Genomic DNA, 69,551 nt, shown 5'->3' with positions numbered 1-69,551 from the left:
AGGTGACCTCACAAATGTCACTGAGCTGGGGACCGAGCCATGGCCCTGCCAGCCTCGGCCCGTGTTGTGCCCCTGTCCCTGCTGGCGCTGCCCGGCCTGGGGGCCCCGGCCTGGGCATGCCTCCTCTGCTTCACAGCCTACGCCGAGCGCCGGCGCGTCTGCCAGTTCTTCGTGGGCGCGGAGGGCCTCTTGCTGGACACGTGTGAGGAGGCATTCCTCTCTGCCTTTGAGGGTCTCCTGGACATCGAGATCAGTGAGGAGACCTCCATCTTCCAGGGGCCCCAGCTGGATGTGTATGGAGATGGGGGGTTGGGGGGACCGGAAAGAAAGCTCAGTGGGCTGAGCACGAGGATGCCGAGCTCTGGCACAGAGCTGAGGTCATCCCCAAACCATGTACTCACAAAGGAGAGATGAGGGGGTTCAGATGGGGGAGGGGGCTGAGCCTGCAGACAGAGGGGGTCAGAGACTCAGACACGAGGAGAGAGCGCTTGTCGGGGGCGGGGGGCTGCCTCACCCCAGCCAGCACCATCCCCCAGACTACGATGAGCGGAGTCACCTCCACGACGCCTTCACCCAGATGACGCACGCTCTGCAGGAGGAGGCTGCGGCCGGTGGTGAGTGGGGCGCAGTGGGGAGACCCCCCTCAGAGTGGCTGTGATCTGGGAAGAGCTCAGAGTGAGGGGACCCCGGTTCTTTGTCCTGGAGGAAGTTGGGGACACGTGGAGATCTGGCCCTACTGCGCAGGACCTCAGGAGGGGCTGGACCGGGTGGGGGCAGGGAAACTCACTGATGGGGCGTCATCCCTCGAGCACTGCCGTGAGTGGCCTCCGAGCACAGAGCCAGGAGTTTCCCTGACCACTGCAGGGAAAACGGAGGCTGGGGTGTAGCAGTGAAGCTGAAACTTTGTGCCCATGAGGCCCTGACCTTGATCCTCAGGGTTCCCCGAAGCAAAAGGATAAAAACATGATTCCTGATCTTTCACAGGAGAGGCGGCCAGAAAGGAAGGGAGGGAGAGGACCGTCCAGGCCGTGCTGGGTGGCCAAGGGGCTGCTGTGGCAGGGTTGGCCCCGGGTGTGTGGGGAGCAGGAGGGCAGGATCTGGCTGTCCCTCGGGGACCCTGGATCTTAATTCCTCTCTGGCCACTGTCTGGTTCTCAGCCCTCAGGCCTCGCGCACAGCTTCGTGAGCTGGAGAGTCCATCCCTGTTCTGAGGAGGGGCCGGGTCATCCTGAGCGGGGCAGACGGGCAGCAGGTGGCGGCCAGGCGAGGAGCAGTGGGTGGTCTGGGTGTGGGAGGAGGGTAGGGGAGAAGCTGGTGCAGTACTGTCGGTTCCACGGACTCCAGGGGAGCTGGGAACCGTGTTGGGACTTAGCTAGGACCAGGCTGCCCTCGGGATGCTTTCTGTACATTAGGGTGGGGGGCACTAAATCTAGTTCAGACAGTCACAGTTGTGTGGCAGCTGCTGACCCAAGCCATGAAGGCCAGGCAGGAGGGGAGGGGCAGTGCGTGGCTGCTTCATTTTAGTAGTAGTGGTGGTGGTGGTGGTGGTGGGGGCCACACCTGCTGGAGCTCAGGGCTGACTCCTGGTTCTGTGTTCAGGGATCACTCCCAGTGGAGCTCAGGGAACCCTGTGGGGTGCTGGGCACTGAACTGTACCAGGGCTCCTGCCCTGAGGGGTTCATTTTAAGTGTTGCAGGTGCCAGGGATGTGCCCCAGGGGTAAAGCACGGGCCTGGAATGCTTGAGATTCTATTCCATCCTTGGCTAGGCACATTCTAACTCTTGATAGCATGGTCAGGGGAGGGGAGAGTGTCCAGGTTCGATGGAGCCAGCTTCCAAAGGAAGTGATGAGAGAGGCCAGTGTGAAAGCACAGCAGACAGAAGGGGCCAGTGCAAAGGCCCTGAGGCCAGTGGGGCCAGAGCAGAGTGGCTGAGAGAGAAGTGGTTGGAGATAGAATCTGAGGTGGCAAAGCCACAGCCCGGAGGGCTTAGACGCCCATGGTCGGGTCGTCACACCCCAGTGGATGACAGGTACTTTTGAAAACGAATCAGGGCCTCACCTCCTGCTCCTGACCCAACGTAGAGCCTGGAAGTCAGTAGTCGCCCTTTCCTTAGTCCTGTGCTGGACCCTTGCCCTGCCTGTGGCTTTCCCTTCCGAATATTAGGAATTCGAGGAGGGGTGGAGGCTGGCCAGGTGGCATGAGGACCCAAGAGGAGTTGGTGGCAGTGATGGTGGCCTGCATGGTGGCAGGCATCAGTTGCAAGGTCCTGTGGGCTCAGAGGAGTTGTGAGCGGGTCTGGCTGGGGTGTGAGGAGGAAGATGAAGCCTGCCTGGGCCACAGAGAGGCAGTGTGTGCCCACAGAGCTATTTGGGTCTGTTCTGCGTCAGTGTCTCCCTGGAGGGCCTCTGAAAATTTCTCCCTCCTCCAGATCCAGGATGTCCAGGAAGCAGAACCCTGGAATCTCTAACCCCGATGTCTGCCAGGAGAGGGGTGTGTCCCTGGAGGACGCCCGAACCACACATCATCTTTAAAGCACACCTTATCTTCTTGTTGGGGCACAGCTGGTGGTGCTCAGGGACCACTCTTGACCACACTTGGGGACCCTATGGGGTGCCGGGAATCGAACCCGGCCGGCTGCATCCAAGGCCTACCCCCTGTGCTATGGCTCCACCCCCCAGACCACCTGGTGCCCTCGTGCCTGGGGCCTGGCCTGTGGTTCAGACAGGATTGCTTTTGCCCTCTGTGGCATTAGCCTCCCCCCGCACCCCAGCCCTATGCTCTAGGCATCAGATCCCCACCCCCCAATTTCCAAATGGGGAAACTGAGGGTCCCGGAGGCTCTTGGGGCGGCCAAGGTGATGAGGATGCCATGTGGTGGTCGCTCTGAACTGAGTCAGCTTGGGAAAAGCTGGGGTGCAGACCAGAGGGACCCAGACTTAACCTGCACTATTTCCTGCTATGGGGATGGTCCCCCCCATGGTGCTCGGGGCTCAGCGGCCACTCCTGGCAATGCTCTGCTGCTCAGCCTGGTGCTCTGGGGGTCCCTGGGGCCACCTGGTGGCTCGTGGGGGCCTGTGCAGTTTGGGGACCCTAGGCTCAGGGTCTAATGTACAAAAGCTGTGTGCTCTGCCGGGTGGGATGGCCATGTTCCGGGACCTCACAGCTTCCCGGTGAGCCCCTTCCTCTTGATTTCTGAGGACATGTGGTCCGTCTGTCCACCCGCTCCCCCACTCTCCCACACTCAGCCTTCCTTGTGACCCTCAGGTATTCTGGGACATCCCTTGCCAGAGTGCTGGACCCCGCCATCCCCCTGGCCACACCCCTGCTCTGTGGTCAAGGAGAGGGTGAAGTCTGTGTCCCCTGCTCCCCACCCAGCCTTGAACCTGCCAATGGCCTCGGGGCTCCTCTGGCTCCCCGCCAGTGACCAGCCTTGATCAGTGCCACTTCCCCTTATTTCTAAGGTCTGTTTTGTTGGCGTTTGAATCTCAGAGACTTCCCACCAGGGCTCCAAGAAGCCATAAGCTCGTCTCCTCCTGGCTTTCTGTTTTCACCCTGGTCCTTGTATTTCTAAATGGCGGCTGGAGCACTCGCCATCAAATCCAAGTTTTATTTTATTTATTTATTTTTTTGGTATATATTTTTAAAAAAATTTTTTTTTGTTAGTGAAACTAAATCCAAGTTTTAGACCATAGCTTGGAAAGGGGCAGGGATCAATCAGATGATGCTTTGCCGGGAGGGGGGACTCCAAGCAGTGCTCCGGGGAGCAAGAGCTGCTCTCAGCGATACTTAGCCACCTGACTAGCCCAGGGGGTCAATTTTAGGGTCTGAGGATTTGGTGTTGCCACAGCAGTGCTTGGGGTCCTCCCAGGCTGCACTCATGAGGCCACTGGACATGGCCTCACCTTTGTCCCTTGCTTGGCTCCGTGGAGCTGCTTCCTGTGCGTGAGACACAATCACTTATGTACCAATGGGCAGAACTCGATCATGTGATAACAAATGACGCATGCTTGCCGCAGGGCCATCTGGGAGATGTAGTGTGTGTGTTCATTTTTGAGTTGCTTTATTTATTTATTTTGCTTTTTTGGGCCACACCTGCCGATGCTCAGGGATTATTACTGGCTCTGCACTCAGGAATTATTCCTGGCAGTGCTCGGGGGACCATATGGGATGTCGGGGATTGCACCCCAGTGAGCTGCATGCAAAGCAAACCCCAACCCACTGTACTGACAAACTACTATACTGAACTAGCTCCGACCCTGAGCTGCTTTTATTTTTAAATTTAAATTTAATTTTTATTAAAGGTAAAGGTAAACGCCGTCCCGTTGATCGTCGATTTGCTCGAGCGGGCCCAGTAACGTCTCCATTGGAGACTTTGTTGTTACTGTGTCTGGCATATCGAATACTCTCGGTAGCTTGCCGGGCTCTCCGAGAGGGGCGGAGGAATCGAACTCGGGTCGGCCATGTTGGCCGCGTGTAAGGCGAACGCCCTACCCGCTGTGCTATCGCTCCAGCCCAATTTTTATCAATACACGGATTTACCAAGTTCTTCAGAGCTCAGCTGTTGGCATACTCTGTCCCAGCACCAGGGTCAACTTCTTCCAGCAGTTTCCGCTTTTTCCCTCCCGGACTCTTCCACCCCTGTTGGGAGGTGTAATTTTTGAAAGCTGGCATAAAGCAAACATTTCCACCTGAAATCCAGTGCACCCTTGTTGGAGAGAAGGTAGCCCCTGAAGCAGCATAGACCAGTCAGACTTTTTCCTAATTCACAAGCATTTAGTTTCATCATTCTGGTAGCTACAAGTCCAAGGTCACGATGTGCTGTAAAGAGGGACAGTTCCTTCTAAGGCCTCTCCTGGACTTGTAGGTGACCACCTGCCCTCTGCTGGGTCTTACATGCCCCCTGCTTCTGTGTGCGGCTCCAGATTCCCCCTTACAGTGGATCAAGTTACAGAAATGCCTCCAGGGTCATGTCCATTGTCACCAAGTACATTCCAAGATGCTGGGGTTAGGATTTCAATATATGAATGGGGTGGGGGGTAGATGTGGGTGGGGGACACAATTCAGTTCACAATACCCAGTCACTTCTTTGTGGGGGGCCCTACCCAGCCATGCTCAAGGGTTACTCCTGTCTCTGTGCTCAGGCATCACTCCTGATGGTGTTTGTGGGAAAGATGGGATGCCAGAGCCCTGGTCAGCCATGTGCAAGGCATGTGCCCACCTGTACTATCTCTCCAGCCCCCAACATTTCTGATTTCCCCAACGTTTGCTCCCTCTCACCATCCACATTCCCAGCAGAGCTCCACGGGGAGAAAACACTCAACCTTACAGTTTTTCCATGACAAACCCAGAAGGGCAGAAACAGGAGACATGAATAGAGAGGTTGGGGACCAGGGCAAAGTGGCAGGCAGTGGAGGGTGGGGGTCTGCGATGGTGGCTCGGAGGATTATTGCCAAATGAACATACAGCTTTTGTAATTCAGCTCTAGGAAACTTTTGCAAAGAAATATCATCTTATGTGACCCATACGAATTTTACATAATGGTAACTGGTCTGTTAGAAAAACAAGACAACAACAACAAAACCCCAAATTTTCAGACCAAAATCCAAGACATTTAAAGAATGGGTTTGCCAACACCTGCCCGTTGCAGTCTCTGTTCCAGTCAGATTCTGGAATTTAGTCTACACAAATGGAAAGTCTAAGACTGATGCCTTCTTTGGACTTCTGAGGATACAGCTCTAAAGAATGGTGCCCCTCTCCTGGCAAGAAAGATAGACAGGCCCTTCCTGGGTGTACGTGTGTGTAATTGTACATGGGCACAAGTTGTGAATATTACACTCAGAGGTTGGGGGTGGGGGGAGATGCTGACCCTGACCCCCAGGGTGCAGGATACCAGTGAGGGGGAAGGCCTGCCAGAGGGACTAGACTCCTGCAGAACCCCGGGTGAGAGGAAAGCAGGCCAGCTTGCGCTGGGCTCAGGGAAGGCCTTGGGGAGGATTTGATCTTTATCTTCCCCTCCCCACAACACGCTCATGATGTGGAGGAAGGAGGGGTGCCCTTGGAGATAGGAACAGAGGAAAGAAGACATGGAGGCTTGCCAGGCTTCCGGTAGGCTAAGTGGGAGGAGGTGAGCATAGAGAACGTGGGAGAGAGTTGGGGGTGAGGCACAGACCCCCACAGCATGGCCTGGAGCTTGGTCCATGGTGAACCACGATCCCGACCCTTCCTCCCCCCAGAGTCCTTTGAAATCGCCTTCAGAAATGCAGCGGAAAAAATGCTGACGGTCATTGCACAGCTGAAGGAAGGTACTGGGACTTTCCTGTGCTCCCTGCCCCTTCCCCAGGCACACTGGACACTGCACTCTGGGCAACCCCAGCTGCCCTGTCCCCACGCTCCAACTCTAAGTCACTTCCCTGCACAGCCTGTTGCCCTCGTGGACCCTTCTGAGTCCCACCTTTCCCTTCCCTGCGTCTCAAGTGTGGCCCTAAATCCTCTAGGAAAGGTTTCCTTGGCCAGGGCCCCTATAAATGGCCTCGCTGGCCAAACCCTTCTTTTAGCTGGAAATGGCAAAGCGCCTCCCAGGCTAGCCCCACCCCCCCGCCCCCGCTGGCGCTGACCCCTGAGATTTGGGGCCCTCCTGGTATATCCAAGATGCCCACATTGGGCTGCCCACGTTTTCCAGGGCAGTAACGCTGCGTTTCTCTCCACAGTCCAGGCCTGCATCCCTCCCTGCGGTAAGCTCGGGATTGGGGGTCGGGCAGAGGTGACTGAGAGCTGACAGGTGCCTCAGATCCTGGGGAAGCTAAGATTTCTGGGAGGGGGTGGAAACGAAGCAAATGCCACACACGCACACGCACAGAATCCCCCGCCCCGCCTGGGGAGATTCCTGAGCACTGCGGGGGGGGGGGGGAGGAGGGGGGTTCAACCCAAAACCAGAAATAGGGCTGGAGCCATAGTACAGCGGGTAGGGCGTTTGCCTTGCACGCAGCGGACCCGGGTTCAATTCCCAGCATCCCATAGGGTACCCTGAGCACCGCCAGGAGTAATTCCTGAGTGCAAATCCAGGAGTAATCTCTGTGATCGTCAGGTGTGACCCCACCCAAAAAAAGCCCAAAAAAAAAAAAAGTCCCAAATCCAGAACTAAAGAGAACCCGAGAGCTCAGGTGAGCCCAGCTAGAGTGCCGACTCTGCCTTGAGGGCAGGCATGTGAGGCCGAGGGTTCTGGCTGCGGGACAGGTGAGCCCATGCCCGCGGTGTCGCCCGCCCCTAGGACTGCAGGAGGTGGCCCGGCGGTTCCGCTGCCGCGGCTGCTACTCCGCCCTCTGCGACCTGCCCCTGGACTGCCCGAGTAAGTGCCCGGGAGCGGCGGGCAGGGCGGACAGGGAGGGCGGCGGTGACGCGGCCCGTCTGCAGTTCAGGACCTGGCGGTGGCTCGGGGCCAGCAGGCTCTGTTCACCTGCGCCGTGGGCTTCCCGCTGCCCGGCGAGGAGATCACCTATTCCTGGAAGTTCGCCGGACAGGTGTGAGTGGTGCGGGAGCAAGGCAGTGGTGCTGGGGCGGTGGTGGCTCTGTTGCACCGGAGGACGGGGAGGACCTCGGGGAGGGTCCTGGCACGGCTCCCCCGGCCTGGATGATGAGGGGCTGGCGGTGCGGTGGGTGAGGGCTGGGGAAGCAGGCGCTGTGGCATCAGGGGGTGGGGTCAGGCTCGGGGGCGGGCCAGGGAGGCGGTGCCGGCCAATCGGCACAGGAGTTGGCCCTGGAGGGGGTGTGGCCTCCTTGGGGCGCGGCTCCGCCGCTTCAGCGCAAGGCGCCCCGCAGCTTCGGACTCAGGACATGACGTACTTCCTTGACATCCCCGGGGGCCGGGGATTCGTCGCGCGGATCCGGCCGGTGCAGCCCGAGCACCGCGGGACTTTCTCTTGCGTGATCGCGCACGACCAGAACCTCCTGGCACGACTCTACTTTTTTCTTAACGGTGCGGGCGGACCTGGGGCGGGGGACCGGGGCCTGGGTGATGGTGGGCGCGGCCAGGGTGTCGTGGGCAGGGCCAGGATGAGGAGGGGCGGTGCTCTTCCGCTGACTTGCGCGCCCCGCAGTGACGGGCCCGCCCCCGCGCGGGGAGACCGAGCTCCAGGCTGTTTTTCGAGAAATACAGCACTGGGCATCGCGAGATACAGAGATGCTGGAAGCCTGGAGGCCAAGCCTGGGCGAGCTGCTGGCCAGGCCCGGGGCACTGACGCCTGGCAACCAGCGCCTGCTGGGCGCCGTGGCCGCCTTAGCTGCAGCGACGGTGACTGTACTGGTATGGTGAGTTCCTAGGGCCCAGCTTCCCGCTCTCCAGGGCCCAAGACCTATTGTCCAGCCCCTTCTCCCTCAGACCTAGGAGTCCGGCTCTATTCCTCCACCCTCTGACCGAGGAGTCCAGCTACCTCGCCCCTTCTGACTTTCTGATGCAGGAGTCCTGCTTCTCTGCTCCCAGTGCCCTCAGACCCAGGAATCTGGTCCCCCACTTTCTCCCCTAGACTTAGAAACCTGAGCCCCCAGCTCTTCAGGTTCAAGAGTTCAGGCCCTGCCCTCTGCTGCATACAGGCATGCACACACAGGCCTGGGCATGTACACGTGGGCCCACACACACTCCCCTTGTTTCCCCAGGATGTCCTATCAATGGTACCGCAGAGGTGACTAACATAGTTATACTTTTCTTCCTTATGTTATTTCCTTCCCTAAAAATAAATAATTTGTTTCATCTTCACAGATGCTTTTGTCCTTGAGCAGATGATCTGTCAACTTTCAGCCTGAAGCTCTACCCCCCCACCCCCACACACACACATGATCACAGCGGGAGTCATAGCGGTCCTGGGCACCACTTCAGGCACATGCCCAGATGCCCCCCCCCCGGAGCCCCTGGAGGTCTGATGGGCCCCGGAAGCCTGCTCCTCTCTCTGTGATCATACAGGACACCCATCCGGCTGCTCCATCAGAAACCTGAGTCACTTCTGGGGGTCACAGCTGGAGGTGCTCAGGGACCAGTCCTAGGGCGGGGATTGGGGACCATATGGGGGGGACAGGGATCAAGTCCAGGTGGACAGCTAGCAAGACATAGGCTTTCCCTGCTGCATTGTCGCTCTGGACCACCCGTGTTCCCTCTTCACTGCCCCTCTTGTGCCTGTCTCCAAGTCCCATTTCTGAGCTCCTGCCCACCTCTTTCCTGCCGTTGCTTCCCTCCACCACCAGGCAGCCTCCCCTCTGGCTTCCCTGGCTCTGCTCAGGTCCATGCCTGCTCGTGCTCCCAAAGCCACATGTGGCATCCAGATTCAGAAGCAGCTAAGCAAACACTTCCCTTTTCTGCTCTCTCTGGCCCTAGAATAATAGTTCCAGGGATATCATCCAAGGTTTCTCTGCAGCCACAGCCACCGGAACTGAAGTCCATTTTCTCGTCTGGGCCTCCCAGGGGCCCCCAGCTTCCTCTGGTCCTTGCTGACCGCACTTGCTGTGTCCAGTCCTTCTCTCACCTCACCCTCCCGGGTCTTCCCACCCTGTGGTCTGGCAATTTTGCATTCACCGTGATGCCTCAGTACATGCCACTTCCTCCTAATCATATTTTCTTCCCTCTAGGCTACTTGGTCATGGCTTCCTCTGAACTCTTGAAGCACAGATGAGACTGTTTCATTCCCACAGCCCCTCCCCAGCCCCCAGTCCCACCCCCCTCCCCCCGCAAGCTGGCACTTGGTCCTAATTTGCCTGCTACCACCCCTTTCCACCCTGACCCTCTCTGGCTCCTCACTCGCTCTTTTCTTTGCCCCTTGAATGGGCAGAACTCTGTCCCCTGTCTGGGTCTTTGCCCTTCGGTTCTCCATCACTGGTTAGGGAGGCCATTCTCCAGCAAGCCTCTGGTTAAGCCAACCAGTCTGTCAGATGTATGGGTCTGAACTGGTGCCTGAAGGCTGCTCTCTGGGTGCATTTGTCAGACATCAGAGTGCCTAGAGTTGCCTTTTGGGGTGCGGAAGACATGCACAGAGTGCACGCAGGCACGTGTGGGGGATCAGGGTCCAGCAGCCTCTAAGGAATCCCACTGCACCCCGGGGTCCACACAGAAACTTACTCATGCCGGAGTGCTCACAGCACTTTTCAGGAGCACCCCAAAGTGGGAGCACACCAGAGGTCCTTGCACTGGAAATGGGTCTTTAGTCATGGTACCAGAAACATGGATACTCCCTGCAGTTGGTTTGAGCTAGGAAGGAGCGTGACACCTGCAGCCACAGGATGAACCCCGCAAACATGCCGGGAGAAGTTGGTGACAGGGCACGTCTCATTTGGTTCTATTGATGTGAACTGCTCCGAGCAAGCCCGTAGGAGCAGGCTGCAAGGGCCAGGGGTTGTGGGCGAGGCTAGGGATCCCCACACCTCAACTTGGTGTCATTCCTTTGGCTTGCTCGGGTGCTTCTAGGTCTCTCCCCTCCGGAGTTCTCCTCCTGACACCTCTCCTCTGCCCCTCAGACAACTTCCATAAAAACAAAGCAAATTAGAGGCCAGAGATGTGACTTTTTTGCCCTGGTTTTTGGGTCTTGCCCTGGCAGTGCTCAGGAATTACTTCTGGCTGGCCTTGGATTGAATCTGGGTCAGTCATGTGCAAGGCTCAGGCCATCTCCACTCCGATCTGCAGCGTCCCTGTTTACCCCCATTTTCTGAGCAGGAATGGGGAGACTTCAAGGAAGGAGCTGCCAGCTCAACACTTTGAGCTCCGACTTTCCAATTCCCAACCCGCGCAGCCCCCCATTAGATTTCTAACCACCACCACAAAAGAGGCGGGGCGGGCTCCAAAGAAAATAAATAAAATTCTTTATTACAACCTTATCACACAGTGAAAATGGACAGAGCGAGGGAGTGATGGGGGAGTCCCCATCCTCCCTGCCCTTAAAACCCCACACACCTGATCAATAAATACCCCCTCCCCTTAGGCACCCAGAAGTCCAGGCTGCAGATTCGGGGTGGCGCTCCCCACCCGCACTCGCTTCACCAGTGGGTGCCTTGCAGTCCGCTTGCAAGTCCGCATGGCTTGCAAATCCGCAGCCCGCGCCTTGCACGTCGGCTGCGCGTACCTGAGCTTTCGTGCACGCCGTGGTCCCGCGCGCGTGCCCGGATTCGTGCACGCGGTAGCCCCCACGCGCACCTCAACTTTCGCGTGCACCAGGGAGCGCACCCGAGCTCGCATGCGTGCTCAGACTCATGTGCACGCGGGGCCCCCACGCGTGCCGACTCACACCTGCACGCGGGGGCTCCCACACGCGCCCAGACTCACACCTGCACGCGATAACCCCCCGCACGCCGCCGGCAGAGCCTGCGCACGTGGCCCCAGTAGAGCGCGAGCATGAGCAGCCAGTAGCCCGCGTAGGCACCCGCGCCCGCCGCCAGGTGCACGGCCTCGGCCGCCCGCTCGGGCCCGCTCCAGTCAGCCGCTGCTGCCCGCGCCACACTGCGTGCCAGGCCCCCGAGCAGCAGCAGCGCCCAGAGCACGAGGGGCAGCAGCGGTACGTAGTTGGCGGCCAGGCGGCGGCGGCCCGAAGTGCCCCAGCCGCTCTGGTTCATGGTGGCGAGCGCCAGGAACTTGGCGGGCAGCAGACCGCCCATGTAGAGTGGCGCGTAGAGCGACAGCAGCACCATGCGGGCGTTGCCCCGCAGCCACGCAGCGAAGGTGGCCTTGGCCAGAGCCACGCCCTGCACGCACAGCAGCACCCACAGCAGAGCCCACGGCCGGCCCGCGTAGAAGAGGCGCAGCACCGTGGCCGCCACGAAGAAGGGGAAGAGCCCCGACACCACCGCCTCGTAGGTCATCCACGCGTGGTGGCGGTGCCACCAGAGTGCGTTGTACAGCCACTCGCGGAAGTAGGACTTGGACCAGCGCGTCTGCTGGCTCAGCCAGCGCAGGAAGGCCGAAGGCGTCTCGGAGTAGCAGCGGGAGCGCGGGGTGTACCTGTGGGCACCAAGAGGGCCATGGGAGCTGGGGTTGTCTTTGCTCTTGGCTTCGGGACCACGCCCGGCTGTGCTCAGGCAGTGGAGCTCGGGGCACCCTGTGTGGTGCTGGTAACTCGCACTGTGGTCTCAAGCGTGTGAGGCCAGTGCCTTAACCCCAGCATCCTGGACGGGAGAGGGGAGACAGCAGGGAAGGCGCTTGCCTTGTATCTGGCCCACCTAGGGTCTGTTCCCTGAGCACAGAGCCAGGAGGAAGCCCTAAGCACAGCTGGGTGTGTGCACCCCACCCCCAATAAACAGGGTGGGAGGTATGAGGCTGGGTCCATCCCCATCAACTGGCAAAGTGAGATCCCAGGAGCACATGCATAAGATCTCACAGCGAACATGGAGGAGGGGGCGGTCACAAAAATTTGAAATTTGAAATAAAGAAGTTGGGGTCAGTGATGGCTCCTGGGGACCAGGGAGATGGCAGGACGAGCTGGAGTGCATGGGAAGGGCAGGCGCTTAGGCTTGGTCGCTGGCACCACGTGGTCCCACAAAAATAGCACTGGGGACACCCCTGAGCAGCCTCCAGCACTGCTGGATGTGGCATAAAAATAGTAAGTGATGATAATAATAATGTAATAATAGGCAGGACAGCAGGATGGGCGCTTGCTTGACACATGGTCAACCCCGTTTATGATCCCTGGCACAGCATATGACCCCCTTCCCCCCAGATCCCAGATCCCCATCAGGAGTAAGCCCTGAGCACCGTAAATCACAATATTAATAGTAACAACAAAATTAATTTCTACTGAGCGTAATGGGGAGATTCTAATGAGGATTAAATGCCAATGTTCGAGACCAGTGCACACAATAAATGTGTTCAATAAATGCTGCTACTGTACTACTACCCACTGCTACTATATTAATACTTGCTGTTACTATACTCACTGTTACTGCTACAATACTCTTCACAGCTACTGTACTACTACCCGCTGATACTATATTACTACTTGCAGCTACTACACTATTATATAATTATAAAATTATACTATTATACTCACTGCTACTATACTACCACCTGCTGCTACTATATTACTTCTTGCTGCTACTATGCTTTCACTCACTGTTACTATGCTATTACTGCTACTATCCTAACACTCACCGCTACTATAGTATTCCTATTGTCTTACTCAGTACCATGTCACAAATGCCCTGACTAATCCTGCCTTGCTACATCGTTGATTGCTCAGACAATCACTCATTCTTGACGAGTACTCTGGCACTTGCTCTTTGTCATCAGCAGACACCAAGTCTGGCTCCTGTCTCTGGCAGCCATCCAGCCAGTCACAGTGATGTCACCAACCCAGTGGCCTCACATACCTTCATGAGGTCATCTGTCCCCATGACAGATGGCCATGATCTCGACTGTGTCCAACTCCCTGTCCTGTGCTGGTGACACCCTCTGTGGTCTCCCTGTTTCCCTGCTTCCCTGGCTCCTGCTGTCTGAACCCCACTGCCCCACTGCCAGTCCCCTACCACATGCTGCCCCTCTTCTCTGAACTGTCCCAGGCTCTCGACAACATTTGTTTTGTGTTTGTATTTTGAGCCACACTGACTGTGCTCAGAGATCACTCCTGGCAGACTCAGGTGACCCTGTGGGGTACTGGGGACCCAGGTCATCTGCATCCAAGATGCTTTACCTGCTGTAGTATTTTTTTTTTTGGTGGGGGGCATGCCCAGTGATGCTCAGGGCTTTGACTCCTGGCTTTGCACTTAGAATTACGCCTGGCAGTGCACAGGGGATTACATAGATGCAGGGAATTGAACCCAAGTTGATTGCAAACAAGGCAAGCACTTTTCCCGCTGTGCTATCACTCCAGCCCTGGACACTGTGTTCTTGACCTGCCTGCAAACCTTTGCTAAGTGGACCCGCGGCCTCCAGCCTCCACTCATGCCACCTTCACATGATTGCTCCAGCTGCATGACTCCTGCTCTGGCAGCTCTCACCGCCTGTTTCCTGTTCCATTCTCTTTCCCCGCCTTCCGGCCTTAGTTCCCTCCCATTATCTACATGCCGTCTGATCCATTTTTCTTGTCTCTGTGCTCTGCTGTCTCGCATTTACTGCTGCACTCCCAGAGCTGCAGATACTGAGTGAGCATGTGGGCGCCCTGGGCTCTGTGGGTCTCACTCTGTCGAACTTGCTCTCCCCCGATCCTCCCCAATCCACACCATGCTTGAGTCTCCTCAGTCACATCTCATCTTCCTGAAGCATGCCCTAGAATCTGGGTTTCCCCCCCTACTTCTCTCTCACCTGATCCCCCCCCCCCCCATCACTAGTGAGGTTGTAACTTCTATTCTCTGGGCATCTCTCTGCCAATCTTGCTGTCCTGGGTCCAGCCATCTGCCATCTGTCCCAGCAGCCATGTGCCCTGGAGGTCAAAATTTCCCACCCTAACCAGGCCCCACTGGGTAGAGTCCATTGAAGGGGAATCAGTGCAAATGTGGGGGTTCTCCACTCCCCTAATGACTCACTTGGTGGGGTACTATTTTTGGCTTTTTTGGGTTATACGACCATGCTCAGGAGTTAGTCCCAACTCTGCTTGCAGGAATCAGTCCTGGCTGTGCTCAGGGGATATTCTGGGATGCCGGGGATTGAAATTGTGTCAGCCATGTGCAAGGCAAATGCCCTCCCTGCTGTACTGTCGCTCCTGCCCCTCATTAGTCAGAACCCGTTATCCGATGGGTAAGTCTGGGTTGGGGCCCCATTGACTGCCACTCCAACCCCGCCGGGGGCCCCAGCTTACTTGGTGGCATAGCCCATGCTGAGCATCCGGTTGGTGAGGTGCCGATCATCCCCAAAGGTGCAGTGTGTGCCCAGGAACTTCTGATTGTACCAGGCCTCGAGGAACTGCTGGAGGAGGTTGTTTCTGTACAGGCCTGGGAAAGATGGGGAGTATAAGCCTTGGTGGCTGCCAGCCACACCCCAGCCCAATTCATCTTCTGCTCCCAGCTCTCCCTCCAAACCAGTGACCATGCCTTGCCTGACCCAACAACACCCCCCCCCCCCCCCCCGGCTACATTCTCCTCACTCCACAAATACTTCCCACACTGGCCCCTGCCTGCCCATCCCCACTCTGAAAACCCATTTCCACCCCCCAGATCTGGCCCCATCCATGTCCTCAGTGCCAGCCCTATCTCTAGCCCCAACTTCATCCCTTTCTTCGACTTCATCTCTAAGGCCTCCCCTCATTCTACCTCCAACTTTTGATCATACTTTGCCCCCCCACCCCATCCCACCCCATTTCCTGTTCCCGGTCCCCACCTTTGCTTTTGTTTGTTTTGTTGTTCTGGGGATCTAACCCAGGGCCTCACACATGCAAAGGAAAGGCTCTGCCCCGCTGACTGAAGTGATAGCACACGGCTGAGCCGGGTTCAATCCCGGCATCCCATAGGGTCTCTGGAGCACTGCCAGAAATGATCCTTGAGCTCAGAGTCAGGAGTAAGTCCTGAGCACTGCTGGGTGTGGAGCCCTCCCACCCCAGAAGACTACCTCTGAGCCACATTCCTCCTTTCTCAATCATATTCTCAACCCCCTCCGACACACCTTCACCCTCTCCACTCCTGCCCCTGCTCACCAAGAGGACCGCTGATGCAGGACACACAGTTGAAGTAGCTCTGACAGGCGCGCTCTACGTTGAAGGCCACCCAGTAGCGCAAGCTGCTAAGGAAGCTGACCCAGGAGTCCAAGGGGTTCAGGATCCGCACGTCCCCCCCAACAGCCCCGACCCGGGGCTCCTCATCCAGCACCCGCACCAGCTCCAGCAGTGCCATGGGGTCCAGTCTCGTGTCTGAGTCGCACACCTGTCGGGGAGAAGGGCACAGGTGAGTGTGGATGGATGGATCGCGGACCATATGGACATAACTTTGAATTTTTAAACCCGCATTTGAACATTTTTAGTCGTTTCTGACATCTAGTCTTGTGTTTATTTTTGTTTTGGGGTCAGGCCTGGCTGAGCTCAGGGCTTATTCCTGGATCTGTGCTACAGGGAACCTTATAGATTCCTGGGATCAAACCCAGGTCTGCAAACACTTGTGCTAGGCAAACACCCTCCCTGCTCTGCTCTAGTTCTGCTCCCTATCTAACCATGACACTGGATCTTGGGTAATACCTTCCTCCAGTTTGTGGAGAAGACCAAGAAGTTACTGCTCACCTACAGAATATGGCACAAAAGCCATATTCACATGAACTTTTGTGATTCTCACAGTCCTTTAGGAAATGGCAAGACGTTCTTGCTATGGACCTAAGTCCCTAATCTGTTGAGCTTTCCTCATTAGGTATACTCCTGTAAGGATGGGCCAGCTCTACTGAGAGCTTCTCCAGCTGGTCTTAAAGAGGCAAGTTACCGTGATTTTTATAATTGCAAGCAAACACATTCTGTCATTAAACACATGCGTTTCGAAAGAGATCCCTGAGGCTTAGATAACATCCCTGAGGCTTAGATAACATCTGACTCAGGATTGCAGCCTAGAGCTGCTTTAAAAGCATTCAAAGCAGAGAGGAACTTTGCCCAGGCTCCCCGCCCAGTGGAAACGATGAGCTAATACATGTGTTTTGCTTCAAGTTGCCCAATTTATGATTGTTTCTTATGCTGTTCATAGTTTATTCTAAATAAACTTGTGATAAACTAATTTGTGATCTTTTATTGTGCAGTTGTGCATAAAATTTATTATGCAATTTATAGAGCAGGTTAATGCACCAAAGAAGGGCTCTGGATATTGAAATGAAGAAATGAATCTCTCCAGAAGGAACAGAGGCATGGATGAGTATGTGAGCAAGACTCTCAACTCTCGATGGAAGGAGAAAATAAACAAATTTGTACATCAAGTGGGGACACAGACGGACACATGAAAGATGTTCATGTTGGGTAGATTGACACACACGTGAGTGAAGAGAAGAATTTCTACAGTGGACAAAAGGAAGGTGTCTCCAGACTGGAGAGATGAATAAATGTGAATAAATGAGCTGAATGTGGGTGAGTAGATGAATGAATGAGGAAAAGCTATAGTGAAAGGGAAGGAGAGGGGACACGACACTGAATCTTCATACTGAGTGGGTGGACAGATGGATGAATGAGCAGAGGAGGAAAGGAGAGTGTGACCAATGGATGAGTGAATGAAGAAGGGGAAGGAAATCTACCAGATGGATGGGCCCATGGGTGAGCCATCTCCTGCCAGATGGACAGATACACGGGCAGATGAATGGACAGGGAGGGTGATGGACTCCAGTGGCTGGATGATAACTATCTGGAGGAAGAATGTGTTTCTTAACAGGTGGGAGGGAGTACAAAGGCTGAGGGCATAGATGGGGTTGGCGTTGGCATGCAGGAGGTCAGTTCAATCTCCTGGGAGCCATCCCTGAACTCGGAGCTGGGGGAGGTGGAAGGAGGGAAGAGAGGGGAAAAGAAAGGGGAAAGGGAGGAAAGGAAGGAGGAGGGAGGGAGGAAATAAGGGCGGGAGAGAGGGAGGAAGAAGGGAGGAAGGAAGAAATGAAGGAAGAGAGGAAAAAGGGAGGGAAGTGAGAAAAGGAAGAGGGAGGGAGGGAAGTGAGGGAAGGAAAGAAAGGAAGGAAGGAGGAAGGGAGAGATGGAGGGAGGGAGGGAAGGAAGAAAGGTAGGAAGAAAGGAAGAAAGGAAGGAAGGAAGGATGGATGGAAGGGAGGGAGGGAGGAGGTGAAGGAAGGAAGAGAAAGGCAGGCAGGCAGGAGGCAGGCAGGCAGGAGGCGGGCAGAAGGAAGGGCTTGAGCGTTGTCCGGTGCCCACCTGCACGTAGTCCACGGCGTCGCCCAGCGCTCGGAAGGCCGTGTACATGACCTCGCGCTTGCCTCCCCAGCGCTGCGCCACACACACGCAGCGGTGCGTGCGCACCAGCGCCTCGACGGCCAGGCGCCCCGGGTCCTGTGCCTCCACCTCGCGGTAGGCGCCAGTGCCGGCCGCCGCGGGCTCCCAGGGCTGGTGGTAGTTGCCGTCCCACACGTAGGTGGCCGGGTCCTCGTCGGCGAAGACCTCGCGGAACATGTCCAGCATGTAGAGGTCGTCGGCGCTGTTGCCGTCCACCACCATGAGCACCCGCAGGCGCGCGCGCGGATATTGCAGCGCCCGCGCGGCCGTCAGACACTGGCGCAGGTAGTGTGGGTCCTCCTGGAAGGCCGAGATGGTCAGCGCCACGCTGCGCGCCGAGCCCGCATCCAGCGGGGCCCGTGCCGCTGCCCGCCGTGCCACGCGCCGGTGCTCCAGGTAGGCGAAGGTGCTCTGCGCCACCAAGTGCAGCGCCAGGAAGGCTCCGTACAGGCCGAAGGCCAGCAGGCCATAGCGGTCCGAGGCCAGTGGCACGCCGGCTGCATAGGCCCAGCTGATGAGGCCCAGGATGAGCAACGCGAAGGCCACGGTCAGCACACGCCGGGCCAGGCCTGAGCACCGCCGGGAGCCGGGGTGGGGCTTGCGTGCGTCCTGCAAGGGCAACAGGAGAGAGACGATCCTGAGAGTTCATCCGGGGAAGGCGGCCCCAGGGTCTCTCCCTGAGAACCCCCGACCCCCGCCCCGCTGGATGGATAATGCTTCTGGTCAGCAGGCACCTCAGCACGTAACTGCTCTCTGAGGTATTTTTTTTTGGGGGGAGGGTCACTCCTGGTGGAGCTCAGGGGACCATTTGTAGTGCTGCGGATAGAGCCCAGGTGGGCTGTGTCCATGCCAGTCTCCCCCATCCTGTCTCTCTGGCTTGGTTTATCAAGCCAGGAGTGAGCAGACTTGGGTGACTGCATTTGGTTCAGATTCACACACACACACACACACACACACACACACACACACACAGAAACACACAGAAACACACACATAGACACATAGAGACACACATACAGAGACACACAGACACATATACAGAGACACCAGAGACACACAGAGATACACAGAGACACAGAGACACACAGATACACAGACACATACAAAGACACACATATAGACACAGAGACACACAGACACAGGCGCACACATACATAATCACAGAGACATGTAGATACATAGACACAAACATATGTATATACAGACACAAACATATATACATATATGTATATACAGACACAAACATGTATACATACACTGAGACACACACATTCATCCATCCATACAGACACACTCAGAAACACACGTATACAGAAACACATAAGCACACACACAAAACACACAAAACACACACACATGCATTCATACACACACACAGGTGCATACAGACATACACTCACACAGAAACACGAACACACATGGGGGCACACCCAGCAGAGTCAGGGTGCTGCTCTATGTTCAGGGTCCTTCAGGGATGCTCTGGGGTTCGTGTGGTTGCAGGGCTCACTCCAGGCCCTCCCGCCCGCAGGCACACTCAGCCCTTGGCCTACCCAGTCTCAGATACTTCTGGGGCAAAGTAGCTCCAGACTGAGTCATAGAAATAACGGATCTGTGCCATGCCTGGTCCCATCCCTGTCTCCTTCTCTGCCTCTCTCTGTCTCTGACTCCGTCTCTGATCCCATCTCTCTCTCTCTGCCCCTGTCCCTGCCTCTCTCTCTCTCTCCCTCTCTCTTTCTCTCTGTCCCTGTCCCCTTCTCTCTCTGTCCCCCTCTCTGTCTCTCTGTCTCTGGCCCTGTCTCCCTCTCGCTGATCCTGTCCCCATTTCTCTCTCTCTGGCCCAGTCTCTGTCTCTGGCCCCATCCCTCGCTCTCTGTCTCTGGCCCTGTCTCTCTCTGAGCCTATCCCCGTCCCTGAGTCTCCTCCTGTCCTTTCGTGGACCACAGAGGAGTATTGCAGCAGCATCCCCATGGCTCCCCCAAACCCAGAGCTGGACTCTGGACACGCACCTGTTGCATGGCTGCTCGTCTGTCCTGTCCCGCTTGCCAGCCTCAGGGTCTCTCTGTGACTGACCGCTGGGGGCCTTTGTAGGGCCAGGCAGGAGGGGGCGGGTGACGTCAGGCTGAGCTGGGCCAGGGGCTCTGAGGTCACAGCCGGGAGCCTGCAGCTCCACCCCTTCCCGCCAATCCCCGCCCCTGCGTCTCTGGCCCCACAGGCCCCCCCATCGTGCCCTTCTGTCCTTCATTTCTCTTCCTCTCTCTCTCACCCCTTTATCCACCCCTTGCCTTCCATCCCTTTCCCCCTCCCTGTCTTTCTTCCTCCCTCCCAGCCTGTCTCCCCAGCTTTCCCCTCCCCATGGCTCTGCTCCTCCCCCCAAAACCCGTCCCCTGTCTCTGGACTGGGGACCACATGTGCGTGTCTATGCTGTGTCATGGCCAAGTGCCTGTCCCCAGCTCTTGGGACCCCATTCCCGTCACCTCCCAGACCTGGGGTGAACTTCATGTCCTTGGCTAACCACCCCGGGAGTCCCCAGGCCTCAAACCCAGCATCTAAAGTGGGTGTGGCTAGTCTCAGGCTCCCAAGCAGGGTCCAGGTGCGACCCCTCAGATTCAGTCTCCTGCCTCTTCCCGGGCTCCTCCTGGGCCTCCCAGGCACCTCCTTCTTGTTATTAGTCTGTTTTTTGGCCTCTAAGTTTGCTTCTCTCAGCCGCGCCTCCCCCCAGCCCTCCTGGGCTCCCCTAGTCACACTCAGGCCAAATCCCCTCCCAGCTCCCTGGAGCAGGCGGGGTGGGGGTGAAGAGGGCCCTGTTTGGGGGCTGGGGGAGCATAGCTGTGACGCAGCGGGAGCCTGGGCCTGCCTGGTGTCAGGCGGTGTCAGGCTGATGTGCCTGTGAGGGCAGGGCCGGCTGCTGCCAGCTCCGATCAGAAGCCCAGAAGCCGGGCACTTGGCTGCCTGTCCCGCCCTCCCCGGGTGGAGCAGCTGTATAAAGCCAGATGTTTCTAAAAGCAGAATGTGGTTAAGGGAGAAGGAGCAGGGCTACAAGCTTGCCAGTCCAGCCTTCGTCCCCTCGTCCCCTCCTCCCTCAGACCCAGGGGTCCAGGCCCTCAGCCTCCTCCCTAAGACCCAGGACTCCGGGCGCTCAGTCTCCTTCCTCAGACCCAGGACTCCGGGCCCTCAGTCTCCTCCCTCAGACCTGGGAGTTCAAGCCCTCAGCCTCCTCCCTCAGACCCAGGAGTCTGGGCCCTCAGCCTCCTCCCTAAAACCCAGGACTCCAGGCCCTCAGTCTCCTCCCTCAAACCCAGAAGTCTGGGCCCTCAGCTTCCTTCCTCAGACCCAGGAGTCTGGACCCTCAGTCTGCTCCCTCAGACCCAGGAGTTCAGGCCCTCAGCCTCCTTCTTTAGGCCCAGAGGCCGAGAATCCCTTGCAGGGAGCTTGGGTGGCCCAGGCAGGAAAGACAGGAGAGATATGCAGCACCTTGGAGGAGGCAGGTCTTGGGCAGGACCCCTCAGGGCCCCTTGCTGACTGACATCCTCATCCCCACTTCCTCCCCTGCCATTGGTGCCTGTTTCCAGCCTCTGAGAAGAGCCTATAGTGACCTGCCTGAGGTTTGGTTCCTGGTCACAAACCCTGATGCTAAGGGGGCTGTGGAGTAAGGATGGGGGCTGGGGACATCTGGGGCATGTGAACCGAGCACTTGGCAAGGCAATGTCCAGCACACAGAGGTGACTCAGACCTGGTCCCAGCCCTACAGTAGATGTCAGTGTGGTGCAGGAGACACAGCTGTGTAAACAGAGGGCCCGGAGACAGTCAGGGAGGGCTCCTTGGAGGAGGTGACTGATGAGGAGTTTCCAGGGTGATGAGGGTGGTAGGGCTGGGGGCTGGGAGGCAGATCAAGGGCATCTGAAGCAAGAGATGGTGGGGCCAGAGAGATGGTACATGGGCTGGGGTGCTTATCTTGCACGCAGCTGACCCCAGTTTGATCCTTGGCAATGGGTAGGATCAGCCCAGCCCTGCCAGCAGTGTGACCCCCCCCCCCCCCCAAAAAAAAAACCAGACATTAGTGAAGAGCTGGGGCATAAGGGTGATCTTTTTCTCTCATGAACAAAGCAATTGATTCCCTTTATTTAAAAAAGTTTTATGTACATGTATGAATGATCTGTATAATGTTTATTCAATATAGAAAGCCTTATGTTTGATAACATAGAGTATATTTTGCAATTACACTAATCTCTTATATAACATCTTGACATTGTTTTTTGATTTAAAAAATTTTTTTTTGTTTTGCACAAGTTCCTTTTTCATCCAGCTTGGATGAAAGCCCGTTACACATAGGCCATGTATTGTGAGCACTTTGTTAATGGTGAGGAGAGGCGCCGTGCTGAGGGCGCGCTGGGACACGGGAGAGTCTGAGGCAGGCTTCATGGGGACTCGACAGAAGTGAGGATTCCCTTTTTCCAGGAAAAGTGACTTAGTCCAATTACTATAGCTGGCAGTTCAATCCCACAGCACGATAATTAAAAAGAAAAAACAAAACTAGAAAGTTTTGTCTTTTTGATTCACAGTCTTGCTAACAGAAAGAAAGGGAACAAAATGTGCTTACATATGTCAAAAAGAAAAACCCAGAAGCTAGAAGTATGTGAGCCCGCGGAGCGCTGGGGATGGGCTTGGAGTGGGGAGAAGGAGGAGCACCCCAGGAGGGCCTGGTCAGTGAAAGTCCCGGGGCTTTCGGGAACTGGGCGGGAGGGGAGGGGCCTGCCTCTGCCCGCCCGCCTGTCTGGGAAGCTTCCTGGGTTCCCTAGCTGCCCAGCAGGGGGGGGCATGGGCCTCCTGCCTTGTACACGGGGCAGGATGCCAGAGACTTTCCCTGTTTCATAGCTCTGGCCCTGGCCAGCATACAGCGGGGACTTCTGCTGCTGGAGGGCCCACGGGGAGCCAGGGGAGGCCACCGTGAGACCGTGGAACCATGAGACCAGGGGTGGTGTCCCCAAATTGGGTCTGAGGGAGGAGGCTGCAGCTCTGGATTCCTGACTGGGGTTCTGGATCCTGGGTTTGAGGGAGGAGGTTGGGGCCTGAACCTCTGGGTGTGAAGGGAGGAGGTTGGGGCCTGGGCCCCATGGTTTGAGGGAGAAGGTTGTGACCTGGCCCCCAGAGTCTGAGGGAGGAGGCTGGGGCCTGGACTCTTGGGTCTGAGAAAGAGGCTGGGGCTTGGACCTCTGGGTCTGAGGGAGGAGGCTGGGGCTGGAACCCTGGGTCCGAGGGAGGAGGCTGGGGCTGGAACCCTGGGTCTGAGGGAGAAGGCTGGGGCCTAGAACCCTGGTTCTGAGGGAGGAGGCTAGGGCCTGGATCCCAGGGTCTGAGAGGGGAGGCTGGGACCTGGAACCTTGGGTCTGAGGGAAGAGGCTGGAGCCAGGAACCCTGGGTCTGAGGGAGGGGACTGGGGCATGGACCTCTGGGTCTGAGGGAAGAGGAGGTCTAGACTTCTGGGTCTGAGGGAGGACTCTGGGCCTGCACTCCTGGGTCTGGGGGAGGCAGGGTGGGGAGCGCTGTGCTGCTTCAGCTGAGGAGGATCCACTGTGCCCAGAAGCTGCATGTCCAGGGCTGCTGGAGACACTTCCCTAGGAAAGAGCTTCTGTGTGTATGTGGGGGGAGGGGGGAGGGAGCAGAGGCGGGGGGGGGGGGGGAGGGAAGGTCTATCTCTCAGAAATGATGAGTTGCTTCTTGTAGAGGAGGTCCTTTCACATGGGTGCCCCCGCCCTGTGAAGAACCTCACAGAGCACCTCTGTTGTGTAAGATACAACTGCACTTCTCTGTTGCCTCAATTTGCCTTTTTTTTTCTTGATTATTTTAGTGTGTGTGGGGAGGCACACTCAGTGGTGTTCAGGGATCACTCCTGGCTCTGTGCTCAGGGCTTACTCCTGGCTCTGTGCTCAGGGATCACTCCTGGAGGTACTCAGGGGACCATAAGGGGTGTTGGGGATTGTATCTGGGTTAGGGTGTGCCCTCCTGCTGTGCCATCGCTCGTGCCCTCCATTCTTTTTTTCTACTTGCATTTACTTTTATTGGAATGTGAGCCCCCATTCCCGGTACTTCCTTCATCTTTCAAATTGAGGTTCCACTCTTTCAGGCCACGTCCTTAACTTCAGTCCTTGACTTCGCTGCAGTGCATTTCTGCAAAGTTCCTCGTAATGTCTTTTTGATGAATCATATAGACAGTAAAATGTCAATTCAATTTATCTTCTTCAGGATTAAACTACTGGGATGCAACATTTCAATATTACAATTTGTATCTTTTCCCTCTTACACCATCATTATTTGTTTGTTTGTTTTGGGGTCCCACTGTCAATGCTCAGGGGTTACTGCACCCAGGAATCACTGCTGGCAGTGCTCGGGGAACCCTATGGGTTCGAACCTGGGTTGGCAGCGTGTAAGACAAATGTTCTACCTGCTGTGCTCTCACTCCAGTCCCCTGGCTCCCCTCTCACCCAGGATTCAGCGCTATGCTGGTGGAAAAGTGAGATCTTAGGGGACAATGGAGGAATGACTTGGGGGACCAGGGGGAATATGTGGGTCCCTGAGTGTGTCCACAGTCTGTCCCACATGGGGCAGTCCACAGCAGATGGAGAGCCTGTCCGGGGGCAGCGGCCAGTGACAGGCCAGTCGGGCAGGGTGAGTGTGGTTTGGCTCTGGCTTCACGTGCGGGGCCACAGGCAAGGCCTGTCCTGTTGTGCCAAGCTACATCCTGGCAGGCTCCTTGAGGTTGAAGGCGTCACCCTAGAAGAATGAGCCGGCTTGGCAGAGTAAGTGCTTCCTGTGAGAGCCAGACTGCCGCTCAAGGTTGCTCACTCGCAGGCTGCTTTGGACGTCAGAAGATTTTATTGGGCTATTCCTTTGGGGCCCACACCCAGCAGTGTTGGGGGCTGTTTCTGGAGGTGAGCGAGGAAACATGAGACACCAGGGCTGGAATCCGGGTCTCTGGTGTGCAGAGCCCTCTGCGCCCCGGGCTTCTCTCATAACACCGCCTTCCCAGGATCTGGTCCCCTTAGTGAGAGCTAACGGTGGAAGAATATTGATCCCAGGGAGAAATGTTTTCATAGAAAGGGAAAGGAAAGGCCAGAGCCAAGTGCAGCGAGAGGGTGTCTGCCTCGCACGAGACCCACTGGCTTCCTTTCTCGGCATCCCATATGGTCCCCTGAGAACTGCCAGGAGTGATCCCTTAATGCTGAGCCCTGAGTATCACAGAGTGTGGCCAAAAGCCAAACCCAAAACAAATATAAAAAAGGTTGTAGGGAAGAAAGCTGCCCAGGAGAAATGATAACATGTCTCTGTAAAGTCTCAGCCCTAACTCTGCTCCTGCGACCACTTCACCTGTCCTCAGACTAAGACACCAAGATCTCCTCCTCCCTCTCCTCCCCTTCTCCCTCCTCCTCCTCTTCCCTCCTCCTCCTCCTTCTCCAGTTTCTCCTCCTTCTCCCTCTTCTCCCCTCCTCCCTCTCTCCTCCTGTTCCTTCTGCTCCTGCTCCTCCTCCTTCTCCTTCTCCTCTTCCTCCTGCTCCTCCTTCTCCCTCTCCCTCCCGGTCCTCCAGTTTCTGCTCCTCCTCCATTTTTTTTTTCAAAAAACCTTATTTTTAGAAAGTCCTTCCTGATGATTTATTACATTTGCTATTCGAATACCAATCCCACCACCATCGCACCTTCCCATCACCATTATCTCCAATTTTCCTAACCACCACCCAAGCCTGCCACAAAAGCAGGTCCTAAGTAATTTATTTTGTATTGCTTATTCTGAATAATTCTCTAAAAATGATCAGAAAAGATTTCCTTAGAAGAAAATGTGTAAAGGGTACTGTATCTCACCCTGGAGCCATTAAGCCCTTGTATAGGAGATTACGAACACGTTGTTAAGGTTAAGCCTTGTGTGTTAGTATTTTCTTAATCGATATTGGTTACTTTCTACTTTACATCCCCTCCAATGTGGTGTGCTACTCCTGGTGTATCAGTGAAGTAGAGTTTGAGATGTGGTGTGACAGCAAATGTGGCTGTACACTCAAGGAATTCTAAAATTTTGAATGGGGTGATACAGATAGAGTTAAATTTTTAACCGCATGGTGACTTTGGGGTCCAGAAGCATCTCTGCAGCTAGCTGATCTCTTTCGAGATTTATTTATGAGTCTCTGGATCATGACCAGTTAATGAGCTTATATGGTGCCAGAGGCAGTTCGTGGGCATGACTGCCCAGAAGAACAGGGGGTGGGGAGAGAGAGGTAGCTCATCCCCTATTCCATGAGAGTCTGGAGATTTTGGTCACAAAACCCACACACCTGAGTTTTTCAACAGATTCATTCATGGATGAGGCTCAACCCGAGCCTGGGAATCCAGCCATGAGCATGGTGAAGATTGGAGTGTGAGGCTTTTGGCTGCCAGTCTCTGTTTGGCCGGGTGGTTGCTCCCCCTTCTACTGCTTCCCCGCCCTTACTGCCCCTCCCAACTCCTGTTCCTCCTCCAGATTTTCCTCCTCCTGTTTCTCCTCCAGATCTTCCTCCTCCTGCTCCTCCTTCTTCTGCTCCTCCTCCTTCTGCTCCTCCTCCTGATGCTCTCTGCCTCCTTCTGCTCTTTCTCCTGCTCCTTCTCCTCCTCCTCCTCTTCCTCCTCCTCCTCTTCCTCTTCCTCCTTCTCCTCGTCCTCCACCTGCTTCTCCTCCTCCCCCTCCTACCACTGCTCTTCCTACTCCTCCCTCCTCCTGCCCCGTTTCCTCCTCCTGCTCCTCCCCTTCCTCCTGCTCCTTACCCTCCTGCTCCTCCTCCTGCTCCTTCTCTTGCTCCTCTCAGCCCCTCGGCAGGAAAATTAGGCTGACTTTATGATGATTTGCTTTCACTGAAGTCATCTGCACACGTGTATTAGCCCACAGTTTGTGTTCCGGGTAAGGCTTCTAATTGGCAGCTGGCTAGTATAGTTATGTTTGGGGGGAATCAAAAGTTTTGCTCAGAGCAGAGAGACAGTAGGAAGGCGAGGCGGTCGCCTGATGGGTAGCTGTGGCTGCTGCAAGCCTGGTTCAGATCCCTGAAGTACAGGGTCCACCAGCTCGGTGCAGTCCCTGAGAACCACCCAGTGTGACACAAGCCACCCCCACCCTGGAATTTCCACACAATCATTTGCAAAGTGTGCTGCAGTGAACACAGCAGAGACCGTGAAAAGAGGAAAGTGTGCAATCGTGTATCTGCCAGGTTTCAGGGGCCAGGAGGAAACCATGACTCCCTGCCGACAGCGAAGCCTCTTGGCCAGGACGGTCACCGCGCTGAGCTGCCTTTCATGGTCTTGTTTCTGAGCTCAGCAAGCTGGGAAGCAGCACTACACCTTTATCAAGGGACATAACACGGACTTGGGCATGGAGTGGACAAGAGACAGCCCTAAGGTTGAAAATGGCCATGGGAGAGCAGAGCGGAGGAGTCCCCACGAACATCTGTGCTGTTCCATGCATGTCCTACCTCCCACAGCCAAGGTCGGGTTCCCTCAGTGGGGCAGGCTCCCTCTGTACAGCTCAGCCCCAAGCCGTGGTCATGACTTTGCCCTGACTTGGTCACACCCTACAGAGGCTCATACTAGAGCTGGAGATACCCAGAGGGACAGGACGAAGGGGTGGGTGCTGGCATTGCCCAAGACTGAGCTGGGTTTAATACCCAGCACCTGATATGGTTCCCTAGCCCCACCAGGAGTGAGCCCCGAGCACAGTTGGGTGTGGCCTCCCAAACAAAACAAAATAACACTAGACGTTTAAATGGAGACACAAAAAGTCGCAAATATTAAACAGTGGTTTGAATTCATTCATTCATTCATTCATTCATTCACTTACTAACTCATTAACTCATTCTCCTACCCGCTCTTTGGATCTAGGTGGCAGCTCAGAGAAAGAGGTGATGTTCAGCCTGGACAGGACACCTTTCACACACAGGCCACCTCCACAAGCAGACAGGGGCAGATCCTGTGCGCCCGTTAGCAACACCCTGAGCATCCCTGGGGGTGGCCCCCACAAAAGAAGAAAGGAAAAATGAACTTGCCAGCCACAGTGAAGGACCTTTTTTTTCTTAATTTTTTTAATTGAATCAGTGAGATACACAGTTCAAGATTATTCATGATTGGGTTTCAGTTATGTAATGTTTTAACACCATTCCCTTGACCGTGTATATTTCCCACCAATGTCCCCTGTTTTCCTCCTGCCCCCTCCTCCCACACCTGCTTCTGTGTAGGCACTCCTCCTCCTCCTCCTCCTCCTCCTCCTTCTCCTCCTTCTCCTCCTTCTCCTCCTTCTCCTCCTTCTCCTCCTTCTCCTCCTTCTCCTCCTTCTCCTTCTCCTTCTCCTTCTCCTTCTCCTTCTCCTTCTCCTTCTCCTTCTCCTTCTCCTTCTCCTTCTCCTTCTCCTTCTTCTTCTTCTTCTTCTTCTTCTTCTTCTTCTTCTTCTTCTTCTTCTTCTTCTTCTTCTTTCTTCCTGTGTCTCTTTCCTTTTGAGCATTATGGTTTGCAATACAGATACTGAAAGGTTATCATGTATATCACCTTACCTACTTCCAACACTCAGTTCTTATCCAGAGTGATCATTTCTAACTACTGTTGTCATACTGGTCCCTTTCTATCCTAACTGCCCTTTGCCCCACACACACTTGTGGCAAACTTCCAACCATTGGCCAGTCTTCCTGGCCCTTGTTTTTCCTGGCCTTAGATATAACCAATGACCATTCTCCTGGCCCCTGGTCTTAGTTATTTTTTTATGTGTATGTTTTATTTTTTATGTCTATGTTTTTATATCCCACACAGGAGTGCAGTCATTCTATATCTGAGAGGTATATTCTATACCTCTCCTTCTGATTCATTTCACTTAGCATGATACATTCCATATGCATCTATTTGTAAGAAAATTTCATGACCTCATTTTTACTAACAGCAGCATACTATTCCATTGTGTAGATGTACCATAGACTGAACTCTTTATTTTTTTTGAACCATATCAGTAGCTTTCTTTTTTACTTATTTTTAAAAATTTTTTATTAGTGAGACATCATGAGGTACAGTTGCAGACTTACAAATTTTTGTGCTTGGGTTTCAATTATATAATGATCAAATACCCATCCCTCCACCAGTGCCCATTTCCCACCACCACGGATCCTAGTATCCCTCCCACCCCCATCCCTCCCATCCCACCCTGCCTCTGTGGTAGGGCATTCCCTTTTGTTCTCTCTCTCCTATTGGGTGCTGTGGTTTGCAAAAGAGGCAATCATGTTCGGTCCATAGTCTACTTTCAACATGCATCTCCCATCCTGGGAGGATCCTCCCAACACCCTTTATTTGGTGCTCCCTTCTCTGTCTGAGCTCCCTTTTCCCCTAACATGTGTGGTTGGCCTCCAAGCCATGCAGTAAAATTCCTGGTACTAATCTCGGGCATTCTTGGGTGTTAGTCTCCTATTTTGTTACTTTATGTTCCCCAGATGAATGCAACCTTTCTATGTCTATCCCTTTCTTTCTGAGTCATTTCGCTTAACATGATACTTTCCATGTAGTACCACTCATATGTAAATTTCGTGACTTCGTCTCTTCTAACAGCTACGTAGTTCTCCATTGTGTAAATATACCAAAGTTTCTTTAACCAGACTGAACTCTTTAAATGGTCATCTGTTCTCAGGTTATTTCTAGATTCTGGCTATTGTGAATGGTGCTGCAATGAACATCGGAGTGCAGATGGTGTTTCTGCCGTGTGTTTTTGTGCTGCCAGGGTAAATTCCCAAAAGTGCTATTGCTGGTTCACATGGAACATCAAGTTCTAGCTTTTTGAGTAATATCCATATTTGAGAGATCTTCCTGAGTTTGCTAGCTATGCCAGCAGGTGACCGGAACTGAGGAGGGGCCTTGGGAATGACCATTACTGGACCAGTCAGATGTGTAGGTGGTCACTGAGGACTTGCATGTGGCACCTCAAGGCAAGGATCCTCGTGGGATTAAGTCTTTAATGGGTGTGTGTTTGTGCGGGGGGGGGGGTGGTAGGAGGAAATGGACAGGGTTTAGCACCACACCAGAGCAAGCCAAACTTGAAATTTCTTTCTTTTTCTTTATTTTAAGGGATTTTGTTGGAGCAAATCCTGTGTTCAAGATTCATTCCTGTCTCTGTGCTCAGAGATCCATCCTGGATGTGTTTGGGGAACCATATAGAATGCTGAAGAGTGAACTCAGGTGGGCTGCATGCACGGTTAATGCTCTTACCACTCTGGCTCCCCCAAACATGAAATTTCCTGAAAACAAAAAAAAAAAACTGTTGTTTTCAGTAAAACAAATGAGTTGGGTCAGTCTTTTCAGGATCTTGGCGTTCTTTTTTGGGGGAGAATCCACATTAGTGTTCAGGGGTCACTCTGGCTATAACACAGAGCACCCTGCGGGTGCTAAGGATCAGACCCAGATCACTGTGTGCGCAAGGCAAGCGCCTAACCCACTGTTCTTTTTTGTTTCTGTGCCACACCTGGCAGTGCTCAGAGCTGACTCCTAGCTCTGCACTCTTGGCAGACCTGAGGGACCCTATGGAGTGCCGGGGATGGAACCTGGGTTGGCCGTGTGCAAGTGCCCTCCATTCCGTGCTGTCTCTTGGCCCAAGAACAGGTTTATTCAACCATCATCTCTGTCCCTTCATTCAAAATCCTCTCATTGTTTCATCTTCTCGCGTCTCTGGAAGGAGAGTGCCTGGGCACCCCGATTCCAGGCCTTGGCCCGTTGGAGGACTGAACCCCAGCCTCAGTCAGGAGACTGCCAGGCCTGAGTTTTGGAGGAAAGTGTGCCAAGAACAGTTCCAGAGCCCCTGTGGGGACCTCAATAGGCTCTGAACCTTCTGACTTCTGATTGGTCTCAACTCCTTGTCCCTCCCCTTCATCCTACATTAAGAGCACAGCCAGGCCCTTCCTCGGAGTTACCACACAGGAAACAAGAACAAGTGACAGGAGAGGGAGTCGGCTGGTGGTAAGTTGGTGCTGCACCTTTGGGGATGTATGACTGGGTGCTGTGGCAGAGATCTCGCACCCTTGAGAGCTGGGCTGTCTGCAGAGTCCGCATGAGCCCCTGTCTGAGATTTTGCCAGTCCAGGCAGAGAAGGGCTGTTAGGTATAAAATGGCCCGGCAGGCCAAATGGATGTGAGATAGCTCAGCAAACATTTTATATTGGCTCCTTGTTCAAATGATTTTTTTTTGAAGGGAGAATGGAGGAGAACACCCAGCAGTGCTCAGGGCTGACTTCTGGCTCTGTGCTCAGGGATCACTCCTGGTGGGGCTCAGGGGCCCAATGGGGTGTCGGCTATCAAACCTGGATTAGGTGGACTGTCTCTCCAGTCCTCAAATATTCTTTATGGCACATTGGGTTAGACACACAGGTTAGTAGAAATACTGTATTGTTAGCAACAATAATTTCTGTGATTTTGTAGGAGTTGGAGGTCACAAGACTAGAGAGGTAGTATAGCAGGTAGCGTGTTTGTCTTGCAACAGGAAGCAGAATCAACAGGAAACTTTCTTCACTCTCGCGGGTTCAGGTGGATTGGACGGTTTTGGAGAGGAAAGGCTAAAACAGTTCCAGGGAGTGAAAGTGATGGTCCTCTAGTCTGAGAGGTCAGTTGGCAGGTCCTCTGGGCACCACCATGAACAAACCTGGGCAACATCCTGGATGTGCCCCCCACTCTCCACAAACAGACCAGAAAACCCAGGGAAGTTCTGATTGTTCTCACTTGCTCCTTGAAATATGATGCGAGGCCTCAGCTGAGAATGAGAGAGGGAAAGGGAGTAGGGGGAGGAGGTAACGGAAACAATTATTCCAAAATTTGGAAATGGGAATATGTGAGTGACCCAGACAGACTGATTTTCTGCTTGAAATCTGTGGTCAGGGGCCAGAGCCCCAGGGAGGGCAGTTGTCCTGCATGAGGATGACCTGGGCTCCATCTCTGGCACCCCACAGGGTCCAAGCTCCTCTAGGGAGTGACCCCTGAATACAGAGCCAAGAGTAAGCCCTGAGCACCCCCAGATTTGGCTGTACTCCGTGCCCCACCAAAGGAAATGAAATTTGTGGTCACCCCTTAAAATAACTGTGACACGGGCAAGTCACTTTTCCTGCTGGTTTCTCCCATGGCATGAGGATCCCAGGGGTAGGACATTGTTTTTAGACATGGTAAAATGTGTAATCACTGGTCCAAGTTAGATGCTTGTCAGAGCAGCCTGAGCTGTGGTCACCGGAAATGTCTGCGCGGATTCTCTCCCGTGCCCACTGTTGGGACAGCGCAGGGTTTTGCAATCTTGCTTCATAGCTTCTTTCCCCAGACATTGCTTCATCAACCCCCTTTGTGGTTTTAAAACCAGTTTCTTGTAGACGACTGGGTCCTTTGGCTCTTCAGGGTGCTCAGCAGGAGCAGGGTGTGTGGTAAAGATCTGGATGCTGAGGAAGTTCGAGGTAGGGAGAGGGAAGAGCTGGCTTCTGGGAGATCTGGCCCATGTCGGCTGTTTCAGACATAATTATCGTGCCTCATCAGATCATGATCTCCTCACCTGAGAAGGGCTGCCTCCCTCCAGGGGCCATATGGGGTGCCCAGGATGGAGCCTGGGTCTGCTGTGTTCAGATATCAGGCCCACTGGCCTATGTCTCTGGCTCCAGGATTCTCATTCTTTTTATAGTTTTCTCTTTTGTTTGGGAGTCACATCTGGAGGTGGCTTACTCATGGCACCTCAGAGGACCACATATGGTGCTGAGGCTCGAATCCAGGATGGTGTGTGCAAGGCAAGTGCCTACCTGCTGTGCCATCTTTCCAGCCTAAGACTCTCCTTCTTAAGAGGAGGTATGGCCTCACTTCTCCCTAGAAGAGCTCCCCTTGGGGGGACTGCTCGGGATTCAGTCTTGAGCTCACTGCCAGAGCAGATGAAGCGACAGAGATCCCAGAGGCTGAGGAGATGGATGAGGATGGGAGGAGGGTGGAGTGAGGATGTCTGTCACCAAACCACAGTGTGGAGTTGTCTTCATGGAACAGTGGGGTGTGGAGGTCAGCTGGGTGGGCAGCGGCCCCTGCTGTGGCTGAAGAGTGGACAGAGGACTTGGTAGCATCCCCCCATTTTTTACTGAATCACAGTGAGATACAATTATAATGCTTTCATATTTGAGTTTCAATCATATAATGATCGAACACCCATCCCTCCACCAGTGCACATATTCCACCCCCAATGTCCTCATATCCTCTCCCCCATCCAATCCCCCTCCTGCCTCTATGGAAGACAGTTTCTCCCATACTCTCCCTCTACTTTTGGGCGTTATGGTTTGCAATACAGACACTGAGAGTCTATCACACATGGTCCCTTATCTACTTTCAGCACACATCTCCACCCTGAATGATCCCTCCAATCATCATTGACTTAGAGATTCCCTTCTGTATTCCAGCTGCCTTCTCTCCCAGCTCATGAGGCCGACTTCCAACCATGGAGGACTCAGAATTGTGACCAGGCAGGATTAGTCCTTCCACCGACTTCTGAAGTGATTTTTTTCAAAAGGTTCCAGAAGTCTCTGGCCAGCAACTTTTTCTGTCTCTTTTCTTGCTGGGGTTGCACGTGGCGCTGCTGGAAGCTAGGCAAGGGGTGGAGTTCGGGGTGGTTCTGAGTGGTTATGGGGACCACCAGATGCCTATGTTATGTCCCGGGAAGGGAGTTTAGCTAGCACATTGACCAGTCCAGAGGTAAGGCTGCAAATGCAAAGCCCCTTTTGCTAACTTGAGCTAGGGTTCAATTCTCATCCAAAGTAGTGGAGTCTTGACTAGGGCCTCGACTCTGATTTCTGAGCAGCTTATAGAGGGTTTGGTTTAATAACAGCATTTTTCCCCAAGAACTGACAATATGTTTCCAATTCTGGTCCCTGTCCAGTAGATGACTCCAGAAACCAGCATTATATTTCATATTATTGGTCCCTGTCTGGTCCTGTGATTCCACTCCCTAGGCCTTCTCTACTTGCCTGGGCCTCGCTGCCCATGCCCCCTACTTCGATAGGTTTTTGCCACGGGATGGTTTATCTGCCCATGACTACATTGTTATCTGAGAAGCCAGGACTTTCTAATGAGAAAACCAAAACTTAGGCCTGCTGAGTTCTGGTTTTAAGGTGTAGCCTGTCATGGCTCCACTTCAGCTTCCCACCAAGGATGGGCCATATTTTCAAGGCAAGACCTGAGCCGTCTCCTTGGGCCTTGGCACACTCTTCTGGCAGGCGAGTAGGGAATGGTGGGGGCTGCACCGGGAGCACCCTGGATGGACAGAGCGCCACAGGTACGATGCCCACGAGTGAGATGGCCTCTCCCTTCTGTGTGTGACTGTTAGTGGGTTGGGGACTCACTAGGAGATGCAGAGGCATCAGAGGCTGTGAGCAGGATGCAGAGACCAAACCCAGGTGGTCGAGAGCCTAGACAGTCTCTTGCAGGCAGCTGGAGTGCAAATAAGCCATGGCCTTTCCCCAGACGGCTAAAGACAGTAGAGTGTGGAAACTGTGATCATTTTTGGGGGTGTGTGCCTTGTGGGGTGTGCTGGTGGGCATGGGGGTGTGTGCAGAATGGGGTGAGCTGTTGGGTGTTGGGGTGTCTGCAGAGTGGGGTGTGGTGGTGGAAGTAGGGTGTGTTGGTGGGTTGGGACCTGCTGGTGGGAGCAGGTGTCTCTGTCGAGGGCAAAGCTGATTCTGTGAGGACGTCTCACTGCTGAGGAATGGCCACTGTCATGGTTTTTCAGGTGCAGCCAGGATGGAGCCCAACCTCTCTGCCCTCCTGAATGGCTCTGAAGAGACAGCCTCCACTTCTGAACCTGCTGGCATCACTACTCTACGGATCTTCTCCCTGGTGGTACTGGGGGTCACCTTTGTCCTCGGTGTAGTGGGCAATGGGCTTGTGATCTGGGTAACTGGCTTCCGGATGCAACGCACTGTCACCACCGTCTGTTATCTGAACCTGGCCTTGGCCGACTTCTCCTTCACGGCCACACTCCCCTTCCTCATTGTCTCCAAGGCCATGAATAACGAGTGGCCTTTTGGCTGGTTCCTATGCAAGCTGATTCATATTGTGGTGGACATCAACCTCTTTGGCAGTGTCTTCCTCATCGCCTTCATCGCACTGGACCGCTGCATCTGTGTCCGGCACCCTGTCTGGGCCCAGAACCACCGAACTGTCAGCCGGGTTGCGAAACTGCTTCTTGGGCCCTGGATTCTTGCCTTCATTCTGACTGTGCCAATTATCATCTTCATGACCACGGTTCAGGATGGAAATGGGCATACCTATTGCATCTTGAATTTTGCGATGTGGGGCAGAACCCGGGAGGAGAAGATCAAGTTTCTCATCGACATGCTGTTAGTCCGGGGCAGCATCCGTTTCATCATTGGCTTCAGTATGCCCATGTCGGTGGTTGCCATCTGCTACGGCCTCATTGCGGCCAAGATCCGTCGGAAAGGCATGATCAATTCTAGCCGTCCCCTGCGGCTGCTCACTGCTGTCGTGGCTTCTTTCTTCCTCTGCTGGTTCCCTTTCCAGCTGGTCGCTCTCCTGGGCACAATCTGGCTTAGGGAGACATTGTTTGAAGGCAGGTACAAGATCCTTGCCATGCTGTCCCACCCCACGAGCGCCCTGGCCTTCTTCAATAGCTGTCTCAACCCTCTGGTCTACGTGTTTGTGGGCCAGGACTTTCGAGATAAGCTGATCAGTTCCCTGCCTGCCAGTCTGGAGAGGGCCCTGACCGAGGACTCCACCCCAACCACAGATAGCACCACCAAGGCCGCCCCCGCTGCTGAGGCCAAATCCCAGGCACCATGAAGTCGTCTCGGATGGAGCTCGAGCTCTACTGCTTCCCCCCAGTGTCCCGTCCCAGCTTTATGTCCCATGGGTCATACTGAATAAAAACAAATTGCTACCCCTGATTCGATGGTGGGAAAATAAATGGTTGTAAAGGAGTCATGTTTCAGCTTTTGGGACAGACACCCAAATCCCGGGTTAAGTGGAGGTGTGTACCACTTAAAGGAGATACAGATTCTTGGAGAATTTGAACAGCCTCGGTAAAAGGGTGTATTGAGGGGAAAATATTATTTCACTCCTGAATTTTGCTCTGTTTGGGGCCATGCCTGGTGGTTCTGGGAGGGTGGGGGTGAAGATACTACCAGTTTGTTTCAAGTTATTCCTGGAGGTCCTCCGGGGACCGTGTGCACCCCTGGCATGCAAAGGGTGTGCTCCAGTCCTTTGAGCTTTCTCCCTAGCTGTGCTCAGGAATGACTCTTGGCTCTGTGCTCGGTGATCACTCCTAGAAGTGCTGGAGGGACCAGGTGTGGTTCCAGGGATTGAACTCAGGTTAGCCACAAGCAAGGCCAGTGCCTGAGCTATTGGCTCTCCATCCTTCTATAGGATTTTTTTTTTGTTTATTTTGGGGCCACATTCCTTGGTGGTCAAGGTTTATGCCTGACTCTGCACTTAGGGGTCACTCCTAGTGGGGCTCAATGGATCATATGTGGTGCTGGAAATTGAACTTGGGTCAGCCACATGTAAGGCAAGTGCCCTATATGCTGCACTGTCTCTTCAGAACTCTTTATAGAATTTTTTCTTTGGCTTTTTGCGTCACACCCGTTGATGCACAGGGGTCACTCCTGGCTCTGCACTCAGGAATTACTCCTGGTGCTCAGGGAACCATGGGATATGGGATGCTGGGGAATCGAACCTGGGTCGGCTGTGTGCAAGGCAAGTTCCCTATCCGCTGTGCTATTGCCCAAGCCTCCCTTTATAGAATTCTTTTTTATTTGAGTCACACCCAACGATGCACAGGGGTTGCTCCTTGCTCATGCACTCAGGAATTACTCCTGTCGGTGCTTGGGTGACCATTTGGGATACTGCGAATCGAACGTGGGTTGGCCGCGTGCAGGGCAAATGCCCTACCCGCTGTGCTATCTCTCTAGTCCCTAGAATTTTTATTTTTTTTAATTTTTAAAAATTTTTAATTTTTTTATTAGCTAAACACCATGTGGTACAGTTGTTGACCTTTTAAGTTTTTGTACTTGGGTTTTGGTCATACAATGATTGAGTACCCATCTCTCCTATTCTCCACCACCAATGGTCCCAGTAACCCTCCCAACCCTCCCATACCCTTATCCCATCCCGCTTCTGTGGCAGGGCATTCTCTTTTGTTCTTTCTCTCCTTTTCGATGCTAAGGTTTGCAAAAGAGGCATTGAGTGACAGACATGTTTGGTCTATAGTCTACTTTCAGCATGCATCTCCCATCTTGGGAGAATCCTCCCAACACCCTTTGCTTGGTGTTCCCTTCTCCGTTTGAGCTGCCCTGTTCCATAGCATGTGAGGCTGGCCTTCAAGTAACTTTCTTGAAGTTACTTCTGTAACTTATCAACCTTCTGTAACTTATCTCGATTATTCTAGGATGTTGATCTCCTATTTTGTTATTTTATATTCCCCAGATGAATGCAATCTTTCTATGTCTGTCCCTTTCCTTCTGACTCATTTCACTTAGCATGATACTTTCCATGTAGTACCATTTGTATGTAAATTTCATGACTTAGTCTTTTCTAACGGCTGCATAGTACTCCATTGTATAGATGTACCAAAGTTTCTTTAACCAGTCATCTCAGGCACTCGGATTTTTCCCAAATTTTGTCTGTTGTGAACTGTGCAACAATGAACATAGAAGTGCAGATGTCACTTCAGCTACACTTTTTTGCCTTTCCAGCATATATTCCCAGGAGTGGTATTGCTGGATCAAATGGGAGCTCAATTTCTAATTTTTTGAGAATCGTCCATACTGTTTTCCAAAAAGGCTGGACCAGTCGGTATTCCCACCAGCAGTGAAGAATCCCTTTCTCGCAACATCTGCGCCAACATCAGTTGCCCCTGTTCTTTTGGATGTGGGCCAGTCTCTGTGGTGTAAGGTGATATTTCATTGTTGTTTTTATCTGCATCTCCCTGATGATTAGTGATGTAGAACATTTTCTCATATGCCTTTTAGCCGTTCAGATTTCTTCTTTGAAAAAGTTTCTATTCATTTCATTACCCTATTTTTTGATGAGGTTGGATGTTTTCTTCTTGTGGATTTCAAGCAGTACTTTGTATACCCTTGATATCAACTTGATATCCTTGATTCGATGGGTTTTGGGTGAATGTTCTTTCCCATACTGTAGATTGTCTTGGTATTCTGGTAACTGTATCTTTTGAGGTGCAGAAGCTTCTTAATTTAAAATAGTCCTATTTGTTTATCTCTGTTTCCACTTGGTTGTTCAGTGGTGTGTCGTCTTTGAAGATACCATTAGCCTCAATATCCTGGAGAGTTTTGCCAACCTTGTCTTCAGTGTATCTTAGATACAATGGATTTTCAACCCCTAGAATTTTTAAAAATTTAATCATTGTGAGATACAGTTATAAAGTTGTTCATGATTGGTTTCAGTCATATAATGTTTATAGAATTTTTAAGTTTTGAAAAAAATTTGACTATAGAATTTTCCATTTAGAAGAGGTTTATTCTTTTTTTTTTAAATATAGGAGTATTGCTGTTTATTCAGCCATTGATTTGGATGATTGAATTGGCATGAATTTCCACCTCACTCTTTTTTTCTTCCTTTTTTATAATTTTATTTATTGAATCACAGTGAGAGCAGTTACAAAGCTCTCAGGCTTAAGTCTTTGTCATACAATGAAACACCTGTCTCTTCAACAGTGCCCATTTTCCACCACCAAAAACTCCAGTATACCTCCCATCTAACACCCTCCCCCTACCAGTGTGGGGCAGATGATTTCCACATTACACTCTCTCTACTTTGATTACATTCATTTTTTCGACACCAGACCCAACATTATTATTTGGGATTTTATCCCAACACTCAGATCCACTGAAAAGATAACAGTAAACAATTTGTTTTCTTTTGCTGGTTTTTAATAACATATGATGTCGCACAGCTGCAGTAGTGGCTGTGCGATTTTGGAATTCCGAAACCACAACAATTAAATCCGGAGGGATTTCTGCCAAAACCTGTTGGGTTCCGAGATTTGTTCTTGAGTATCTGGGATCATGGCCATTAAGAAGCTTGATCAGGAGCTAGAGAGGCCGTTGGTGGGCAGGGACTCGAGATCTCGTAGGGCGGGGAGGAAAGGGCCGGCTCCACCCCCACCCCAAGAGGCTCCACGTGTCTCATCACTGCAGGCCCAATCCTGACTGTCCAACGGCCTCTGGAGGATGGCGGCCACTGAGCTGCCTACAGGGAACAGGTGGAGGGACAGCACCCTTTCACCCTTGGGGTGGCCCGGTGCTGGTAACCTATTGCAGGGACCGAACACATTTCTGCCAAAAGCTGCTGGGTTCCGAGATTTGTTTCTGGGTCTCTTGGATCATGGCTGTTAACTAGCTTGATCAGGAGCCAGAGAGGCCATTCATGGGCGGTGACTCGAGATCTTGTTGGGGCGGAGAGGAAAGGGCCGGCTCCACCCCCATTCCAGGAGACCCCACGTGTCTTGTCACTGGGGTCCCAAACCTGACTGTCCAGTGCCCTCTGGAGAATGGCTGCCACTGAGCCACCAAGGGTAGCGGGCGGAGGGACAGCACCCTTTCCTCCCTGGGGTGGTCCGGCACTGGTAACCCATTGCCGGGACCGGACACCTCTCTGCCAAAAGCAGCTGGGTTCCGAGATTTGTCTCTGAGTCTCTGGGATCATGGCCATTTGATCAGGAACCAGAGAGTCCTTGCCTCCAATTATATAGTTGAGCTGGAGGTGGTTTGTGGGTGTGTCTCCCACATACCTAACGTTTTGCCATTTACTTTCTTGGTAAACTTTGCCCCAAGTTTTTGGGGTCTGGTCAAAGGCACAACAGCAATTTTGGGGTATCTGGAAGTCTGAAGGCAACATCAGACTGCTGATGCATTCGCCTCACAGGTACAGATTGACCTGCTGGCGGCACCATACCCCCCTTTATTCTTTTTTTTTTTAAATAATGAATGTTTATTAGATTACATCAGATGTATTTTCAGCACCTATTCATTATCATTGATCCTTTTCTTTCCATCATCATACATTGATTCATTTTTGCCATGTTAAAACAATGCTTGCATTCCTAGAATTCAGTTGAATTTGTCTTGATATACTGCACATGTTTCCTGTAACAAAATTAGATTCATCTGGAATCTCTGCACTCATGCTGGTGTAAGGACAGTCTGTTATTTTACTTTCCTCTCAGCCATGTCATGTTTTAAATCAAGCTCATGATGGTCTCCTGAAGAAAGAGTTGTTAAGTGATTCGTTTTTAGGCCACATCTCGCAGTGCTCAGGGGTTACTGCTAGCTCTGTACTCAGCAATGACTCCTGACAGTGCCTAGGGAACCATATGGGATGCTGGGGATTAAACCCGGGTCAGTGCCCTCCTACTGTGCTTTCACTCTGACCCCATTATTATGTCCTTGATCCACTTGGCTGCTTTACTCAGTCTTCCTCCCTTTCCATCCTGTTACCCCCAAAGCTTTTTGAATTTCTATTGACAATCAGTTTGCTGGGTCCCATTTACAGTCTTGGCTCTGAGAAATGATATTTTTAAGTGTTCAAGGAATTGGTACTTTCCAATGCCCAATGAAGAGGCGTCCACAGAAAACAAGGAATAAATACAACATGCCAAGGGGTGGAGGCCACGAAAAGATTCAGGTTGCAGAGAGAAGAAGGATCTTCAGGTGGCTGGTTCAGAAGCTTCCTCTACTCCAGAGCAGGGCTTTTCTGGGATATTTCTATTCACAGGCTGGGCTGTGGTTTAGAGCATTAGGTGCTTGCCAAGTTCTTTTCATGTTTCTTCTCACTCTCAGGAGCTCCTTCACTGCCCTGCCCTGCTGGCCCCAGTGTGTGCCAGGCTTCAGACCTGGGGACTTTTTTTTTTGGTCATACCCGGCGATGCTCAGTGGTTACTCCTGGCTCTTCACTTAGGAATTACTAGTGACGATACTTGGGGACCATATGGGATGCCAGGGATCGAATCTGGGTCAGCAGTGTTCAAGGTAAACACCTTCCCCACTGTACTATCATTCCAGCCCCGCTGGGGACTTTTTTTTTCTCGCCAAAAAGTCAAACTAGATGGGGCTGACTCCACAGCCAGTGGTCAAGTTTTAGTGTTCCCACTTTGGGAAGAACCCATTGAGTATCTCCCTGGCCTGGTAGGACTCAATTCTAAGCACTGAGAGGCAACGTTTGGGTCCTGGAGCAATAGACAATGGGGAGAGTACTTGCCTTGTATGTAGCCAACAAACGTTTGGTTCCTGGCACCTCATAGGGTCCCACAAGCCTGCCTGAGTGATCCCTGAGTGCACAACCAGGAGTAAAATTTACCTGAGCACCCCCTGGTGTGGTTCCCAAACCAAAACAAAAAAGAGGCAATGGCTAAATCCTATCTCGAATTCTACTCAAGGAGTTTCCTCATTCTTTCTTTTCCATTAAAACTATTTAAAAATATTTTAAATATTTTTAAGTTAGGTAACATGATTACAATAGAACTAATCTTCATGAGATATACAGTTACCAGGTGGCTCATGAATTTCCATCATACAATGTTCGACCAGACCACCTGCCCTTCACCAGTGCACATTTGCCATCACCCATGTCTACATTTCCCTCCACCCACCTTCTCCCCACCCCCACAGCCTGCCTCGATGGCAGATGCTCTTCTTCCTTTTCTTCTCGCCCTCTCTCTTACTTTCCATTTAGGGCCTGTTAACCTTCATGATTTTTATGTACATCACTGCCCTGGGCTGGAGCGATAGGGTAGGGAAAGTGCGTTTGCCTTGCAAGTGGTCAGCCGATCCGAGTTTGATTCCTCCTCCCTGCTCGGAGAGTTGGGAAAGCTACCGAGAGTATCTCGCCTGCACGCAAAAACCTGGCAAGCTACCCATGACGTATTCTATATGCCAAACACAGTAACAACAAATCTCACAATGTTACTGGGCCTCCTCGAGCAAATCGATGAACAACGGGAGGACAGTGCTACAGTGCCACATGACTGCCCTGACCAGTCCACCACAATCTCCCTCCTCCTGCACTCCACTACTTGGGGATCTCAGTTTTGCCAGACAAAGGCCCAAGTTTGTCCCCATTTGCTGTCTGTTCCCTAGTTTTGTTTCCCCGTGTCCTAAAGGTGAGGGACACCATCCGGTATCAATCCTTCTCCCACTGACTTACTGAGCATGACACCCTCCCATCCCTCCCCAGCTGCTGAAAATTCCTTCATGACTGAGTATGACACCCTCCCATCCCTCCCCAGCTGATGAAAACTACCAGATTCCCTCTCTTCAGACCATGTGCTGCACCTGTGTGCTGTGCTTCTTAGCCACGCACCCAGCTCTGGGAAACTGGGCTGGGTCCAGCCTGACTCTGGTGCTGAGCAGTGAGCACAGGTGCTTAACTCTTTCCAAACTCACGAGTCTGTGTCCTTGGGATAGATGCTAAGGTGGAGAGTTGCTGGCTCATCTGGATGAGCTCCCTCACTCTTCGAACAGCCTACATTGCACTGCACTGAATGAATGGACAGTCTATTTAATCAGTCACATAATCATGAGCCCTTAATTGTTCCCAGACTGAGGGAGAGAGGGTGGGTGGGGACAGTGGCAGGAGAGAAACTGAGGACATTATGGTTGAAAATGTACGCTGGTGAAGGAATGTGTGTTGGAACAGTCAGGAAGAACCTTATAGCTGTGTACCTCATGGTGATTTAATTAAAAACAAAACAAGAAACTATGTCTATTCCAAAAAAATATTGTTCCCAAACCTATGCTGTGTCCAACAGTGCCACTGTAATAATTGTCTATGTGTCCCCTCGCATGGGTATGATTTTATCTGGAGGGTTCATAAGATGATAATGAATTTAGCTGATTTCCCTGTTCTTATCTCTTTACACTGCCTCTTGGAACACCTCTCTTAGAAAGACAGCTTTTCTTGATGTCAATATGGATGCCTGATAAGGCTGGCCGAGAAAGGCCAATCCAATTAAGGCATTATTAATGATACGATTAAGGAATTAGTTTGGGCATTCCAGTAGTATTATGGCTATTGTTTTTAAGGTCCTTATCTACTAGAGATAGAGACTTCAGTGTATATGATAAAATTTGATATTTACTGTAAAATATTCCAGAGAAGGAAAAATAAAAAAGGAAGAGAGAAAAAATGGAATCAGGTTGATAAAATGTTTTTAATATTTCTGTGACTGGAGCTGGTGAGTCTGTTTTCTTTCCTCTTGTCCATACTTGACATTTCTGTTCTGATTAAGACTTTTTGTTTGTTTGGGGGTCGTACCCCATAGTGCAGGGTTGGGGTTACAGCAGTGTCCTGGAGACTATGCAGAAATATGGCTCCCCTGTGAAACTGCACCCCCAGCCCATTCAGCCATCCTCACAGCAAGATCTTCTCAAAAAGACTGCTGGTCTCAGAGGCGGGTCAGCGGGAAAGGCACTGTCTGCTCACAGCTGACCTGGGTTCCATCCACAGCCCCACCAGCATGATCTCTGAGCATGGCTGGGTGTGGCCCCTAAAAAAACAAAATACACAATAAAAGTCTCCATGTTCATGGATCTCCTTTTTTCATTTTTACCTCCTTCTAGACTGTTATAACCCACACTTTAAAAATCAAAAGAAAGTGCAATTAGGGCCAGAGCAATAATAGTGGGTAGGGCAATTGCCTTGCACGCATGCCTTGCCTTGGCCGACCCAGGTTTTATCCCCGGCATCTCAAAGGGTCCCCAAGCAGCACCCAGTGTGACCCTTGAATGCAGAGCCAGGAGTCAGCCCTGAGAATCTCTAGGTGTGGCCCAAAAATGAAGGAAGGAAGGAAGGAAGGAAGGAAGGAAGGAAGGAAGGAAGGAAGGAATTAAGGTCAATGAAATGTGGGTGCCTTTTACCTCTGTATCAGGAACATTCTGGACTTTCAGACATCATCTGCCTGAGACAGGTCACCGTGCAATTCTTAGTTTGAATTCTGTTGGCAGCAGAGCTGCGGGGTCCTGGGCAGCTGCAGGAAACAGCCAAGAACCTGGCAGCTGCTGAGACAGAAAACGGAACGGAAGTCTGGCTTCCTGTGCTGGGGCACCAGTGGGAGAGTCCGAGAGGAGAGTGCCACTAATTTCCCTGAGCTGTGTCAGAGTGAATTTTAAATTAACATGGCACGTTAAATTAACTTTTATATTTTGGGTTTGGGGACCACCCCCAACTCTCTACACTCAGATTATGCCTGGTGGTGTTGGGGGACTCCATGCAGTAATGAGGATCGAATCCAGGGGGACTGGGTACAAGGCAAGTAAGGGCCTACCATGCCTTGTGACATATCTCTCTGGCCTCTCGAACCCAACATTGTTATTATTATTTTGGGATTTTTGGCCATAAATGTGGTGCTCTGGGCTTACTCTTGGTTTTGAGCACAGGTATTATCCAGACAGGCTCAGGGGACCAGATGCGGTACCCGGGATGGAACTTGGATTGTCCTTGCATAAAGCAAGCACCCTACCTGCTGTACTATTTCTCCAGTCCCTAAACTTATTTATTTATTTAATTTTTAGCACAGGAAGTCCCCTTCCTCCCAGAACATCCCTTCAACACTTGGTAATCTTAGGGCGCTGTCTTGCCCAGCTATGTCTTTGCCTTGCCTTCCCTCATCCTTCTCCCAGCCCCAAATGCCTTCTCAATGTTTCCTGAATGTTCTCGGGCCATTGCATGTCCTGTCCCATCGTAGTCTCCTCTGGGAGAGGGGGCTGTCCTTGTCAAAAGCTGGTTGATCACTGTTCCTAGTCCATGTGTTGTGCCTGAATTTCAGATCCCCATTAGTAGATAGACCCAGCTCTACACATGATAATACAAAAACAAAGGAACTTTAATACTAGCTTGAGCCATCGCTAGCTCGAGCTAGGTTCCAAGTCTCATTCAATGCAGTGGATTCTTGCTAAGGACCCTGACTCCAAATAGCAAGCAGTTTATAGAGGGTTTAGACTTAAGAAGCAATTTATATGGTCTATTTTTAGTAATGGCCCATTACAATGGTGGTCAGCCATTAGATAATTGTTAGTAATAGTTTCTAAGGAGGTTACAGTGATCCTCATGACCAGCTAGATCCAACTGCCCAATTTCTTGTCTAGGCACATTACTCAACTGGGAGTCTACCAGAAACTGCCAGTCCTGCTTTGGGGAAACAGAAACTGAGGCCTAGTTGAGACTTAATGTTAGCTGCAGCCTGTCATGGCATCAGTTTTGCCCTCACACGTGGAGTCAGGGAGTCTGGTGCAGAAGTTAGTGGTCTGTACTCCGATAGTGCCTGGCTGATTTGGTGTGCAACTACACTGCTTTGAGCATCAGCTACTGGATAAATAATCTCTTCATAAAAGAACAGTATAAAAATAATGCGTCTTGGAAACCTCTGTTTTCAGACTCCACACCAGGAGTGGTTTCTGACAGGGCCAATGAAGGCAGCAGAGGGTGCGGGAGGGTGATGAGAGTCAAAGGTCAGTGAACAAAATCATTCTGGGTTGAGGGGTGGGGGGTTGAACCGAACCAGCTGTGCTCAAGAGGCACCTCTGATTATGTTTTCTTAAATCCTGTTGAGACTTTTTCACTCTTTTCGAAAAATTTGTTCATCTCAGCTTTCAAATGTGTCAACTAAAATCTGCTTAATCATATCCTGTCCTTCGGGATTTAGCCTCTGTCCATCTGTCTCGGCAGTAACTCTGGTCTGTCTGCTTGTTTATTTACAAATTCTCCACTTCTTGATCAGTAGCATCAGAAATGAGTATGACTTTTTTTGAAGCTTATTTACTCTGCTAAAGGAGATGTACACTCACTCCTCATCTCATTGATGTCTGCTATTTACCCAGCTGCTTTATGAGTTGCTTGCTAATTGCAAAAGAATGCAGCTCAACTTTCTGATTAGCTGAACTTCCAATGCAAACTTTTAGCCGGGAAGCGAACAGCTCATGGGTGAGTCCACTGAAACACACGTGGCCGGGCTGTGTAGGTGTAGAATGCACAAGGTTGCTCCTTCTCTCTGGCCCAAGGTATATGATTTCAGTTCTTAGAAATGTGAGAATTTGCTTTGTAGCCCAGAACATAGGACAATAATAGTTTAGTAATAGTTTACTAATTTTGAATTTACGATTTTTAAAAAGTGAAAATATCCATTAGAGTGATTTTTGTTGAATACGGTGTTCAACACATAACATTTACATATTTTTATAAGGATTAGTTCATTCAGTAATATGCTGGTAGGAAGGGTAAACTGTCACCCACTGCAAACTTACTTTTTTATTTTTAAAATTAAAAAACTTTTTTGCTTCTTGGGTCACACCCGGCATTGCACAGGGGTCACACCTGCTCATGCACTCAGGAATTACTCCTAGTGGTGCTTGGGGGACCATATGGGATGCTGGGAATCAAACCTGGGTTGATCACGTGTCAGGCAAATGCCCTCTACCCACTGTGCTATCGTTCTAGTCCCCAAACTTATTTTTTTATAAGCTTTTCATTTTTATTAGGTAATCAAAATTACCAACATATGCATGAGATTTTTTTTCGTATAAAATACTATTTATCCCTGGGGCTGGAGAGATAATACAGTGGATAAGGCACTTGCTTTGCACATAGCTGACCTGGGTTCGATCCCCCAGCATTGTATAGTGTCCCTGAGCTCCACCAGTAGTGATACCTGAGTGGAGAGCTAGGAGTAACCCCTGAGCATTGCAGCTTGTGTCCCTCAGACAAAAACCAAACAAAAATTTTTCTCTGACGACAGAGCCAGGAGTAAGCCCTAAGCACTGCAGGGTGTGCTCCCCAAACTTTTTTCACAAGATTTCTCTCCCACATGAATTATCTGATGCATTATGAGCTATGAGTTTTTGTTGAAGACTTTCCCACATTCCCTGAATTCACAGGACTTTTCTCCTCTTGAATCTGCTGAATAACAAACTGAAACCCACTGTAGTAAGCCTTGCCCCCTTGCTTACATCCGTAGGTATATCTCCTGGATGAATCCTTTGATCAGTAAACATGTTTCATTTATGCACAATTGCCACATTCAAAGATTTTTCTTCTGCATGCATTCTGTGATGTAGCTTAAATTCTGTCTCCTGAAAGCTTCCCCACATTCTTTGCATGCACATAGCGTCTCTCCAGTCTGAGATTTCTGAATCAGACTGGGCAGATGATGCTTTGTCCTGAAGGAGAGCTCAGCCACTATCCAGACACACAGCTTCCTTCCCACGTGAGTCTGCTCTGTGCAGGGGGTGATGTGTCTTGCCAAAAAGCTTTCTGACACTGTGGATTCTCTCCTCTGGGTTCTTGAATGGATTATAAATCTTGATTGTCCAGCATAACAATCCAATAAAGGCTTTTTAAAAATTTTTTTATTAGTGAAACACCATGAGGTACAGTTACAGACTTACAAATTTTTGTGCTTGGGTTTCAGTTATACAATGATCAAGTACCCATCCCTCCACCAGCGCCCATCCTCCACCACCACGGGTACCAGTGTCCCTCCCACCCCCATCCCCCCCATCCCACCCTGTCTCTGTGGCAGGGCATTCCCTTTTGTCCTCTCTCTCTCAATAAAGGCTTTTTTGGGGAGGATATGTTTGGCTATACCTGATGGTGCCCAGGGCTTACATCTGGCTCTGTATTCAGGCATAACTTCTGGTGGACTCCAGGGACCATCTGGGGTGCTGAGATTGATCTCATGTTGGTCATGTGCAAGGCAAGCAGCCTCCTGCTGTATTATCAGTTCATCCACATCCTATGCTTTGAGCTGCTGTTGCCTGTGGGTGGACAGGGTTAAAGATTCCCACCCTGTCTTCCCTGACTGTGCTTGCACAAACTTCCTGGTTCCAAACTAGAAATTGTTGATTTGTGGACACTCATGACCCCACTTTGCTACAAGATACACAAGCGTGAGTGCATACTCTTACCCTATAAAAGGGCTCTGGAAGTCCCTCAGCTTGGTCTAAGACTTCATATACTTGCTTATTCTAGACCCACTGGTCTGATCTACTGGTGTAAATGAAGACCTTCTTGTTCTCCTGCCATGACTGCCCAGCATGCTTGATTAAACAAACACCCGTTTCATGGGGCTGGAATGATAGCATGGGGGTTGGGGGCACTTGCCTTGCACCCAGCTGACCTGGGTTTGATCCCTGGCATCCTTTATGGTTCTCTGAGCACTACCAGGAGTAGTTCCAGAATGCAGAGCCAGAAGCAACCCCTGGGCATTGCTGAGTGTGATCCAAAGTTGAACTCTCATGACAACAGTAGCCCCCGCAAGGAGGATTTTCAATTATCAATATGTTTTGCGCCCAGTGCTGTCTAGGAGTGTGCAGTGGGAAGAGTCTGGGCCACACACAGTGGAGGTGTTCGTGGATCTGTATGTGATGACCAAGCCCCCAGTGTTTGTCAGGCACATGTGACTACCTATTGCTACCCGGTCCCTCTCGTTCCTTCCTAAATTTTACCATCCACTAAAGTAAAACCTGCTAACACATTTTTCACGAAGAGTGTCTTGGCTTTATTTTGAGACTTTATGTCTTAAAACAAAATCTGGACTCATCTTTTCTGTTTCCAACCAATCCCAAATAAAGGTGGGGCAGAGAGCACAGTTAGTAAGGCACGTGCCTCGCACGCATACGATCCAGATCCTGCCAGGGGTGACTCTGAGCTCAGAGCCAGGAGTAAGCCCTAAGCACTGCTTGATTTTGTCCTCCACTCCCCCAGAAATGAGCCCCCAAGGGTGTCTGGGATTGGTATGGAGGAAGGATTCAGTCTGTGAATCACTTAAGTGGGGAGGGGGCCACATTTTGGACCAAGAAATCACCAGGCTGTAACTCCACCAGGACAGGCACAGATTGCAGAGCTCAGACTCATCACCTGAGTCCACATAGACAGGGTTCAATCTCAGCCTGGGAGGGGCTGAGGACAACATGTTTGTGGCAGAATTTCTGGGTGGGGTCTTTGGCCCATTATTGTCTCCTTGGTGGGCCAAAGTCTCCAGCCTTGAAAGTAGATAGTGGACCAGAGATGATGGCCCCTCAGTATCTGTATTGCAAACCATAATGTCCCAAAGTATAAAGAGAGTATGGGGAATATTGTCTGCCATGGAGTCAGGGGGAGGGTGGGGAAGGGGGGTGTATACTGGGGATATTGGTGATGGGGAATGTGCACTGGTGTGTTTGATCATTGTGTGATTGTAACCCAAACATAAAATTTTGTAACTATCTCAGGGGTGATTCAATAAAATTAAAAAAGAAAACCTCCTAAGAAAAAAGTCTCCAGCCTGAGGATTACTGAGTGCCCCTTGTCACTGTGACCAGCGTCCCTGGTTTTCTATGGGACAGGAACTGAGTGATGGCTGAGTGAGGACATTCTCTGTCAGTCTTCAAGTCTCCAACAAAGTAGAGAGAAAAAAAGGTGAAATCTGAATAAATCATCCCAGCGAGGCACATACACCGGCACTGCCGCCATCCTGCTGAGTGCTGGCCGATGGTGTTTCTGTTGTGTGTTTTGTGCTCCCGGGGCAAATCCCAAAAAGTGGTATTGCTGGGTCACATGGAAGCTCAAGTTCTAGCTTTTTGAGGAATATCCATATTTGAGAGATCTTCCTGAGTTTGCCAGCTATGCCAGCAGGTGACCAGAGCTGAGGAGGGGGCCTCGGGAATGACCATCACTGGGCCAGTCAGATGTGTAGGATGGTCACTGAGGGCTTGCTTGTGGCACCTCAAGTGCAGGGATCCTCATGGGATTAAGTCTTTAAGAGGTGTGTGTGTTGGGGGAGGAGATCTGAGACAGAATAAGGACAAGGCTTAGCACCTCACCAGACCGAGCCAAACTTGAAATTTCTTTATTTTTAGGGATTTTTTTTTTTTGGAGAAAAACTGTGCTCAGGGTTCACCCTGTCTCTGTGCTCAGAGATCCCTCCTGGATGGGTTTGGGGAACCTGGGTTAGATGGACTGTCTCTCCAGTCCTCAAATGTTCTTTATTGCACATTGAGTTAGACACACAGGTTAGTAGAAATACCATATGGGATGCTGAAGCGTGAACCAAGGTGGGCTGCATGCAAGGTTAGTGCCCTCCCTGCGCTGGCTCCCCCAAATATGACATTTCCTGAAAACAAACAAACAAACAAAAACACGGTGTTTTAAGGTAAAACAAATAAATCGGGAAGGTCTTTCAGGATCTTTTGGGTTCTTTTGGGGGGAGCATCCACATCAGTGTTCAGGGGTCACTCTGGCTATGACTCGGGGCACTGTACGGGTGCTAGGGATCAGACCCAGATCTCTGTATGTGCAAGGTAAGCACCTACCACACTGTTCTTTTTTGTTTCTGTGCCACACCTGGCAGTGCTCAGAGCAGACTCCTGGCTCTGCACTCAGGGATTACTCCTGGCGGGCCTGAGGGACCCTATGGGGCGCCAGGGAAGGAACCTGGGTTGGCCGCATGCAAGTGCCCTCCATTCCGTGCTATCTCTTGGCCCAAGAGCAGGTTTATTCAACCATCATCTCTGTCCCTTCATTCAAAGTCCTCTCATTGTTTCATCTTCTTGCGTCTCTGGAAGGAGAGTGCCTGGGCACCCCGATTCCAGGCCTTGGCCCGTTGGAGGACTGAACCCCAGCCTCAGTCAGGAGACTGCCAGGTCTGAGTTTTGGAGGAAAGTGTGCCAAGAACAGTTCCGGGGCCCCAGCCGGGACCTCAGTAGGCTCTGAAACTTCTGATTTCTGATTGGTCTCAATTCCTTGTTCCTCCCCTTCGTCCTACATTAAGAGCACAGCCAGGCCCTTCCTCAGAGTTACCAAACAGGAAACAAGAACAAGCGACAGGAGAGGGAGTCGGCTGGTGGTAAGTTGGTGCTGCACCTTTGGGGATGTATGACTGGGTGCGGTGGCAGAGATCTCGCACCCTTGAGAGCTGGGCTGTCTGCAGAGTCCGCATGAGCCCCTGTCTGAGATTTTGCCAGTCCAGGCAGAGAAGGGCTGTTAGGTATAAAATGGCCCGGCAGGCCAAATGGATGTGAGATAGCTCAGCAAACATTTTATATTGGCTCCTTGTTCAAATGATTTTTTTTTGAAGGGAGAATGGAGGAGAACACCCAGCAGTGCTCAGGGCTGACTTCTGGCTCTGTGCTCAGGGATCACTCCTGGTGGGGCTCAGGGGCCCAATGGGGTGCTGGCTATCAAACCTGGGTTAGGTGGACTGTCTCTCCAGTCCTCAAATATTCTTTATGGCACATTGGGTTAGACACACAGGTTAGTAGAATTACTGTATTGTTAGCAATAATTTCTGTGATTTTGTAGGAGTTGGAGGTCACAAGACCAGAGAGATAGTATAGCAGGTAGTGCGTTTGTCTTGCAACAGGAAGCAGAATCAACAGGAAACTTTCTTCACTCTCACGGGTTCAGGGGGATTGAACAGTTTTGGAGAGGAAAGGCTAAAACAGTTCCAGGGAGTGAAAGTGATGGTCCTCTAGTCTGAGAGGTCAGTTGGCAGGTCCTCTGGGCACCACCATGAACAAACCTGGGCAACATCCTGGATGTGCCCCCCCACTCCCCGCAAACAAACCAGAAAACCCAGGGGACTTCTGATTGTTCTCACTTGCTCCTTGAAATATGATGCGAGGCCTCAACTGAGAATGAGAGGCAAATGGAGTAGGGGGAGGAGGGAAGGGAAACAATTATTCCAAAATTTGGAAATGGGAATATGTGAGTGACCCAGACAGACTGAGTTTCTGCTTGAAATCTGTGGTAAGGGGCTAGAGCCACGGGGAGGGCAATTATCTTGCATGAGGATGACCTGGGCTCCATCCCTGGCACCCCACAGGGTCCAAGGCCCTCCAATGAGTGGCCCCTAAATACAGAGCCAAGAGTAAGCCCTGAGCACTGCCAGGTTTGGCTGTCCTCTGTGCCCCACCAAAGGAAATGAAATCTGTGGTCATCTCTTAAAATAACTGTGACACAGGCAAGTCACTTTTCCTGCTGATTTCTCCCATGGCATGAGGATCCCAGGGGTAGGACATTATTTTTAGACATGTTAAACTGTGTAATCACTGGTCCAAGTTAGATGCTTGTAAGAGCAGCCCGAGCTGTGGGCACCGGGAAGGTCTGCGGGGATTCTTTCCCGTGCCCACCGTGGGGACAGCGCAGGGTTTTACAATCTTGCTCAATAGCTCCTTTCCCCAGACATTGCTTCATCAACCCCCTTTGTGGTTTTAAAACCAGTTCCTTGAAGACGACTGGGCCCTTTGGCTCTTTGGGGTACTCAACAGGAGCAGAGTGTGGTAAAGACCTAGATGTTGAGGAAGTTCGAGGTGGGGAGAGGGAAGAGCTGGTTGCTGGGGGATCTGGCTCACATAGGATCTGTCTCGGACATGGTTATTGCGCCTCATCAGTTCATGATTTCCTCACTGGAGAAGCGATGCCTGCCTCCAGTGGCCATATGGGGTGCCCGGGATGGAGCCTGGTCTGCTGTGTTCAGGTGTCCGGCCCACTGGCCTATGTCTCTGGCTCCTGGCTTCTCATTCTCTTTGTAGTTTTCTCTTTTGTTTGGGAGTCACATCTGGAGGTGGCTTACTCGTGGCACCTCAGGGGACGACCTATGGTGTTGAGGCTCGAATCCAGGATGGTGTGTGCAAGGCAAGTGCCTACCTGTTTTGCCATCTCTCTGACCCAAGACTCTCCTTCTTAAGAGGAGGTATGGCCCCGCTTCTCCCTAGAAGAGCTCCCCTTGGGTGGACTTCCGGGATTCAGTCTTGAGCTCACTGCCAGAGCAAATGAAGCGACAGAGATCCCAGAAGCTGAGAAGATGGATGAGGATGGGAGGAGGGTGGAGTGAGGATGTTTGTCACTAAACCACAGTGCGGAGTGGTCATCATGGAACAGTGGGGTGTGGAGGTTAGCTGCATGAGCAGTGGCCCCCGCTATGGCTGGAGAGTGGACAGGGGACTCGAATTCTTTTTTTCCCTTTTTTAAAATTGAATCACTGTGAGGTACAGTTACAAAGCTTTCATGTTTGAGTTTCAGTCATATAATGATTGAACACCCATCCCCCATATTTTACCAACAATGTCCCCAGTATCCCAGCCCCCCCTTCCCAACCCTCCCCCTCCCTCCATGACAGACAGTTTCTCCCGTACTCTCTCTCTAGTTTTGGGCATTATGGTTTGCAATACAGACACTGAGAGTCTATCACACTTGGTCCCTTATCTACTTTCAGCACACATCTCCCATCCCAAATGATCTCTCCAATCATCATTGACTTAGTGATTCCCTTCTGTATTCCAGCTGTCTTCTCCCCCAGCTCATGAGGCAGACTTCCAACCATGGAGGACTCAGGACTCAACCTTGGCCAGACAGGATTAGTCCCTCCGCTGACTTCTGAAGTGATTTTTCAAAAGGTTCCAAAAGTCTCTGGCCAGCAACATTTTTTTTAATTTATTTTTTTTATTAGTGAGACACCCTGAGGTACAGTTGTAGACTTACAAATTTTTGTGCTTGGGTTTCAATTATACAATGATCAAATACCCATCCCTCCACCAGTACCCATTTCCCACCACCACGGATCCCAGTATCCCTTCCATCCCCCATTCCTCCCATCCCACCCTGCCTCTGTGGCAGGGCATTCCCTTTTGTTCTCTCTCTCTTATTGGGTGTTGTGGTTTGTAAAAAAGGCAATGGGTGACAATCATGTTTGGTCTATAGTCTACTTTCAGCATGCTTCTCCCATCCTGGGAGGATCCTCCCAACACCCTTTATTTGGTGCTCCCTTCTCTATCTGAGTTCCCTTTTCCCCTAGCATGTGTGGCTGGCCTCTAAGCCATGGAGCAAAATTCCTGCTACTAATCTCATCTGGCCAGCAACTTTTTCTGTCTCTTTTCTTGCTGGGGTTGCACATGGTTCTGCTGGAAGCTAGGCCCGGGTGGAGTTCAGGGTGGTTCTGAGTGGTTCTGGGGGACCACCAGGTACCTATGTTATGTCCTGGGAAGGGAGTTTAGCTATCATATTGACCAGACCAGAAGTGAGACTGCGAATGCAAGGCCCCTTTATTACTAGCTCGAGCTAGGGTCCAATTCTCATCCAAAGTAGTGGAGTCTTGACAAGGACCTCAACCTGAATTCTGAAAGCTTATAGAGGATTTGGTTTAATAACAGCATTTTTCCCCAAGAACTGACAATATGTTTCCAATTCTGATCCCTGTCCTGTAGGCGACTCCAGGGACCAACATTATGTTTCCAATTCTTGGTCCCTGTCCGGTCCTGTGACTCCACTCCCTAGGCCTTCTTTACTTGGGTGGGCGCCACTGACCATGCCCCCTACTTCAATAGGTTTTTGCAATGGGGCGGTTTATCTGCCCAGGATGACATTGGTATCTGAGAAGTCAGGACTTTCTGATGAGAAAACCAATACTTAGGCCTGCTGAGTTCTGGTTTTAAAGTGGAGCCTGTCATGGCTCCACTTCAGCTTCCCACCAGGGATGGGCCATATTTCCAAGGCAAGGCCTGAGCCATCTCATTGGGCCTTGGCACACTCCTCTGGCAGGCGAGTAGGGAATTGTGGGGGCTGCACACGGGGCACCCTGGATGGACAGAGCGCTGTACACACGAGTGAGATGACTTCTCCCTTCCTCTGTGTGTGGCTGTTAGTGAGGTGGGGACCCACTAGGAGGTGCTGAGAGCGTCAGAGGCTGTGAGCAGGATGCAGAGACCAAACCCAAGTGGTCGCGAGCCTTGTCAGTCTCTTGCAGGCAGCTGGAGTGCTAATCAGCCATGGCCTTTCCCCAGACAGCTAACGAGATTAGGGCGTGGACACTGAGATTGGACTTTGGGGTGTGTCCAGAATTAGGTGTGCTGGTGGTTGTGGGAGTGTGTGCAGAGTGGAGTGTGCTGGTGGGCATGGGGGTGTGTGCAGAGCAGGATGTGCTGGTGTGCGTGGGGGTGTCTGCAGAGTGGCGTGTGCTGGTGGGAGTAGAGTGTGCTGGTGGGCGTGGGACCTGTTGTTGCGAGCAGGTGTCGAGAATGGTGCCGTGAAGAGGTCCCACTGCTGAGGAATGGCCACTCGTGGTGTTTCAGGTGCAGCCAGGATGGAGCCCAACCTCTCTGCCTTCCTGAATGGTTCTGAAGAGACAGCCTCCATGTCTGAACCTGCTGGTGTTACTACTCTGCGGATCTTCTCCATGGTGGTGCTGGGGGTCACCTTTGTCCTCGGTGTAGTGGGCAATGGGCTTGTGATCTGGGTGACTGGCTTCCGAATGGCACGCACCGTCACCACCATCTGTTATCTGAACCTGGCCTTGGCCGACTTCTCCTTCACGGCCACACTCCCCTTCCTCATTGTCTCCATGGCCATGAATGACGAGTGGCCTTTTGGCTGGTTCCTATGCAAGTTGATTCATATTGTGGTGGACATCAATCTCTTTGGCAGTGTCTTCCTCATTGCATTCATCGCGCTGGACCGCTGCATCTGTGTCCGGCACCCTGTCTGGGCCCAGAACCACCGAACTGTCAGCCGGGTTGCAAAACTGCTCCTTGGACCCTGGATTCTTGCCTTCATTCTGACTGTGCCAATTATCATCTTCATGACCACGGTTCAGGATGGAAATGGGCATACCTATTGCACCTTGAACTTTGCGATGTGGGGTAGAACCCAGGAGGAGAAGATCAGGTTTATCATCGACATGCTGTTAGTCCGGGGCAGCATCCGTTTCGTCATTGGCTTCAGTATGCCCATGTCGGTGGTTGCCATCTGCTACGGCCTCATTGCGGCCAAGATCCGTCGGAAAGGCATGATCAATTCTAGCCGTCCCCTGCGACTGCTCACTGCTGTCGTGGCGTCTTTCTTCCTCTGCTGGTTCCCTTTCCAGCTGGTCGCTCTCCTGGGCACAATCTGGCTTAGGGAGACATTGTTCGAAGGCAGGTACAAGATCCTTGACGTGCTGGTCCATCCCACGAGTGCCCTGGCCTTCTTCAATAGCTGCCTCAATCCCTTGGTCTACGTGTTTGTGGGCCAGGACTTCCGAGATAAGCTGATTAGTTCCCTGCCTGCCAGTCTGGAGAGGGCCCTGACTGAGGACTCCACCCCAACCACAGATAGCACCACCAGGGCCTCCCCTGCTACTGAGGCCAAATCCCAGGCACTGTGAAGTCGTCTTGGATGGAACTCGAGCTCTGCTGTTTCCCCCTAGCTTTCCGTCCCAGCTTTATGTCCCATGGGTCATACTGAATAAAAACAAATTGCTAGCCCTTGATTCGACGGTGGGAAAATAAATGGTTGTAGAGGAGTCATGTTTCAGCTTTTGGGACAGACACCCAAATCCTGGGTTAAGTGGAGGTGTTTACCATTTAAAGGAGATACAGATTCTTGGAGAATTTGAACAGCGTTGGTAAAAGGGTATATTGAGGGGAAAACATTATTTCACTCCTGAATTTTGCTCTGTTTGGGGCCATGCCTGGTGGTTCTGGGAGGGTGGGGGTTGAGGTACTCCCAGTTTGTTCCAAGTTATTCCTGGAGGTCCTCCGGGGACTGTGTGCACCCCTGGCATGCAAAGGGTGTGCTCCAGTCCTTTGAGCTTTCTCCCTAGCTGTGCTCAGGAATGACTCTTGGCTCTGTGCTCGGGGATCACTCCTAGAAGTGCTGGAGGGACCAGGTGTGGTTCCAGGGATTGAACTCAGGTCTGCCACAAACAAGGCCAGTGCCTGAGCTACTGGCTCTCCAGTCTTCTATAGGATTTTTTTTTGTTTATTTTGGGGCCACATTCCTTGGTGGTCAAGGTTTATGCCTGACTCTGCACTTAGGGGTCACTCCTAGTGGGGCTCAGGGGATCATATGTGGTGCTGGAAATTGAACTTGGGTCAGCCACATGTAAGGCAAGTGCCCTATGTGCTGCACTGTCTCTTCAGAACTCTTTATAGAATTTTTTCTTTGGCTTTTTGCATCACACCTGTTGATGCACAGGGGTCACTCCTGGCTCTGCACTCAGGAATTTCTCCTGGTGCTCAGGGAACCATGGGATATGGGATGCTGGGGAATCGAACCTGGGTCGGCTGTGTGCAAGGCAAATGCCCTACCTGCTGGGCTATTGCCCCAGCCTCCCTTTATAGAATTTTTTTGTTTTTGGGTCACACCCGACGATGCACAGGGTTACTCCTGGCTCATGCATTCAGGAATTACTCCCGTCGGTGCTCGGGGGACCATATGGGATGCTGAGAATTAAACCTGGATTGACTGTGTGCAAGGCAAATGCCCTACCTGCTGTGATATCCCTCTAGCCCCTGGAATTTAATTTTTTAATTAAAAATTTTTTTTATTAGCAAAACACCATGTGGTACAGTTGTTGACCTTACAAGTTTTTGTACTTGGGTTTTGGTCATACAATGATTGAGTACCCATCCCTCCACCAGTGCCCATTCTCCACCACCAATGGTCCCAGTAATCCCCCCACCCCTCCCATACCCCCATCCCATCCCGCTTCTGTGTCAGGGCATTCCCTTTTGTTCTTTCTCTCCTTTTCGATGCTAAGGTTTGCAAAAGAGGTATTGAGTAGCAGGCATGTTCGGTCTATAGTCTACTTTCAGCATGCATCTCCCATCTTGGGAGAATCCTCCCAACACCCTTTGCTTGGTGTTCCCTTCTCCGTTTGAGCTGCCCTGTTCCATAGCATGTGAGGCTGGCCTTCAAGCCGTGGAGTCAACCTTCTGTAACTTATCTCGATTATTCTAGGATGTTGATCTCCTATTTTGTTATTTTATATTCCCCAGATGAATGCAATCTTTCTATGTCTGTCCCTTTCCTTCTGACTCATTTCACTTAGCATGATACTTTCCATGTAATACCATTTGTATGTAAATTTCATGACTTTATCTTTTCAAATAGCTGCATAGTACTCCATTGTATAGATGTACCAAAGTTTCTTTAACCCGTCATCTCGGCACTCAGATTTTTTTTCCCAAATTTTTTCTATTGTAAACTGTGCAGCAATGAACATAGAAGTGCAGATGTCACTTCAGCTTACTTTTTTTTGCCTCTCCAGGATATATTCCCAGGAGTGGTATTGCTGGATCAAATGGGAGCTCAATTTCTAATTTTTTGAGAATTGTCCATACCGTTTTCCAAAAGGGCTGGACCAGTTGGAATTCCCACCAGCAGTGAAGAAGAGTCCCTTTCTCGCCTCATCCGTGCCAACATCGGTTGCCCCTGTTCTTTTGGATGTGGGCCAGTCTTTGTGGTGTGAGGTGATATCTCATTGCTGTTTTGATCTGCATCTCCCTGATGATTAGTGATGTAGAGCGTTTTCTCATGTGCCTTTTAGCCATTCAGATTTCTTCTTTGAGAAAGTTTCTATTTATTTCATTACCCCATTTTTTGATGGGGTTGGATGTTTTCTTCTTGTGGAGTTCAACCAGTGCTTTGTATATTCTTGATATCAACCTCTTATCTGATGGGTATTGGGTGAATATTCTTTCCCATTCTGTAGATTGTCTTTGTATTCTGGTCACTATATCTCTTGATATGCAGAAGATATGCTTCTTAATTTAATATAGTCCCATTTGTTTATCTCTGTTTCCACTTGGTTGGTCAGTGGAATGTCATCTTTGAAGATACCTTTAGCCTCAATATCTTGGAGGGTTTTGCCGACCTTGTCTTCGATGTATCTTATGGATTTTCAGCCCCTAGAATTTTTAAAAAATTGAATCATTGTGAGATACAGTTACAAAGTTGTTCATGATTGGTTTCAGTCATATAATGTTTATAGGATTTTTAAATTTTGAAAAAAATTGACTATAGAATTTTCCATTTAGAAGAGCTTTGTTTTTTTTAAATATAGAAATATTGCTATTTATTCAGCCATTGATTTGGATGATTAAATCGGGCATGATCTCCACTTTACTTTTTTTCTTCATTTTTAAAATTTTATTTATTGAATCACCGTGAGAGCAGTTACAAAACTCTTAGGCCTAAGTCTTTGTCATACAATGAAACACCCGTCCCTTCACCAGTGCCCATTTTCAATCACCAAAAACTCCAGTATCCCTCCCATCTAACATCCTCCTCCTACCTGTGGGGCAGATGATTTCTACATTACTCTCTCTCTACTTTGTTTACATTCAATTTTCGACACCAGACCCAACATTATTATTTGATATTTTACCCTAACACTCAGATCCGCTGAAAAGGCAACAGTAGACAATTTGTTTTCTTTTGCTGGTTTTGAATAACATGATGTTGCACGGCTGCAGTAGTGGCCGCGCAATTTTGGAATTCTGAAATTTCAACAATTAAATTCGGAAGGATTTCTGCCAAAACCTGCTGGGTTCTGAGATTTGTTCCTGAGTCCACATAGACAGGGTTCAATCCCAGCCTGGGAGGGGCTGAGGACAACACGTTTGTGGCAGAACTTCTGGGTGAGGTCTTTGGCCCATCATTGCCTACTTGGTGGGCCAAAGTCTCCAGCCTTGAAAGTAGATAGTGGACCAGAGATGATGGCCCCTCAGTATCTGTATTGCAAACCATAATGGCCAAAAGTATAAAGAGAGTATGGGGAATGTTGTCTGCCATGGAGTCAGGGAGAGGGTGTCCTGGGGATATTGGTGATGGGAAATGTGCACTGATGGAGGGATGTGTGTTTGATCATTGTGTGATTGTAACCCAAACATAAAAGCTTGTAACTGTCTCACGGGTGATTCAATAAAATTAAAAAAGAAAACCTCTAAGAAAAAAGTCTCCAGCCTGAGGATTACTGAGTGCCCCTTGTCACTGTGATCAGCGTCCCTGAGTGATGGCTGAGTGGGGATATTCCCTGTCAGTCTTCAAGTCTCCAACAGAGAGAAAAAAAAAGGTGAAATCTGATTGAATTGTCCCAGCTAGGCACATACACCTGGTGCTGCCGCCATCCTGCTGAGTGCTGGCCAAACCTTCATCAGCAAAGTGCTAATAAAAAGCGCTTACAAACAGGCAACGTGATGCTGTCATCATTTGCAGGGATGATTGTATACATGCAAAGACAAGAAACTCCTGACAACCACACAGCATCAGACTTCATAAGACACCACTGAACCACTGAATGGGGGGGGGGGGGGGCGCAGAGCAATAAGACAGTGGGGAGGGCATTGCCTAGCACAGACTGGGTGGTTGCTCCCTCTTCTGCTGCTCCTCCCTGTCCTCCTCCTTCTCTTCCTGCCCCTCCTCCTCCTGCTCCTCCTCCAGATCTTCTTCCTCCTCCTTCTCCTCCTCCTGTTCCTACTCCCCTCTCCCCTTCCTGATTCTCCCTGCCTCCTCCAGCTCTTTCTCCTCCTGCTCCTCCCTCTCCTCCACCTCCTCCCCCTCCTCCACTGCTCTTACTACTTCCCCCTCCTCCTGCCCCCTTTCCTCCTCCGGCTACTCCTCCTGCTCCTCTTTCCCTTCCCTCCTTCTGATACTTCCTGCCTCCTTCTGCTCTTTCTCCTCCTGCTTCTTCCTCTCCTCCTCCTCTTCTTTTTCCACCTCCTTCTCCTCATTCCCCACCTGCTTCTCTTCCCCCCCCTCTTCCCACTGCTCTTCCTACTCCTCCCTCCTCCTGTCCTGATTCCTCTTCCTGTGACTCCCCATCCTCCTGCTCCTTAACCTCCTGCTCCTCTTTCCTCCTCCTGCTCCTTCTGCTCCTCTCAGTCCCTCAGCAGGAAAAGTAGGCAGACTTTACAATGATTCGCTTTCAGTTAAGACATCTGCACATGTGTATTAGCCCACAGTTTGTGTTCTGGGTAAGGCTTCCAATTGGCGGCTGGCTAGTATAGTTGTGTTTGGGGGGAATCAAAAGTTGTGCCCAGGTTAGAGAGACAGTAGGAAAGTGAGGTGGTCGCCTGATAGGCAGCTGTGGCTGCTGCAAGCCTGGTTCAGATCCCTGAAGCACAGGGTCCACCAGCTCGGTGCAGTCCCTGAGTACCACCCAGTGTGACACAAGCCACCCCCACCCTGGAATTTCCACACAATCATTTGCAAAGTGTGCTGCAATGAATGCAGCAGAGACTGTGAAAAGAGGAAAGTGTGCAACCGTGTTTCTGCCAGGTTTCAGGGTCCAGGAGGAAACCATGACTCCCTGCCGACAGCGAAGCCTCCTGGCCAGGGTGGTCACTGTGCTGAGCTGCCTTTTATGCTCTTGTTTCTGAGCTCAGCAAGCTGGAAAGCAGCACTACACCTTTATCAAGGGACATAGCATGAACTTGGGCGTGGAGTGGACAAGAGACGGCCCTAAGGTTGAAAATGGTCATGGGAGAACAGAGTGGAGGAGTCCCCACAAATATCTGTGCTGTTCCATGCATGTCCTATCTCCCACAGCGAAGGTGGGGTTCCCTCAGTGGGGCAGGCTCCCTCTGTACAGCTCAGCCCCAAGCCGTGGTCATGACTTTTCCTGCCTTGGTCATACCCTATAGATTTTCATACTAGAGCTGGAGATACCAAGAGGGACAGGACGTTGGGGTGGGTGCTGGCAATGCCCAAGGCTGACCTGGGTTCAATCCCCAGCACCTGATATGGTTCCCTAGCCCCACCGGGAGTGAGTCCTGAGCACAGAACCAGGAGTGAATCCTGAGCACAGTTGGTTGTGGCCTCCCAAACTAAACAAAATAACACCAGACCTTTAAATGGAGACACAAAAAGTCGGAAATATTAAACAGTGGTTTGTATTCATTCATTCATTCACTAACTCATTAACTCATTCTCCTACCTACTATCTGAATCTTGGCTCACAGTGCCTAGCTTGCAGGCTGGCAGCCCAGAGAAAGAGGTGATGCTCAGCCTGGACAGAACACCTTTCACACACAGGCCTCCTCCACGAGCAGATAGGAGCAGCTTCTGTGATCCCGTTAGCAACACTCTGAGGATCCCTGAGGTTGGCCCCACAAAAGAAGAAAGAAAAAATAAACTTGCAAACCACAGTGAATGACCTTTTTTTCCCTTAAATTTTATTGAATCGCAGTGAGATACAAAGTTCCAAGATTGTTCATGATTGGGCTTCAGTTATATAATTTTTAAAAATATTTTTATTAGTGAAACACCATGAGGTACAGTTATAGACTTACAAATTTTTGTGCTTGGGTTTCAGTTATACAATGATCAAGTACCCATCCCTCCACCAGTGCCCATCCTCCACCACCACGGGCCCCAGCATCCCCCCCCCCCCCTCGTCCCACCCTGCCTCTGTGGCAGGGTATTCCCCCTTGTTCTCTCTCTCTTCTTTTGGGTACTGTGTTTTGCAAGAGAGGCATTGAGTGGCAATCATGTTTGGTCTATAGACTCTTTTTAGCATGCTTCTCCCACCCTGGGAGGGTCCTCACAACACCCTTTATTTGGTGCTCTCTTCTCTATCTGAGCTTCCTTTTCACCTAGCACGTGTGGCTGGCCTTCAAGTCATGGAGCAAAATTCCTGGTACTAATTTCAGCCATTCCTGGGTGTTAGTCTCCCTTTTTGTTGCTTTATGTTCCCCAGATGAATGCAATCTTTCTGTGTCTATCCCGCTCTTTCTGACTCATTTTGCTTAACATGATACTTTCCATGTAGTGCCACTTGTATGTAAATTTCATGACTTCATCTATTCTAACAGCTACCTAGTACTCCATTGTGTAAATGTACCAAAGTTTCTTTAACCAGTCATCTGTTCTCGGGCACTCAGGTTTTTTCCAGATTCTGGCTATTGTAAAGAGTGCTGCAATGAACAAACAATTGCAGATGTCACTTCGACTATACCTTTTTGCCTCTCTGGGATATATTCCCAGGAATGCTATAGCTGGGACAAATGGGAGATCAAATTCTAATTTTTTGAGAATCGTCCATACTGTTTTCCAAAAGGGTTGGACCAGCCGGCATTCCCACCAGCAGTTAAGGAGGGTCCCTTTCTCGCCACATCCGCGCCAGCATTGGTTGCTTTTGTTCTTGTGGAGGTGGGCCAGTCTCTGTGGTGTGAAATGATATCTCATTGTTGTTTTGATCTGCATCTCTCTGATGATTAGTGATGTAGAGCATTTTCTCATGTGCCTTTTTGCCATTTGGATTTCTTCTTTGCGAAAGTTTCTGTTCATTTCCTCGCCCCATTTTTTGATGGGGTTGGGTGATTTCTCCTTGTGGAGTGCAACCAGTACTTTGTACATCCTTGATATCAATCCCTTGTCGGGTGTGTATTTGGTGAATATCCTTTCCCATTCTGTAGACTGTCTTTGTATTTTGGTCACTGTTTCTTTTGAGGTGCAGAAGCTTCTTAGTTTAAGATTGGGCTTTTGTTTTTGAGAAGACTTTTGGTTACAGTTTCAATTTACTTGATGTTAATAGGTCTATTCAGGTACTCTATATCTTCTTCATTCAGCTTTGGGAGATGATAGGAATCCAGGAATTTAACCATTTCTTTTAGGTTCTCTTGTTTCATGGCATACAAACTTTCAAAGTAGTCTCTGATGATCTTTTGGATTTCTTTGGTTTCTATTGTGATATCCCCTTCTCATTTCTGATTCAGTTTATTAGGGTTCTCTCTCTCTGTTTCTTTGTGAGTCTTGCTAGTGGTTTATCTATCTTGTTTATTTTCTTGAAGAACCAGCTCTTGGTTTCATTGATCTTTCGGATTGTTTCTTTGATTTTCATGTCATTGATTTCTGTTCTAAGTTTTATGATCTCTTTCCTTCTGCCTGATTTAGGCTCTTTCTGTTGATCCTTTTCTAAGGTCTTGAGCTGTGAGGTCAAGTTGTTTATGTGCATCCTTTCTTCAGTCCTGAGATATGCTTTCAGAGCTATAAACTTTCCCCTTAATACGACTTTTGCTGCATCCCATAAGTTCTGGTAGCTTGTGTCTTCATTCTCATTAGTTTCTAGGTATCTTTTGATATCGTCCTTGACTTCCTTCCTGACCCACTCATTGTTCAGCATTGAGTTATTTAATTTCCAGGTGTTTGATTTGGTTCTCCATGTCTGTGTGTGATTCATTTCTGTCCTCAGTGCATCGTGGTCTGAAAAGATAGTAGATACTATTTGTATCTTCCTGATTCTTTTGAGGTATGTTTTGTGGCCTAGCACATGGTCTATTTTGGAAAATTTTCCATGCGCACTGGAGAAGAATGTGTATTCTTTCTTTTTGGGTTGTAAAGCCCTGTATAGGTCTATAAGCCCTTTCTCTTCTATTTCTTCTTTCAAAGCCAATGATTGCTTGCTGAGTTTTGTTCTTGTTGATCTATCCAGAGGTGATAAGGCGATGTTGAAGTCTCCAACTACTATTGTGTTGCTAACAATGTCCTCCTTAAAATCTGTTAGCAGTTGTTTTAAGTATTTAGCTATTCCCTCATTACGTGCATATACATTTAAGAGTATGATTTCTTCCTGATTTCTCTTCCTTGATGAAGAGAAAATAGCCTCCACTGTTTCTTCTAATCTTTTTCAACGTGAAATTAATGTTGTCAGATATTACTATGGCCGCCCCAGATTTTTTGAAGGAGCTGTTTGCTTGCAGGGTTGTTTTCCATCCTTTCACTTTGAGTCTGTTTTTGCTCTGACTGTTGATATGAGTTTCTTGTAGGTAGCAGAATGTTGGGTTCTGTCTCTGTATCCATTTTGCCACTCTGTGTCTCTTAAATGGTGAATTTAGACCTTTGACATTGAGAGAGAGAGTATGGTTATGGGGTTTTGTGTCATCTTTCTGTAGGGGTGTGTTGTGGTTGTAGGGTTTTTCTTGTCTTATAGTAGCCCCTTTAGCCCTTGTTTTATGTTTGGTTTTGAGTCTATGAAGTTCCTGAGCTGCTGTTTATCTAGAAAATAGTGTACCGTTCCTTCAATTTTGAGTGAGAGTTTAGCCAGATAGAGTATTCTTGGTGAAGCATTCATTTCAGTGAGTTTTTTGACTATATCTCGCCACTGCCTTCGGGCTTGGAGGGTTTCCTCTGAGAGGTCTGCTGTGAATCTAAAGGGTGCTCCTTTGTATGTGATTTCCTTCTTTGACCTTGCTGCTTGCAGTATTGTGTCTCTATCGGCAGCATCGATCATTCTAACTATGATATGTCTTGGAGTGTTTTTGTTAGGGTCTCTTTTAGCTGGCACCCTTCAGGCTCCTTGAATATGAATGGTTGCATTGTTGAGCTCTGGGAATTTTTCAGCAATGATTTGTTTAACCGTCGCTTTTTCATTGGGATTGTTTCCCTGAGCTTCTGATAGTCCAATGATTCCAATGTTGTTTCTCTTGGAATTGTCTCCTAGGACTATGATTTTCTCTCGAGCTATTTTGAGGTCCCTTGCCATTGTTTGTTGTTGCCTGTTGGCTTGGTGCAGCTGATCTTCCAGCTCACTGACTCTTTCCTCAGCTGTGGTCATTCTATTTTTGAGGGCACAGACTGAGTTTTTTATTTCATCTATGGAATCTTTCATTTGTGACATTTCTGTGCGGAGGTTTCCAATTTCTGTTCTCATTTCTTCCTGTATTTTCTCGATTGTGCGATCGATTGTTTCTTTCATGTCCTATTTCAATTTACTGGATATCTGTTTGACTGTTTCATTGAGTTGATTGAACATCTTCATGACTTCATATCTGAATTCTTTGTCAGGGAGGTCCTTTAGGTGAATAGCACCGACTGAGGCTTCTGGACTGTTTTCATCGTCCTCTCCCTACCGTGGGGATTTGCGTTGTTTCTTCATGTTGGTGTGTAGGTGTGGGGACTATATTTCTTGGTATGAGTAAACTACCTGTGGCCGCGTGAGTGTTGGCACACTGAAAATCAAGCCACGTCCACTTCTACAGAAGCCACGCCCACTTCTAAAGCGGCCACACCTCCACGGGAACCTGGTGTGTGTGTGTGGGGAGTAAAGACTGGGTGGGGGAGAAGACCAGCTCACCTTGGGGGACAAAAAGGAAGAGGCAAAGGCTCAGAGCTGCTTTGTCTCCCAAGTTCTGAAAGGACGTCTGGGGGGCCTGCAGGGTGAAATCCAAGTCCCGGGTTCGAGAAGCGGCGGATAAACTGACCTGGGTGGGGAGAAGACCAGCTCAGCTTGGGGGATGAAAAGGAAGAGCTCAGTTATATAATGTTTAAAAAACCCACCCCTTCGCTAGTGTACATTTCCCAACAATGTCCCCAGTCTCCCTGCCCCTTCCCCACCTGACTCTGTGTAGGCACTTCTCTCTCTCTCTCTCTCTCTCTCTCTCTCTTCCTGTCTCTCTTTCCTTTTGGGCAATATGGTTTGCAATACAGATACTGAAAGATTATCATGTATATCCCTTTACTTACTTCCAAGACTCAGTTCTTGTCCAGAGTGATCATTTCTAACTACTGTTGTCATACTGGTCCCTCTCTATCCTAACTTTCTTTGCCCCATACACACTTGTGGCAAGTTTCCAACCATTGACCAGTTCTCCTGGCTCCTATTTTTTCCTGGTTTTGGATATAACCATTGACCAGTTCTTCTGGCCCCTGGTCTTGTATAAGTCTGTTTTTATATCCCACACATGAATGCAGTCATTCTATATCTGATCCTTTCCTTCTGAATAATTTCACTTCGCACAATATACACTCTATGCCCATCTATTTGTAAGCAAATTTCATGACCTCATTTTTACTAACAGCGGCATACTATTCCATTGTGTAGATGTATCATAGACTGATTTCTTTAACCAGTCATCTGTTCTCAGGTTATTTCTAGATTCTGGCTATTGTGAAAGGTGCTGCAATGTACAGAGGAGTGCAGATAGTGTTTTTGCTGTGTGTTTTGTGCTCCCGGGGTAAATCCCAAAAAGTGGTATTGCTGGGTCACATGGAAGATCAAGTTCTAGCTTTTTGAGGAATATCCATATTTGAGAGATCTTCCTGAGTTTGCCAGCTACGCCAGCAGGTGACCAGAGCTGAGGAGGGGCCTTGGGAATGACCATCACTGGGCCAGTCAAATGTGTAGGATAGTCACTGAGGGCTTGAATGTGGCACCTCAAGTGCAAGGATCCTCATGGGATTAAGTCTTTAAAAGGTGTGTGTGTGTTGGGGGAGGAGATCTGCGACAGAATAAGGACAGGGTTTAGCACCACACCAGACCAAGCCAAACTTGAAATTTCTTTCTTTTTCTTTATTTAAGGGATTGTATTGGAGCAAATCCTGTGCTCAAGATTAATTCATCCTCTATTCTCATAGATACCTCCTGGACAGGTTTGGGGAACCATATGGAATGCTGAAGAGTGAACTCAGGTGGGCGGCGATCAGATCACGATCACGACCGTCCTGTTATTCGTCGATTGCCTCGAGCAGGCCCCAGTAACGTCTCCTTCGTCCTAGCCCTGAGATTTTTTTTTAAAAAAGTGCCTGCCATATTCAAGGCTCTTTCAGAGTTAGGAGAATGAGACTCATCATTGTTACTGGTATTTGGCATATTGGGTACGCCACGGGGAGTTTGCCAGACTCTGTCATGTGGGCAGGTTACATTCAGTAGCCTGCCAGTTTGTCCAAAGTAGGAATGAGATAATAAGATGTCATAATAAGATGTCTCGTGGCCACGAATGTGAATGTGAATGCGGCCGCGCGGTTCCGGGAGCTGGGTTTTATAGTTTCTGAGTCTTGGCCGCTGATGGGATTACACGGTGCCAGGGGGCCAGTTGGTGGGTGTGACCCTTGCCTACTGGAATTTGGAGGATCTGGGTGGAGGATGCTCAGCCCCGATCCGAGCAGGCTTGGAAATCTCAGCCCTGGGACCCGCATGCCTTTGTTCCTCTGCCGGTACCTTCATGCGTGTGGAGAGTGGTCTCAGCATGGTGGTGGCTGGTTCTGGAGGTCTTCGGTTGCCGGAGCCCTGGTTGGGGTGGGGAGGAAAACTCAACCCGCTCCCCTCCAAGGGGCCCTGGCGAGGACAGCCAGGCGCGGGGGCAGGAGACTCTGCGTTGTTCTCTTCTGGGAGCTGGGTTTTATAGTCTCTGAGTCTTGGCCGCTGATGGGATTACACGGCGCCAGGGGGCCAGTTGGTGGGTGTGACCCCTGCCTACTGGAATTTGGAGGATCTGAGTGGAGGATGCTCAGCCCCGATCCGAGCAAGTCGGCAGCATGCAAGGCTAATGCCCTTACCACTCTGGCTCTCCCAAACATAAAAATTCCTGAAAACAAAAAAATATGTTGTTTTCAGTAAAACAAATGAGTTGGGGCAGTCTTTTCAGGATCTTGGGGTTCTTTTTGTGGGAGCATCCACATCAGTGTTCAGGGGTCACACTGGCTATGACTCAGGGCACTCCACGGGTGCTAGGGATCACACCCAGATCACTATAAGTGCAAGGCAAGCACCTACCCCACTGTTCTTTTTTTGTTTCTGTGCCACACCTGGCAGTGCTCAGAACTGACTCCTAGATCTGCACTCAGGGATTACTCCTGGCGGGCCTGAGGGACCCTATGGGTTGCCGGGGATGGAACCTGGGTTGGCCGAGTGCAAGTGCCCTCCATTCCATGCTGTCTCTTGGCCCAAGAGCAGGTTTATTCAACTATAATCTCTGTCCCTTCATTCAAAGTCCTCTCATTGTTTCATCTTCTCGCGTCTCTGGAAGGAGAGTGCCTGGGCACCCCGATTCCAGGCCTTGGTCCATTGGAGGACTCAACCCCAGCCTAAGTCAGGAGACTGCCAGGCCTGAGTTTTGGAGGAAAGTGTGCCAAGAACAGTTCCGGAGTCCCTGCGGGGACCTTAATAGGCTCTGAAACTTCTGATTTCTGATTGGTCTCAACTCCTTGTTCCTCCCCTTCGTCCTACATTAAGAGCACAGCCTGGCCCTTCCTCGGAGTTACCAAACAGGAAACAAGAACAAGCGACAGGAGAGGGAGTCGGCTGGTGGTAAGTTGGTGCTGCACCTTTGGGGATGTATGACTGGATGCGGTGGCAGAGATCTCGCACCCTTGAGAGTTGGGGTATCTGCAGAGTCTGCATGAGCCCCTTTCTGAGATTTTGCCAGTCCAGGCAGAGAAGGGCTGTTAGGTATAAAATGGCCCGGCAGGCCAAATGGATGTGAGATAGCTCAGCAAACATTTTATATTGGCTCCTTGTTCAAATGATTTTATTTTTGAAGGGAGAATGGGGGAGAACACCCAGCAGTGCTCAGGGCTGACTTCTGGCTCTGTGCTCAGGGATCACTCCTGGTGGGGCTCAGGGGCCAAATGGGGTGCCGGCTATCAAACCTGGATTAGGTGGACTGTCTCTCCAGTCCTCAAATATTCTTTATGGCACATTGGGTTAGACACACAGGTTAGTAGAATTACTGTATTGTTAGCAATAATTTCTGTGATTTTGTAGGAGTTGGAGGTCACAAGACTAGAGAGGTAGTATAGCAGGTAGCGTGTTTGTCTTGCAACAGGAAGCAGAATCAACAGGAAACTTTCTTCACTCTCGCGGGTTCAGGTGGATTGGACGGTTTTGGAGAGGAAAGGCTAAAACAGTTCCAGGGAGTGAAAGTGATGGTCCGCTAGTCTGAGAGGTCAGTTGGCAGGTCCTCTGGGCACCACCATGAACAAACCTGGGCAACATCCTGGATGTGCCCCCCACTCTCCACAAACAGACCAGAAAACCCAGGGAAGTTCTGATTGTTCTCACTTGCTCCTTGAAATATGATGCGAGGCCTCAGCTGAGAATGAGAGAGGGAAAGGGAGTGGGGGGAGGAGGTAACGGAAACAATTGTTCCAAAAATTGGAAATGGGAATATGTGAGTGACCCAGACAGACTGAGTTTCTGC

At 50.8% G+C, this 69,551-nt stretch overlaps 4 protein-coding genes across 4 annotated transcripts in view; 3 read left to right on the top strand and 1 right to left on the bottom strand.

Annotated features, from left to right (window-relative positions):
• SPACA6 (sperm acrosome associated 6) overlaps positions 1-8,442 on the top strand; it is an 8,613-nt gene extending 171 nt beyond the window's left edge. The window contains exons 1-9 of the mRNA XM_056136718.1: positions 1-253; positions 537-614; positions 6,233-6,301; positions 6,707-6,730; positions 7,267-7,344; positions 7,410-7,516; positions 7,687-7,689; positions 7,815-7,971; positions 8,093-8,442. The exon at positions 1-253 is cut by the window's left edge and continues 171 nt beyond it. Coding sequence (XP_055992693.1) covers positions 40-253; positions 537-614; positions 6,233-6,301; positions 6,707-6,730; positions 7,267-7,344; positions 7,410-7,516; positions 7,687-7,689; positions 7,815-7,971; positions 8,093-8,307 — 945 coding nt within the window. The 5' untranslated portion in view covers positions 1-39 and the 3' untranslated portion in view covers positions 8,308-8,442. The remainder of the gene's footprint in view (positions 254-536; positions 615-6,232; positions 6,302-6,706; positions 6,731-7,266; positions 7,345-7,409; positions 7,517-7,686; positions 7,690-7,814; positions 7,972-8,092) is intronic.
• Positions 8,443-10,949: 2,507 nt separating this feature from the next.
• Positions 10,950-19,935, bottom strand: HAS1 (hyaluronan synthase 1). The gene is made up of 5 exons (XM_056136817.1): positions 19,855-19,935; positions 17,771-18,457; positions 15,587-15,812; positions 14,756-14,888; positions 10,950-11,967 (listed from the first exon to the last, which is right to left on the bottom strand). The coding sequence occupies exons 1-5, from the start codon at positions 19,861-19,863 to the stop codon at positions 11,292-11,294; spliced, it is 1,731 nt and encodes a 576-aa protein (XP_055992792.1). The 5' UTR covers positions 19,864-19,935; the 3' UTR covers positions 10,950-11,291.
• Positions 19,936-34,614: 14,679 nt separating this feature from the next.
• On the top strand, positions 34,615-35,673 carry LOC130043284 (N-formyl peptide receptor 2-like). The gene has a single exon (XM_056135539.1). The coding sequence runs from the start codon at positions 34,615-34,617 to the stop codon at positions 35,671-35,673; it is 1,059 nt and encodes a 352-aa protein (XP_055991514.1).
• A 19,282-nt stretch (positions 35,674-54,955) lies between these two features.
• On the top strand, positions 54,956-56,014 carry LOC130044291 (N-formyl peptide receptor 2-like). Its single transcript, XM_056136975.1, has one exon. It carries the CDS (start codon positions 54,956-54,958, stop codon positions 56,012-56,014), a length of 1,059 nt encoding a protein of 352 aa, XP_055992950.1.
• Positions 56,015-69,551: the final 13,537 nt, after the last annotated feature.

Source organism: Sorex fumeus, unplaced genomic scaffold, assembly GCF_029834395.1.
Source record: "Sorex fumeus unplaced genomic scaffold, SorFum_2.1 ptg000122l, whole genome shotgun sequence".
In the NCBI taxonomy this organism is placed as follows: Eukaryota; Metazoa; Chordata; class Mammalia; order Eulipotyphla; family Soricidae; genus Sorex; species Sorex fumeus.
Note: the sequence above shows the minus strand (reverse complement) of the source record. Positions and strands in the feature narration are given on the sequence as shown.

Bases quoted from the DNA above. Each gene is read 5' to 3' on its own strand.
- LOC130044291 (XM_056136975.1), top strand. From the start codon at position 54,956: ATGGAGCCCAACCTCTCTGCCTTCCTGAATGGTTCTGAAGAGACAGCC.
- LOC130043284 (XM_056135539.1), top strand. From the start codon at position 34,615: ATGGAGCCCAACCTCTCTGCCCTCCTGAATGGCTCTGAAGAGACAGCC.
- HAS1 (XM_056136817.1), bottom strand. The intron at 14,889-15,586 runs GTGAGCAGGGGC...CATCTTTCCCAG, and splicing joins CTGCATCAGCGGTCCTCTTG to GCCTGTACAGAAACAACCTC. The intron at 11,968-14,755 runs GTAAGCTGGGGC...TGGTGCCCACAG, and splicing joins AGCATGGGCTATGCCACCAA to GTACACCCCGCGCTCCCGCT.